This window comes from Piliocolobus tephrosceles, chromosome 2 (assembly GCF_002776525.5).
Source record: "Piliocolobus tephrosceles isolate RC106 chromosome 2, ASM277652v3, whole genome shotgun sequence".
In the NCBI taxonomy this organism is placed as follows: Eukaryota; Metazoa; Chordata; class Mammalia; order Primates; family Cercopithecidae; genus Piliocolobus; species Piliocolobus tephrosceles.
The window spans coordinates 131,025,112-131,094,414 of NC_045435.1; the positions used below are offsets into that span (position 1 = coordinate 131,025,112).

At 35.6% G+C, this 69,303-nt stretch overlaps 2 protein-coding genes across 2 annotated transcripts in view; both read left to right on the plus strand.

Annotated features, from left to right (window-relative positions):
• The first annotated feature begins 4,006 nt into the window (after nt 1-4,006).
• LOC111555775 (arylacetamide deacetylase-like 2) lies at nt 4,007-29,871 on the plus strand. Its single transcript, XM_023232112.2, has 5 exons — nt 4,007-4,201; nt 14,535-14,757; nt 16,649-16,718; nt 21,060-21,231; nt 29,269-29,871. The coding sequence occupies exons 1-5, from the start codon at nt 4,007-4,009 to the stop codon at nt 29,869-29,871; spliced, it is 1,263 nt and encodes a 420-aa protein (XP_023087880.2).
• A 36,543-nt stretch (nt 29,872-66,414) lies between these two features.
• LOC111555776 (arylacetamide deacetylase-like 2) overlaps nt 66,415-69,303 on the plus strand; it is a 29,875-nt gene continuing 26,986 nt past the window's right edge. The window contains exon 1 of the mRNA XM_023232113.2: nt 66,415-66,659. Coding sequence (XP_023087881.1) covers nt 66,522-66,659 — 138 coding nt within the window. The 5' untranslated portion in view covers nt 66,415-66,521. The remainder of the gene's footprint in view (nt 66,660-69,303) is intronic.

The window sequence follows — 69,303 nt, forward strand, 5'->3', positions numbered from 1 at the left end:
TATCTATCTATCTATCTATCTATCTATCTATCTATCTATCTATCTATCATTTATTTGAGATGGAGTCCCACTCTGTTGCCTAGGCTGTAGTGCAGGGGCACCTTCTCTGCTCACTGCAACCTCCGCCTCCTGGGTTCAAGCGATTCTCCTGCCTCAGCCTGCAGAGTAGCTGGGACTACAGGAGCACATCAGCATGCCTGGCTGACTTTTGTATTTTTAGTAGAGATTGGGTTTCACCATATTGGTCAGGCTGGTCTCAAACTCCTGACCTTAGGTGACCAACCCGCCTCAGGCTCCCAAAGTGCTGGGATCACAGGTGTGAGCCACCGCACCCGGCCGCTGAATTTATTTATTTGCTATGAAAAGAAACACTTGCTAGATCATTAACAAGAAAAGTCCAGGAATCTTAAAGGGAGGGAATCTCCTGTGGTTACATAAATTGTATTTGAAACTTGCACCCTGAATAGGATGACAGCGTGCTACACAAGCCACACAAGGACAGCTAGTCCACAAGGATAGTTAGGCACTCACATAAGAACACTTGTATGACACACTGTCACCATAATAAACTGATGTCAGTTCCTACAATAAGCCCCCACAATCAATGTGCTCTTTGTTAAAAACAACTTATGTGTAATTCTCTCATTCTTTGAAACTTTCACTTCCCCAACTTCCTCAGATGCACCTATAGTTCACTATAGCAGGTGTATCCAGATTATAATCCCTCTGCTATTCCCAAATAAACCCTTTCTTTGGAGGAACTATCTCTCTGTGTTGTTATTTTAAACTGACAAAACCAATAAGACATTGTCTGGGTTGTAGCTATACGGCATTATTAATTAGTTTCATTTCACATCTGGTTTCTAAAATATTTATTTATTTTTAGAGAAAGAGTCTTGCTCTGTCACCCAGACTAAAGTGCAGTGACATGATCGCAGCTCATGGTAACCTCAAACTCTTAGGCTCAAGCGTTCCTCCTATCTCAACATCCTGAGTAGCTGGTACTATAAGCATGTGGTACCACACCTAGTTAATTTCTTAAAAACCCTTTTTTAAGAGATGGGGGGTGGTCTTGCCATGCTGCCAGGCTGGTCTCAAACTTCTAGACTCAAGTGAGCCTCTGACTTTGACCTCCCAAAGTGCTTGGATTACAGGCATGAGCCACCATGCCTAACCAGGTTTCTAAAGTTTTTTGATTGAACTGTGTCTCCTGTACTTGGAAGACTCCTCCCTCTAGCAGAAATCTGGTATATAAACACTGGAAGCATTGTGAAATCATTCTCTGCTTTCCAACTTGTGTCAAAGCTACATAGGAAAGAACTGTCAAAGGACACATAGTTCTGCATTTGAAACTCCTCAAGATTTCCATCACATGATTTCATGTTTTTTTTTTTTTTTTTTTTTTTTTTTTTTGAGGCAGTGTCTCACTCTGTTGCCCAGACTGGTGTGCAGTGGCATGATTTCAGCTCACTGTAAGTTCCGCCTCCCAGGTTCACGCCATTCTCCTGCCTCTGCCTCCCTGATAGCTGGGACTACAGACGCCCGCCACCATGCCCGGCTAATTTTTGTAATTTTTTAATAGAGATGAGGTTTCACCGTGTTAACCAGGTTTTGTTGTTGTTGTTGTTGTTTGTTTGTTTGAGTTTTTCCATTAACATAAGTACTTAGATTTCAAAATGCAGAAGGTAAAAATAATTTTTAAATTTACTATTTTCTGATGGTACGTTACATCCTTGAGAAATTGAGAAAAGATGAGTCCAGCTGTGTGGGTGGAATAAAAAGCAGGGCCAAGGAGAGGTGTCATGTAAATTTTGTGTAAATCAGAGAAGATAGAGAAAAAAGAACGTGCTAAATTAAGTCAATATTTCAAAATTAGGTTGACATTCCCATCTTGTACGTGGTGGATTGTTCATAATCACCTCACTTTCAGCCCCTGATCTACTACCGTTTGTGTAGTTCTTATTTCTCAAGTTTGAAGAACGGCCTTTCCTGCCCTCAGTCAGGTGTTCAGATGGATAATAAAGCCTGGCTCCAACAAGAAATTATGGAATAGAGTAACAGGTAGCAATTAGAGTCGCAGTAACAACTGCTGCTGAAAAATTAGTTGAGAAACCTGGGAGGGCCCCCAAATAAATAAACTATGCTATGACAAAATTTCCAAAAATAGCCCTAAGAAAATGAAAATCAGATAGTCGGAGAAAGCTCCACAAAGGAAGGGACAAATGCCAGGTCTTACTCAATTTTGTAACCCTTTTGCCTAGTACTGAATTTAGTATGTCCTAAGCATCCAACACATATTTGCTTAACAAATCCATATCTTTTCTGTGATTATGTAACTGTGGATTGAAAATTTTCAAATTTAATATAAGATAAACACTTCATAAATATTTCTGGAGTAAATGAATTACTTCTGTAACTTGGACAGGAATATCAGCTTCCTCTTTTTTTGTCTAAAGTTAATGATCACAGGGGATTTTAATTTTGTTCATGATCTGTGTCAAAGGGATTAGCCTTGAGATTGGCTAAATGTTACCTGAAAGGTTTTATTTTGTTTGGTTTTTAACCTCTTCTCAGTAATCTTTACAATATAGCTATTTGGGAAAATTGATTTCATGGTTCTGAGAATACTAATAAAGTCTATTGTGCTGGGATGATTATGGTGTCACAGGATAAGAAACTAACTTATGCCAGTATTTTTAGTTGTTTGCTGCTAATGCATATTTGGGATATATTGTAAATGCAGTTTCAGAAATTGTGTGTAATTGTTGAACTAGTTACTACTATCTGTTAATCTTGGAACTGAATGTTGAATCATTGCTAAAATCATCATGTTATTGAAGAGAGTTTACTTCCTGCCTTTGACCTACTATTTAACACTTGATATATATGGGGTGACATTCAGTCATCACTCTACAGAGGTTAGAAAAATAATTATCATGGGGTGCAGAACTCTGTTCTTTGCACTATCTTGTATTCTTTTTGCTTATTATATTTCTGCCCCCATCCCAGAAAACGTGGAAGAAACCTGGAAAGTAGGGACCATTAATGCTCTGGTGAAAATGCTTTCATTTACGGTAATTTTTCTTTTTCCCTAGGGAATGGGGATGTCTTGTTATAAGTACATGTAAATTTTATTTCAGTTAGTATTTTGAGAAAGACTTAAATCAACCAAATAATGTTAATATGTTTAATTTAATTAATCATTAACATGTTTACTTAAATCTGTACAAAGCAGGGGAGAAAATTCTTACTGATACCAGTATATCTCTAAAGATAAAGATTATATATTATAATAAGAATAAAAGAAATGGTATTGTCTAGAGGAAATTTAGGGGATTATTAAATCACTTGGTCATATTTGACATTTCTGAAGAAACTTAGTCTCATATATTCTTTGACAACTTACATGTGTATAATTATTATGTTTTTACATTTTGATGTATATTTAGTATCTATACTGTTTAATATTTTTCTCTTTTGAAGTGGTTTTCTCCAGAACTCTTTACACTCTTTGAATTATTAAGAACCCCAATAAGCTTTATTATATAGGTTATATTTATCAATATTAACTGATGATGATAATTCCATTACAAATGAACATAAATGATATATTTTTATCAAAAAATATATTTTTTAAAATAGAAAAAAACATTTATGATAGTGGCATTGTTTTTCATTATTATTCTTTTTAATGTCTCTATGGAAGATAGCTGGATTCTCATATTTAGTCTGTTGTGATATTACGTGTCATGTAGCTTCTGGAAAACTCAGCTATATACTCATGGGTGCACTATATAGATTTTAAAGTCAGAAAGAGGCATAATATTATGCACACTTCCTGAATGTGTCTCAGAGACCCATAAGCATTGCAAGATCACACTTTGAGATCTGCTGCTCTTACCTACCTTAATCCTAAATTGCTAGATTTTAGAGTTTTTTTATGACCATACCCGAATTTGAACTCAAATCTCCCATGTTGAAGATACCACATTCCTTCTCTCAAAACATGCTGGTATCTGGAAGCCTCATAGATAATAGTGATAACAAGAAACTAGGGAGAAAGCAGCAACAGACAATAAGTGATCAGAAGAAAGAGAGTAATGCATGGGATATGAGGAAGAGACTGCCTGCCGTGCTACCCAGAAGAGATGACAGATTTCTCAGACTAGAAACCTGGGGCATCTTCTATTCAAAGTCCAAAGTTTGCTGAATGACCTCAGCCTCCCATTTTTTTCATATTAATTGCTAGTGTCTTGTCTTTTTCACTGGACAACAGAGGAAAAGGTGTATGAGCAAGGGCCAGCCCTACAGTGACTGCTGTTATCTTCCCTGAATAGCACACATATCTTTAGACTTTAGAGTGACTAATGCTTATTTCCTCAATGTAAGCACATTCTGTAACTGTAAGAATTTTACTTTTACTTTCTCAAATAAAAAATAGAATTGAGACATTGTACATTTAAAATAGAATTGCATTATGCATTTGTTTATATATATGTATTATATATACTCACACAATTAGAAAGAAAATATTGAGAAAGAATTATTTTAATGATTATTCTAGTATTGATCAACTTCTACTTGCTTAAGGGGTAACGGTTCTTTTATTGTCATTACAAAATTACAATAACTCAAGTGATTCTTGGAGAGATGCTAATTTTTAAACATATGTCAGGGAAACCTATATAATGTTTCTTGATAAAAATGATGTAAAAAAATACTCTGCAGTTACACATTCAAATTATATAGTATAAAGTAGGAGACAAACATGAGTTTTAAAGACAACAAGATCTTAGAGAGTTTATCTAATTCTTCAGTGGCTCAGTTTTTTCAATTGCAAAATGAGAAGGCTAATCAACAAACTACGGTGTTACTATGAAAATAGGAGCATATCTATCCCATAATACCATTTAATAATGTGTAGAATAGTTGCTGATTATTATTTAATAGACAGGTAGTCAGCATCTATTCCATGAGAGAAGCTGTGAGAGATGAGGAAACAAAAATTAAACTTAATTTAATTTAATAAAATAAAATTAAAATAAAACTAGCTATAGAAGTTAATTTTAAAATGACACCTTTGCTAAATTGAAGGAATCTTTCATTGCAATTATTATTGACTAGGAATGAATATTTTATTCAACAACATTTTCTATCCAAGATTATTTTTAATATGTATTAATAATATTGCTAAAATTTACTGAATACTTAATGATATGCTTATTGTATTTTAATGTCCTTATAAGTATTATTTAACCTTTACAACTACACTTTGAAGGAGTCACTATTATTATAGTTATTTTATAGATGAGGAAAATGAGGCATAGGGAGTAAGTAAACCAGTCATGCAGTCATGCATGTAGTTGATAAATTGAAGAATTAGGAATCAAACCCAGACGGTCTAGATTCAGGCTCTGTAATTTTAAATCATTGTTCCACTTTTACAATTCAATTTTAAATTTTCAGTAAAATTAACTCTTTTGGTTGTATAGACCTTTGAGTTTCAACAAAGGTATAGAGTCATATAACTGCCACCACAATCAAGATATGGAAACATAATCCCTCAAAACCATACTGTTCCTTTGTGGCAAACATTTCTCCACCCTTAGTCTGCTGTGATCCTTGATCCTTATGATCATTATATAAGGATCCACTGATCCTTATATTTCCTTATAGTTTGCCCTTGCCATAATGTCATATAAACTGACTCATGCTGCATATGGCCTTTTGAGTCTGGCTTCCTTTCACTTAGCATATTCTTTTGAAAGTAATCCATGTTGTTGAGAGTTGAAAACTTAAATCTTTTTTTTTTTTTTTTTTTTTTTGAGATTGTATCTGTCTCTGTCACCCAGGCTGGAGCATAGTGGCGCAATGCCGGCTTACTGAAACCTCTGCCTCCCAGGCTCAGGTGATCCTCTCACCTCAGCCTCCCAGGTAGCTGGGACCACAGGTGTGCATGTGGATTACGTGAATAACCATGCCTGACTAAGTTTTTGTATTTTTGATAGAGGTGGGTTTTCAACATGTTGCCCAAGCTGTTCTCAAACTCCTGACTCAATCTATCCTCCTGCCTTGGCCTCCCAAAGTGCTGGGATTATAGGCATGAGCCACTGAGCCCAGCTTTAAATAATTTTTAAAGCTATATAGTGTTCCATTATACAGTGTATCACAGTTTGTTCATAATAGTCAGTTGAAGATTATTTGAGTTGTTTCCACTTTGGGATGGATATGAATAAATCTGCTCAAACATTCATATATAGCAAACTTGTTTAACCTTTGGCCCATGGCAGCCCAGGACTGCTTTGAATGTGGCCCAACACAAATTTGTATTATAGGCCTGATATAGGCTTTTGTGTGAAAAAGTTTTTATTTCTGTTCATTAAATACTTGGAACTAGATTTGTTGGGTTATATTATAAGTGTATATTTAATTTCCCAGGACCTGACAGTTTTGCAAGAGGTCTGTATAATTTTGCATTTATAGCACCAATATAAAAAAGTTCCAGTTACTCTGCATCTATATCAGTACTCAGTATTTTCAGGCTTTTTAAAATTGAATTTTCTTTGTAAAACATGAGGGGGACATATTTCTGTTGTTTCATTTCTGAATTCTCTTCTCTTCCTTTATCAGTCTAGGATTTGATCAATACTGCACTGTATTAATTACTGCATCTTTTTAGGAAGTCTTGAAATCAGGTTGTATGAGCACTCCAACTGTGTTCTCCACTTTCAAAATAAAGTTGTTTACGTTTTTAAATACATTTGATGGTTTTCTGTTTATTTCACTCAATTACCAAGTGGAGGTGTCCAAGAATAATTGTGGATCATCTATTTCTTCTTTCAATTCCATCAGTTTTTGAATCATGTATTTTGAGGTTCCTTTAATGGGTATTCATTTTTCATTATTGTCTTTTTGGTAAATTATTTTTGTCATTATGTAATATATGTCTTTATCCTTAGTCATTTTTCTTGATCTGAAGTCTACTTTGTGTGATGTTATTATAACCACTATAGTTTTCCGTTAATTATTGTTTGCATGTTATGTGTTTTATCCCTTTACTTTTCGATAGTCTCTATCATTATATTTAAGACGAATTTCTTTTCTTTCTTTCTTTTTTTTTTTTTTGAGACAGAGTCTCGCTTTGTTGCCCAGACTAGAGTGCAATAACGCAATCTCAGCTCACTGCAACCTATGCCTCCTGGGTCCAAGTGATTCTCCTGCCTCAGCCTCCCGAGTAGCTGGGATTACAGGCGTCTGCCACCACACTCGCTAATTTTTGTAATTTTAGTAGAGATGGGGTTTCACCATGTTGGTCAGGCTGGTCTGAAACTCCTGACCTGATGTGATCCACCTGCCTCAGCCTCCCAAAGTGCTGGGATTACAGGCATGAGCCACTACACCCAGCCAAAATGAATTTCTTATATATAGCATATACATCATGCATGTGAGTAGATCAAAAAACTTCTTTTAGAAAATATTTCTGTTTCAACTGATGTGTTTATATTTGATATAATTTTTGATATTGGAATTAGTTCTATAGTTGCATCATTGTACTCTGTTTAAGCCCTTATTTCTTATTCCTCTATTGCCTGCCTGCCTTTGGATTATCTGAATAATTTTTAGTATTCCGGTTTTGTTTTTCCATTACAGTTTTGGCTATTTTTTTTTTTACTTTATTTTAAAAAATGAACTTTCTAGAGATTACAATATGCATTTCTAACTTTTCACAGCTTACATAGACTTAATAGTCAACTCCCTTATATAGAACATAAGATATTTTTCAACCACATAGATTCCTTTACCCTTAATGCTTTATCATTGCCATGTGTATTGTATTTATATATATATATATTAACATTTTCAGACATCTTAACACATTTTGCTTCAAACAGTTATAATTATTTTAACAATTTTAGGGCAGATTATAATATATTGTATTTACTCAGTTGATCTTCCTTGATTTCTGAAGTTCCAGATTTCTCTGTGGTATCATATCTTTTTGGCCTGACGAAATTCCTTCAGCATTTCTTTTTAGAACAGATCTGCTTGTGATAAATTGTTCTAATTTTCCTTCTTGCATGTGGTACTGTCTCTATTTTTCCTGTATATTTTGCATTTCTAAAGTATATTTCCATTGTGTATAAAATTCTAGGCCATCTAGTCTTTTGTGTGTGTGTGTGTGTGTGTGTGTGTGTGTGTCAGAGAGAGAGAGGGTTTTGCCATGTTGCCTGGGCTGATCTTGAACTCCTGGGATTAAGCAATTCATCCATCTCAGCCTCTCAAAGTTCTGGGATTACAGGCATGAGCTACAGCGACTGGCCTATTCTTCTTTATCTTTGGTTTTCAACAGTTTTATTATTATTTGTCTGAAAGTAGTTTTATTTGAGTTTATCCTTTTTGAGTGTTGTCAAGCTTCTTAGATTTGTAAATACATACCTGTCAGCAACTTTGGGGAGTTTCTAGTCATTATTTCATCAAATATATTCTCTATGACAGTATTTCCCTCTCTTTCTTTGGCTACAATGACACAAATGTTACATGTTTGATATTGTCTCATGGGTCCTTAGATACGCTCCATTTTATTTAAATTTATATTTTTCAGATTATATAATGTCATTGACCCTTTACTTGGTCATCTACATTTATTATTATTATTATTATTATTATTATTATTATTATTATTATTATTATTTGAGACAGAGTCTAGCTCTGTCGCCCAGACTGGAGTGCAGTGGCACGATCGTGGCTCACTGCAACCTCTGTCTCCCAGGTTCACACAATTCTCCTGCCTCAGCCTCCTGAGTAGCTGGGATAACAGGCACGTGCCACCATACCTGGCTAATTTTTGTATTTTCAGTAGAGACGGGGTTTCACCTTGTTGGTCAGGCTGGTCTTGAACTGCTGACCTTGTGATTCACCTGCCTTGGTCTCCCAAAGTGCTGGGATTTCAGGCGTGAGCCACCGCACCCGGCCCATCCACATTTTATTGTTAAGCCCATCCAGTGGATTTTATTTCAGATAATTTTTTCCAGTTCTAAAATTTTTATTGTTATTTTTATATTTTCTATTTATTTCTTGAGAATGGCTATTATTCCATTCATTTTCAGATAATTCATCTTTATCTTATAGAGGATGATTATAATAATTGCTTTAAGATTTTTGATTTCACATTTGTAACCTCTCAAGTTTTCATCTGTTGATTATGTTTCCCTTAGGGAAATGCCTCATTTGTCTTGTTCTTTTTATGACAACCAATTATAAATTGTATCCTAAGCATTTTGACTCTTGTTATGAGATCCTGACACCTTTTAAATTTCTTTGGAGAATATTGGGCTTTTATTGTTGTAATTGTTTTGTTTGGGGAGGCAATCAACCAAGTTAGCTATAGACTGAATGATTTGCCTTTCTTTCAAGGAAAGTGACTCCAATGTCAACTCAGTTGTGAAAGCTTTTCCTGTGCTGTTTGTGTGCCTCCGCCATGCTTCTTTGATTTGGCTAAACACTGCAGTTTGCAGGTGGGATCAGACTAATTTTTTTTTTTTTTTAATTTGCAGAATCTGGGAAGAGTTTTCTGCCATTATCTCTTCTCTGGGATTTCCTCCACATTCTTGGCTCCCAAGATCCTTTTTTTGGCCAGGATTCTTTTTCTGGCTAAGAGTAGTTTTATTTAGGGTTTTAGTCATCTGTGATGTTATGCAGTTTCATATAACTGGGTCTGCCTTCAGGGTGAAGTTTTTAAAGAAAAGAAAAGAAAACATAGCCAATGGTTCTTTTGTACACTTTGTACACGAGTGGCCCCTTTTCACAGTTACTCTGGCCAGAGAGTCTTTGCTCAGGGTTTTACATGCTTGAACCTCCATCACAGTGAAAAAACATCTCCTCCAATGGAACTGACCTTGGAGCATAATGGGAGAGGAAAAAGAGAAAAAATAATAAAATGAAAATGGGAATTACCTATCTCCCCATATACACACTCTGATGCACAGGATACATGTTAACCAATCCTATAGCTAGAAAAGGAGGATTTCTCTTGAAATATTTGCTTTCATCTCCTTCTCTGTCATTCTGGGGCTTAGTCCGATCTCAGGCCAAAGCCAGAAGACAAAAGAAAAAATTGTGAAACTCACCCTCTCTTATGAATTTGTATTCAAGTTTTAACTTCCCTCTTCAACACATGTCCTTTTGTTTATTTTTCAGTGTAGGCTGGTAGTGTTTTTATATGGTGTGCAGAAATTTTAGTTATAATTGGCTAAAAGATTGTCTTTGGAAGGTTTACTGCATCTTGTCTGGAACTGAAAGTCACCAGAACCATTAAGAGTAATAACCCCATTACAGATAAGACTCAATAATTAATAAACATATCTATCATGAGTATATTCTTCAAGTCTCTGATAAAAATAAATTCATAAGAAAATATTGAAATCCATAAATATATTTGCATGAGATTAGTATATTTTTTGTTAAAGGTAGTCATGAAGGCTGGGCACGGTGGCTCACAGCTGTAATCCCAGCATTTTGGGAAGCTGAGGCAGGTGGATCATTTGAGGTCAGGAGTTCAAGACTAGCCTGGCCAACATGGTGAAACCCCATCTCCACTAAAAATACAAAAATTAGTCAGGCAGTAGTGGTCCATATCTGTAATCCCAGGTGCCCAGGTGACTGAGGCAGGAGAATTGCTCGAGCTTGGGAAGCAGAGGTTGTGGTGAACCGAGACCATGCCACTGTACTCGAGTCTGGGCAACAGAGTGAGACTCTGTCTCAAAAAATATATATATTCAAGAAGACTGCAGCATAAAACTGCTTTATGGTAAATTTGAATATTTTTTCATTCCATGAATATATTATTTGGAAAATCATCTTTGGTAAGTTGATTGTCTAGTAACTTGAGCTTATGGTTGTTGGGAAAACAAAGTAAAACAATGTATGGGATTTACATTCAGGGTTATTTCTCTTTTGGTAAATAAATAAAATCAAGTGAGGGAAGAAGAAAATGAATGTCTCTTTTTATTCTTGCCATAATGTTGAGTATAACCACTCATTTCATCTCCTAACTTAGCCTGCTATTAACAGATAATAGGTATAGCTATAACTGAAGGAAATGCAAATGGAGGTAAAATAAGTAAAAAATGGAGGTGTGATACTACTCTTGAGAGCAGGTTAAGAATCAACAGATGGGTTTTTAAAAAGTCAAATGAAAAATCTACAAGGTATCGGATTTTTTTTTGCATATAACACCAAGGCATGATCCACTAAAGAAATAATTGATAAGTTGGACTTCATTAAAATTAAAAACTGCCACTTTGTGAAAGATAAGAGAATTAGAAGACAGGCCACAGACTGAGAAAATATTTACAAAAGATATATCTGATAACAGACTGTTATGCAAAATACACAAAAAGCACTTAAAACTCAACAATAGAAAATAAACAATCTGGCCGGGCACAGTGGCTTACACCTGTGATCTCAAAACCTTGGGAGGACAAAGTGGGAGGATCACTTGAGCCCAGGAATTCTAGACCAGCCTGGGAAACACAGCAAGACCCCGTATCTATAAAAATTAAAAAGAAAAAAAAAAAAAAGAAAACAAACCATCTTATTAAAATGTAAGTTAAAGATCTTAAGAGACACCTTAACAAATAAGTTATACAATTGGCAAATAAGCACACGCAATAATACTCCACTCATCTGTCATCAGGGAAATGTAAACAAAAGCAACAATGAGATATTACTACACACAAAAAATCCAGAACACTGGCAACACCACATGCTGGTGAAGTTGTGCAACATCAGGCACTCTCATTCATTGATGGGAATTTAAAATGGTACTGCTACTTTGGCAGTTTCTTACAAATCTAAACACATTCTTACTATACAACCCTGCAATCATGCTCCTTGGTATTTAACCTAGAGGAGTTGAAAAGATGCCCACACAAAAGCCTATACAGAGATGTTTACAGCAGCTTTATTCATAATTACCCCAACTTGGAAGCAACCAAGATATTCTTCAGTAGGTGAATGAATAAATAAACTATCGTAGTCCAGACAATGGAATATTTTTCAGTGTTAAAATGAAATGAACTAACAAATCAGGAAAAGACACGGAAGAACCTTAAATTTATATTAGTAAGTGAAAGAAGTAAATATGAAAAGGCTACATATTGTAGTATTTCAACTATATGATATTCTGGAAAAGGCAATAGTATGGAGATGGTAAAAGATCAGTGATTGCCAGGATTAGGTATAAGGGAGGAGGGATGAATAAGTGGAGCAGTGAGAATTTTTAGAGCAGTGAACATACTCTGTATGATAATACAAAGGTGGACACATGTCATTATACATTTGCCCAAACTCATACAATGTCCATATCAAGAATGAACCCTAATTCAAGCTATGAACTGGGTAATTCTGATATGTCAGTGTAGGTTGACAAATTGTAAAATGTACCACTCCAGTGGGGAATATTAATAATGGGGAGAGGCTAAGCATGCCTTGGGGCAGGGTGCATATGAGAAAACTCTGTAACTTCCTTTTATTTTGCTATGAGCTTTCCACTGCTCTAAAAAAATAGCCTTAAATGACTCACATATGACTCACATAAATGACTCACACATCTCCCTAATTCCACAAATGTATCCTGCAAGATAAATTTTCCCTACAAAATATCTCTTCTGACTGTGTCTTCATTTCCTCTGTCATTTTCCTAGACTAATATCCCATCAATCTGCAACAGAACTGTCTGAAAAACTTTCTAGATAATGGATATGTGATATTCATTGGCAGGCATTTTGATGGAGGTCTCTTTTGGCAAAACATTAAACTTTTTCCCTTCGATGTTTGCATTCTCAAGTATTTGATAAACCTAACCTCCAAAGAACTACATCTCTTATGATGACCTCAAAAATGAGATTTGGGTGAAGAGAGGCTGAGAGATTGGGAAGTCAGCTATGCATGTTACTTGAATAAAAATCAATTATTCTGTATTTTGACACCAATGTTTGGATGTGTCTTCAAAATTTTGACTTCGAAAAGATAATATAAATTTTTCCTATTTCTAAAACAAACCATCCAAGCAACTAGAATATTTAAAAAAGAAAACAGGTTAAAATGAGCATCTCATAAGAGAAAAAGTAAATGTTTCTAGATAAACAATAGGTATTTGTTAGAATGCAATGGCTGTGGGGAAAACTGGATTTCCATGTCCAAAAGAATGAAAGTGGACTCTCATCTTATATGAAAGATAACTCAAATGAAAATAAACTCAAAATGGATAAAAGACCTAAATGGAAGACTGAAACCATAAAACTTCTAGAAGAAGATATAGGGGGAAGGATCCTTGACACCAGCCATTGGCTTTGGCAATGACTTTTTAGATATCACACCAAAAGCTTTTGTAGCTCAGATTACAAAAGCAAAAATAAATAAATAGGGCTATATCAAACTAAAAATCTTCTGCACAAAAATTTAAAAATTAAAAATAATTTTAAATAACAAAATGAACAGGCAACCTGTAGATTGAGAAAAATGATTGCAACAACATATCTAATAAAGTTACTATCCAAAATTTATAAAGAACTCTTACAACTTAAAGCAGAAAGAAATAACCTGACTAAAACACGGACGAAGACCTGAACAAACATTTCTACAAGAAAGACATAAAAATGGCCAAAAAAGTGCTCAGCATCACTAATCATATGTAGGATGAACAAGTCTAGAAATCTAATATGCAGCATGAAGACTAGAGTGAAAAATCCGTATTGTATTAGTAATTTAAAAAAATAAGTAGATTTTAGCTGTCCTTGTCACAAAAACCATGTGAGGTAATGGAAATGTGAATTTATTTTAGTAACAATTTTACTCTCTCTCTATATATATTTCATAACATGTTGTAAACCTCAATTATACACAGTAAATTTATTTTATTTTATTTTATTTTACTTTATTTTATTTTATTTTATTATTTTTAGATGGCATCTCACTCTGTCACCCAGACTGGGGTGTAGTGGTGTGATTTCAGTTCACTGCAACCTCTGCCTCTTAGGTTCCAGCGATTTTTCTGCCTCAGCCTCCCGAGAAGCTGGGATTACAGGTGCGCACCACCATACCTGGCTAATTTTTTGTATGTTTTTTAGTAGAGACAGGGTTTCATCATGTTGGCCAGGCTGTTCTCAAACTCCTGACCTCAAGTGATCTGCCCACCTCGGCCTCTCAAAGTGCTGGGATTACAGGCGTGAGCCACTGCGTCCAGCCCCAGTAAACTTATTTTTAAAAAAGAAAATAGTGTGTAATACAAGGAAGTAAAAAAATACCAGTTTAAAAGGAGTCTTGAAAGTCGGGAGAAGATTTTAATTTGATTCCTTGACAAAGTGAAGCTCCTGAATGTTTGTGGTTATATAAGTAAACAGAGAGTCTGGTCTCAGAGAAAGTGCAATGAGTGTGTTATAAAGATCCCAGGATACTGCTCAGGTACTGTCTTAAGTTATATTTTGACCTTGGGCAAAATATTTGATATTTTCCATTTTGTTTTGTTTTGACAGGCTACCTTATTTGAAAATATAGGTCTTATGAAGTATGAAGAAGTATTGTCCATGTTAGTTAAACTGGACTTTACAAAACCAATTTCAGATGAAAACATTACAGTGACTGACACTACCTTTAGTGGCATTCCAGTACGTTTGTATTTACCAAAAAGGAAGTCAGAAAGACAGAGACCGGCTGTAATTTATCTTCATGGTGGTGGCTTTATCATCGGAAGTTGCAGTAAGTACACTTTATATGTGTATGTTACAAATTATATATGTTTATATTAAAATAGTTTGCATGTACATATGTAAAACTGGGAGAACATTTGCTGATATGATATTAATTTTTGTGGTATGTACATGTAGTTTAGCAAAGATATGATAGATTGTATCAATCATGGTTCATACATATTTCTTCACACACCACTTGGCAAATAACATTATAAAAACACTAGATGAGATTTTTGCTTTAAAACCTTTACAATTAAATGAACTTACACTGACAGCGTAGAATGAGAAGTTCAAGTTAGTAAACTTGAAGTTTAGGTTTGAAATTACCTAAGGACCTGCCTTCAGTTTCAGAAAAACTGACATGAATAAGATGTTTTAAGTGTTGAGTCAGAAATAATACAATTTGTAGCTACTGAGTAGGAAGCACATGTCCAAGCTATAGACTGTGGTGGAGCAATGATGTTGAGACTTAGAATCTAACGCATAACTTTGATCTTAAAATGAAAATATAACATTAGATAGAATGTTAGAAAATATAGCATAGAACTGAGTGAATAAAAATAGAACTGATAAAACAGCTCCTCCCTGGAAGTCTATGTTCCCATCTAATGTTTGGAGATAACCACAAGAGATACAGTGACGTAGCTGAGATGCATGCACACACATTCATATCTTTACTTTTAGCCTGTGAGGGAATATTACCACCACACAGCACAGAGTACAAAGGATATCATACTAGGTATTTAGAGGATGTTAAGAAGCAAACAATAATACTCCTTTCCTCAAAGAACCTACAGCCTGATCATTATATCCAGAATTGTAGCTTCATGGTCTGCTATTTTAAAAAAAAGCATAAAATGCTACTGCAAGCAGTGGGGTGGTCAACTTTTATTTTGCTAGGTAAGCACATTCTAGGAATAGATATTGTCACAATTTTTGAGGTGCACTAACAGACACAGAGAGGTTAAGTAATTTTCTCAAAGTCCTACTGTTAGTAAGTGGTAGAACCAGTAGCCAAATGAGCAAGATCCACATTTAACCATCACACCACTGGTGAGCAGTCCTTCCATGTGTTCAGTGTGGCTTATGAGAAGAGTATCTGGCATTAGATTAATGTTTTGTATTCAAAAAGACAGTAATGATGTAGTTCTTTTTGAAGAAAGAACTATGGTTGAATCTCTGAATATATGAAACTTATAATGCTGATCATAATATTATGTTCTGCTTAACTTCAGAGTTCTGGCTTATTCTAGTTAGAGTTCTATGGAAAACCATAGTAATGAGTGTTTCAGTTTTAGAGAGTGAAGACATACACGTTCTTTCTTCTTTTCCATAGTTCTGCAAATATTGAGCAATACAAGATTTAAGCAGAGGACAGCCAAAATATTGTGCGTGTTACTAATAAGAATTTAAAGGATGTATCTTTAGTTCTTGCTTAATGGGTCAGACTTGAGTTACACATATACCCAGGATCGTATTTAACAGTGCTGCACAATCACCAGTCTCTTCCTGGTGAAATCTGCCACAGAAGGGAGTGAGCATCCTCTCTCTGGCCCATCCTTGGTGAATGATGCCCCTTTGAAGCATGCAACGCAGTGGAACTGGAAGGAGAGTTCTGATAGAAAAACTAGTGGGTCAGCAGGGCATGCCAAGTTTCTTTTCCCATTGTCACTAATCAGATGTCTTTGTTTTTGGCGAGGAATGATTTGGTAGGTGGAGGATTAGGAAGGTTTTGTTACTCTGACAGAGGTCCTTTCACATGATGACAAAAATGAAGATTATAAAGATTCTACCAATTAATTACAATCTATACTTCTGTCATGTTTCATGAGTATCATGAGTTTTCCATTGCTCTTTATTTACAGGGTATACTTTTATGTTTATTTCTTTCATTTCAGGCAATTCGGCTTATGACTTGCTGAACAGAGAGACGGCAAACAAACTTGATGCTGTTGTTGTGGGAGTGGAGTAAGATAAAAAAAAAAAATACTGTGATCCTTGCCCTCAGGACAAAGGATTGATTTATTGATTTCCAAAGAAAGTCACCCAAGCCTCGAAAGTGGCTTGAATTGTAGGGAGTTTTTGTTTATACTAAAATCTTTTACTCCTGTTATAATATCCGTGTCTACTCAAAAGGACCCAATTTTCCTTTCATCTCTTCCTTTGTAGTTAACTCTGAGAGGCATTGAAGGGTGAACATTCTGGGCAACACAGCTGTGAAAATCTCCGGTAACATAAAGGTCCTAGAAGGACCCAGCTTAATCCCAATATAATAAACATAGAAAGAGGGAGCTAGTTATCCATTCCACATTTGGGATGTTGGGTTTTATTTCAGCTGGTAATGGGAAGATGAATTTTACAGATACTTTGGGTTGGAGGAACGTCAGGTGACAAATGTTGGGACTATATGATAATTTCAAGTCATTCTCAAAATTAGAGATCTTAGTAGTTCACAATTTTTTGTTAAAATTTCTAACAATATGTGAGAAAGACTGATGATTGTCCAAAATGTTCAACACTTTCTGATGTATTCAGGTGTACTCTGTACTTCTAAAACCATCATCCTCAGGATGAAGAACTTTTTCCATCTTTCCTGCCGATTTCAGAGTGCAGAAATACACTTAGAGACTTTCAGCATCCTTATGAAAAGAGAAAATAGTGTAAATTCTTGTGAGAAATTAATAGGATCAAATAGAACATACAAGTTGAACTAATGCCGTCCTGTTTATTATTGCTGCTTTAGAGCAAGCAGAAGAATCCCTTATGCTTTCAGAGATATTTCTAACTTAAACTAAGTAGGATATTCTCCCTTTTACTCTATAGGTTTAACGTGTTTAACCTAGTATGCCACTTTATCATTTTTAAATATACTTCTAAAATGGTAATATATAGAGTATCTGGTTCAAGAATTTTATCAAGTAATTTTATCTTAAATTACAAATTTATCATAAGTAATTTTATCAATTACTTAAGATATTTGTTGTTCTTTGCCCATGTTTAAAGTAACAATCACATTTTCGATATGTTATTTTGTTTAGATTATACCATATTTTAGATACTTGAGATACAGATTATAGTATGACAAAACTGCTAGGACCATCTTTGTAATGTTTATTGCCTAGTATTGCCATATGAATAATTTACTAACTGTAATTATGGATATTAAGATTACCACTATCAATAGAAATTAAAAATTGGACAGTTCAATAGCTCCTATATTAGAAGGCAAGGTATGTTTTATATATATATATATATATATATAAAACCACATACATATATATATAGTCATTAAAAGATACTGCAACAATTTACCTTACAAATAAATTGCAATGATTAAGGAAGATTCTTTGCTATACTTAAATATTATTTACATTTCAAAGCTTTTATTTTGAATCAAGTTTTCAGGTAGTGCTCATGATATGAAATGAGACAAGCAATCTTATAGAATTTTGACCTAAATACATTGCTAATAAAAGATATCTACAAATAATTTACTTTCATATTTTCTCCCTTTAAAAAATATTTTGTGCCTTCCCAACAATAGCTCTGAAAATTGTTGACCCAGAAAACATAGGCAACAAAAACAAAAATAATCAAATATGATTACACCAAACTAAAAGCTTCTGTGCAGCAAAATAGTTAACACTCTGCAGAGACAGCCTATAGATTGAGAGAAAATGCTTGCAAGCCATACATCTGATTAGGGGTTAATATCAAAAATATTTGTATTTTGAGCTCAAACAATTTAATAAGAAAATAAAAAGCTCAGTTAAAAAATGGGTGAGAAATTTGATTGACATTTCTCAAAAGAAGACATTCAAATGGGCAACAGATATATGAAAAAAATATTCAACATTGCTAATCATGAGAGAAGTGCAAATTAAAACCACAATGAGATATCATCTCACACTTGTCAAAATGGCTATTATAAAAAAGATGGAAGTTAACAAGTGTTGGCACTGGTGTTGAGAAAAGGAAACCCTTGTATAGCATTGGTGGGAATGTAAATTAGTACAATCATTATGGAAAAGTCTACTGAGTTTCTTCAAAAAACTGTAGGGAAAAAATAGGTTAGCCTGTTGCTGTGTTATTATAGATAGAAGTAAGTTTAAGAGACTTCATTCGGCTCTATATTTGAGATGCTGTTAATCTGTGACTCTACCCCCAATCTTGTCCTTGCTAGAAACATTGCTGTGCTAATTAAAGTTGAAAGGATTCTGGGCTGTAAGGAATGTGCTTTGTTAGATAAATGTTCAAAGCCTGCTTGGTTTGAAGGTCAGTACCATTCCTTTAAATCTCAGTAAAAGAAAAACATCTGTCTCCTGCCCGATCCTGGGAAAATGTAACAGCTCCGTATATCTGTAAGCCTTACTGCTGATTTACTCCCTTATCTTTTTGGCAATAAATACTGAGGGAACTCAGAGACCGGTGCCAGTGTGGGTCCTCTGAAAGCACAGCACTGGCCCCCTGGGGCCCCGCTTTTCTTTCTCTATACTTTGTCTCTGTGTCTTTATTTCTTTTCTCAAGTCTCTCATTTCCACCTAGCGAGAAGCACCCACAGGTGTGGAGGGGCAGGCCACCCCTTCATCTGGCGTCCAACGTGGGAGCTTTTTGCTAAGGTGAAGGTACACTGGAGCGTGGTCATTGAGGACAAGTCGACGAGAGACTCCCGAGTACTCTACAGTCAGCCTTGCGGTAAGCTTGTGCGCTCGGAAGAACCTAGGGAAACAATGGGGCAAACTAAAAGTAAATATGCCTCTTATCGCAGCTTTATAAAAATTCTCTTAAAAAGAGGGGGAGTTAAAGTGTCTACCAAAAATCTATATACGCTCTTTCAAACAATAGAACAGTTTTGTCCATGGTTTCCAGAACAGGGAACTTTAGATCCAAAAAGATAAGGGAGTAAATCAGCAGTAAGGCTTACAGATATACGGAGCTGTTACATTTTCCCAGGATCGGGCAGGAGACAGATGTTTTTCTTTTACTGAGATTTAAAGGAATGGTACTGACCTTCAAACCAAGCAGGCTTTGAACATTTATCTAACAAAGCACATTCCTTACAGCCCAGAATCCTTTCAACTTTAATTAGCACAGCAATGTTTCTAGCAAGGACAAGATTGGGGGTAGAGTCACAGATTAACAGCATCTCAAATATAGAGCCGAATGAAGTCTCTTAAACTTACTTCTATCTATAATAACACAGCAACAGGCTAACCTATTTTTTCCCTACAAAAAACTAAAATTAGAATTACTATAAAATTCAGCAATCTACTTCTGGGTATCTGCCCAAAAAATTGGAAATTGGTTTGTCAGAGACATGTCCTCACTCCCATGTTCATTGCAGCACTATTCACAATAGCCAAGATGTGAAATCAACCTAAGTGTCCATCAACAGATGAATGGATAAAGAAAATGTGGTACATATACACAAGGGAATACTGTTCAGCCTCAAAAAAAGAGGAAATTCTGTAATTTGCGACTGCATGGATGGAACTGGAGAACATTATCCTAAATGAGATAAGCCGGGCACAGAAAGACAAATACCACAGGTTCTCACATATATGTGGAAACTAAAATCATTGAAATCACAGACACAGAGGGTAGAATGGTGGTTACAGAGGCCAGTGGTTAGGACCAGTGGGGAGATGATGGTTAAAGGGTACAAAATCTGTTAAAAAAGAGGAATTCTTTTTTAGTTCTATTGCACAATACAGGGAATATACTTAGTAATGTTGTACAACATTGCAAAGAGAATAAATATGTTTTTACCACAAAAATATTAAGTATTTGAGGTAATGGATATATTAGCAAGCTCATTTTAATTATTTCATATTATGTTATGTTATATTCATAAATCATAACATCACTTTGAAACCTATACATTTATAAAATCATAATTTAATTAAAATTTATGTAATACTTTCTAAATAAAAGTCTTTACAAATCATTATTGTCAATTTAAAGTAAAAGTTTTTTCTTGAGCCACCAACTACGTTGAGAATCTGATGAATAGTACAGGGTACCGCCCCTCCTGATTGCTCTTCTGTTGAAAATTTTATTAGAGTGAAGACACATCCTTCTCTTTCTCATCTCCCTACAGAGCCAACATTTTAGAACTTTTATACCGGTGTCTACTTTTTATTTTAAAACAAAAGTTAGTAGTAAGCCAGGTTTAATTGATGAAATTAAACTCAAAGTAGGGCCAATTATGTTCGATGGATCAGTTGCTTAAATTGGTAGATATTTGGATATATATAACCAAAGATTAATCATAAATGCTTTGTTGCTTTTTTTTTTTTCTTTCTGAAGCTATAGACTATCTCCTCAATATTATTTCCCTGCTGCCATTGAAGACATTCTTTCTGTTGTCAAGTTCTTTCTACAGGACAAAATTATTGAACGATATAGAGTGGATCCCATGCGAATCTGTATTGCAGGTGATAGCAGCGGGGGTTCATTGACAGCAACAGTGACTCAGCTGGTATGTTCTATGTCTTACGTATGTTTACAATTCACATACATACTGTAATTTGAATACAAGAGAATCATTGTATTTCAGTTACAATCTTTCTATTGGTCTTATATTTTCAACTTTGAAATAGCAAAAATGAACAAATATACAAACAACTTTCTGTACCTTTTTGTATAATTATACCTTAGATAGATATGGCTTGAAAGGCGTTGAGAGGACATTGCACATAATGTTAAATAAGGCTCTTATTTGTCCCATCAATTTTAAGAAAACTATGCCAATGTCCAGGGCTACCATTTAATATGACAGAGGCTTGTTTTTCTCCTTAGGTCAATTGTAAGCGTAAACCATGTTTTAAATCCTGTAGAATATCATCAGATAACATCGGCCCTGTGTCATGCTTGTGTAGAAGAATCACTACTGTGACAGAGAAAATTTACCTGATTTTAAAACCCTTGTCATATGTAATAACTGCCCAAATAAATATTGAAAAATGATTTCAGTCTAATACATAATTCCCACTATTTAATGGAACAAAATTGGCATAAGCAGAGGAATATCCTTTCCAATTATAGAACAGCCCCTGCTTATAAAAGGGATGTAGTCTCAAAAGTTAGTTTGTAAGTTCTTATTGTGCCTTTAAGTAAAAATAAAACAAAATAAAACCACTATGAATGAAGGTGGCTTCTCGGCATATCCCATTTAGCATAAGAGGAAATGAACCGGGTGAGGTGGCGCATGCCTGTAATCCCAGCACTTTGGGAGGGCTAGGCAGGCAGATCACGAGGTCACAAGTTTGAGACCGGCCTTACCAATATGGTGAAATTCCATCTCTACTAAAAATACAAAAATTAGCCGAATTAGCCAGGCATGGTGGCATGCACTTGTAATCCCAGCTACTCAGGAGGCTGAGGCAGGAGAATCGCTTGAATCCAGGAGGCAGAGGTTGCAGTGAGCCAAGATTGCATCACTACACTCCTGCCTGACAACGGAGTGAGATTCTGTCTCAAAACAAAACAAAATTGGAAATGAACTTAAATCCTGTTCCTCTCTTCATGATCTCAGAGCCCCTCTGGGCCCTTAGCTTTGAGGATCCATGTATCTTCAAGCAGATGAAGCAAGTGGAGTTGTGGTCATGGATTAAAACCTTCACTGTCTGCAGTGGCAAACTGATGAGCAGAGAGAGAGAGAGAGTTCAGGGCAGCACTCTCAACATAGGGTAGAGGGCAGATAATGCCTAGGAGAGCTTTCTAACAAGCAGAGCAGTGTGGAGGGTGGAGTAAGGGATTAAATGCTTATGTGCAGTTATTCCTAGACCACATGTCTGTATGCAGAGCTTTGAATGTAATAATTTTGAAGTTTTAAAAAAGATTTTTGAAAACTATTCCAATAATATCAATAGTATATGTTACCTATCTCTAAACTGGTCATTTCACCTTTTAAGGTAACTTTCCCTGCCCTTATTAAATTATAAAATTCAGATTAAATTAATACCTTAAATTATTAATACAACAATCCATATAAAGCTTATAAAGTTCTAAAAAGCTTTTCAGAAATTATCTGAATATTCTTTGTTTATGTGGAATGATGGAAACATCATCACACAAATAGAAGCTATGAGAATAATAAAATAAAAATTTTCATTAACAAACCTCCAAAGCAGGAAATGATTTTTCTGAAAGAAAAACAAGAGGCATAGACAGCAGCTCAAAAGATGTGTACTCTCTGGTTGTAGATAGGCTCAAAACTTCTTATTGCCAATATCTGTTCTGAATTTCAGTGTAAATAAATTCTTGAGGCATGTCAATTCTTCCACAGTTAGTCTTACTGCCTTAGGGTAGATTTTCAGAAGTAGAAAAACTTGGTGTTTAAGGTTTTGTGAGACATACTGTTTGTTCAATGAGTTTTACCAGTTTGCTTAGACACTAGAAATGTAGATAGGTGTTGGATTCATTCCAATCCCACATGCAGTACATAATCATATTTACAATGATGTTTTTTTTTTTTTTACAGTGGTAAAGGGATATAATTTCCACTATAGTTTTGTTGTACATTTCTTTCACTACCAATGAAATAGAATACTTTTTACTGATAAAATTAAAAATGTGAATGATTTTATTTCCTCCTTAATAAGCTCTCTATTCATAGTCTTTGCTAATTTGTTTCATAGAATATTTTTCTTTAAAGAGTACAATTATTTGTTAACTAAAGATAACCTTTGTCTGGAATTTATTTTTGTGAATCTGTTTGTATTTTTTATGTGGATATAGGCTTGTTCATCTTCTAAAATTTTTTTCTTTTTTTTACACTTAGAAAACTTCAAACTTGTAAAATATTGTAAAAGCATGGCTATTATTATTTTTCTTTATTAGTTTTCCCATTGCCTTTAATCTTACAAAAACTTTCTGGTTTAGAAACTTGATAAAAATATTTCATATAAAGTATATATTTCTTATCTATATGTCTACTTATAATCTGTTCTATCTCTAAAATCATTAATATACTAATGCCTCTGTGTTACCAACATTATGAACTGTGATAGGCTTTCATATCTTATGGAGCTAATGTTTTCAATTATTTTTCCTATTTTAATTTAACGTTTATTGTATCTTTTCACCTGTCAAACCACATCAGACTTTACCTGTGTCTCTTCAAACAAAAATGGAGCCAAGCTAATCGTTTACCTGCTAGAACATGAACATTTTCAGGAAAGATAATTCTTTTCCACTGCCTATAGTGATAATACTAAATATAGTTAATATTTATTGAACACTTGCTACATTCCTGGAACTCTTCCTCATGAGTTTTCATCTCATTTTCACCATACAAAAACCATATACAGTATATAATGACATATAAAATCATTAATTTAGAGATCAGAAAGCTGCGGCTTTGAAAAGTTAGGTGAGTTTATCAGCACAATGCCATAAAATGAATATGTTGTAAAGCCAGAACTCAAACTAATTATGAAGAGCTCCAAGGCCTGTATTTTCAAACTCTGTGTGATATTTCTTTTCAGTCTCTTCTCTGCTAGTAGATTGGGTATTGGATATCATATCACTGAGTATGCTTTTGCATGTGAGACTGTTTCAGTGCATTGCTTCAGGGGGACACAGGGTGGTATGTGTGGTTGCTTTGGAGAAGTACGGAGCAGAGACTGGAAGGGTTAATCCTCAAGGTGGAGAGGATGGAGTCTGAAGGGCAGAAGTTTGATGATACTGAGCACCCAGAAAGCCCCAAGTGGAAGTCCCCTAGCACCCAGTATGGGTTGAGTATGTGTTCTAGGATAAAGCAAAAATAACCTCTCTCACTGGGATTTATTTATGGTTGCCCATAGTTTGTCCAGGCACTGTCAGACCTTCTTCATGCTGTAATGAAGGAAGGGAATGAGGGAGCCTATGGGAAAAGGGAAATTAGTGGGAATTACAACTAAACTCGATGTTCTAGGTGAAAAAAATAATTGGTAATTTAGGTGAGGAAGATTTCTCACTAGGTTAAACACTCAATGAATATCTTGTGTATATCCATTGTCATTTATGGGAGGCCACACATAGGAGGGTGAGACTTGAAAGACCAGATACTACACACCCAAATCACTGGATAAATGGGGGATGCACTTATGAATCAGTGACAAGGTCCAGAGATGGAATATAGAAGACTCAGGGATGATGTGCTTGGTGCAGGGAATGAAATAAGACTCTTGAAAAGGACATCTAGCCCAGGAAAGAGCTATGTCGAGGTGGATGATCTTGAAGCCATGTGGGACATGAGAGCATATTCAGCAGTGCTTCAGACTTTCTGGAGCAGGATAAATACCAGGCACAGGTGACTATGGAAGTTACTGCTTTGAAAAATCTGCTAAAATCAGTAGGAGCCACTGAGGGATCCCAAACCTGTCTGAGTAGGAATTAAAGTTATAGATCAGCACTTTTCAGCACTTTGCAACTGTACTCAACTGACATATCTCCTCAGGATGGGCCCACAGCCTGCTGGTGTGGAGCTAAAGGAGCAATGAAAAAAGTCCAAAGGCAAAGCAGAGCCAAGAGTAAGCTGCTAAATAAAAACCTTCAAAAACCTAAGCACTTAATCTAAAGAGGTCAGTGGAAGATGGCAACCAGGTGCTGCAAAGGTATGGGAGAAAAAGTACTGACACCAAGATAATCAGGAATAACAATGGCATGTTGAGGACATGTACATGAGATGCCTATATGAGCACTTTAAAAGAAAACACACATGAACACACACACAATCGGTGTGTTAAAGATACCAGACTAATCTGTACTCTCCCTTTAAGATATAGTTCCTGACCTCCAAATTTTTCTTTTTTATCTTTTCTTTTTAATTATTGTGAGTACATGGCAGGTATATATATCTATGGGTATGCAAGATGTTTTGATGCAGGTATTCAATGTGAATTAAACACATATTGGAAAATGAAATATCTATCCCCTCTAGCATTTATCCTTTGAGTTACAAACAATCCAATTACACTGTTTATTTTAAAATATACACATAAGTTATTATTGACGGTAATCACCTTGTTTTCTATCAAATAGTAGGTCATCATGCTTTCTCTTTTTTTGTGCCCATTAACCATCCTCTCCTCTCTCCCATCCTTCCATTACCCTTCCCAGCCTCTAGTAACCATTCTACTCTCTAGGTCCATGAATTCAATTGCTTCTATTTTTACATGCCACAAATTATTACGAACATGCATGTTTGTCTTTCTGTGTCTGTCTTATTTCATTTAACATAATAATATCCAGTTCCATCCATGGTTTTGCAAAGGCCTGGATATAATTCTTTTTTACAGCTGAATAGTACTCCATTGTGTGTATGTACCACATTTTCTTTATCCATTCATCTATTGATGGACACTTTGGTTGCTTTCACATCTTAGCTTACAATGTTTCAGCATTGTAAACAGTGTTTCAACAAACAGGAGTGCAGATATCTCTTCAACATACTGATTTTCTTTCTTTTGGGTTTATGTACAGCAGTGGGAATGTAGGATCATATGGTAGTTCAATTTTTAGTTTTCTGAGGAAACTCTAAACTGTTCTCCATAGTGGTTGTACTAATTTACATTCCCATCAACAGTGTACAAGGGTTCCTTTTTCTCCACACCCCTGCCAGCATTTGTTATTGCCTATCTTTGTATGTAAGCCATTGTAACTGGGATGAGATGGTATCTCATATACTTTTGATTTGCATTTGTCTGATGATCAATGATGTTGAGCACCTTTTCATATGCCTCTTTGCCATTTATATGTCTTCTTTTGAGAAATGTCTATTCAAATCTTTTGCCCATTTTTTCAATCAGTTTGTTAGATATTTTCTGTTGAGTTGTTTGAGCTCCTTATATATTCTGGGTATTAATCCCTTGTCAGATGGGTAGTTTGCAAATATCTTCTCCTAATCTGTGGGTTGTCTTTTCACTTTGTTGATTGTTTCCTTGCTGTGAAGAAGCTTTTTAACTTGATGTGATCCCATTTGTCCATTTTTTCTTTGGTTGCCTGCATTTGTGGTATATTACTCTAGAAATCTTAGCCCAGACCAATGTCCTGGAGTGGCTTCCCAATATTTTCTTGTAGCAGTTTCATAGTTTGAGGTTTAGATTTAAGTCTTTAATCTACTTTAATTCAACTTTTGTAAATGGTGATAGCGATCTAGTCTTATTCTTCTGCATATGAATATCCAGTTTTCCAAGCACCAAGTGTTAAAGAGAATGTCTTTTCCCCAGTGTATGTTCTTAGCACCTTTGTCAAGAATGAATTCACTGTAGGTGTGTGGATTTGCTTTTGGTTTCTCTATTCTGTTCCATTGATCTATGTGTCTGTTTTTATGCCAGCACCATGTTGTTTTGGTTATTATACCTCTGTAGTATAATGTAAACTCAAGTAATGTGATCTCTCCAGGTCTGTTTTTTGTTTTTTTTTTTTTCTTTTTTCTTTTTTTGCTAATGATAGCTTTTCATATTCTGGTTCTTTTGTGGTTCCATATAAATTTTAGGATCATCTTTCTATTTCTGTGAAGAATGTCATTGGTATTTTGATAGTGATTGCATTGAATCTGTAGATTACTTTGAGTACTATGAACATTTTAATAATATTGATTCTTCCAATCAAGGAACATGAAATATTTTGCCATTTGTTGGTGTCCTCTTCAATTTTCTTCATCAGTGTTTTATAGCTTTCATTATAGGTATCTTTCACTTCTTTGGTTAAATTAATTCCTAGGTATTCAATTTCATTTGTGGCTATTGTAAATGGCATTACTTTTTAAATTTCTTTTTCACAGTTTTCACTGTTGGCATATATATATCAGTTATATCTATATACATATATATGAGCACTTTAAAAGATTTTTAATTTAAATTTTTAATATTTTTTCTTTTTAAATTTTGTGGGTACATAGTAGGTATATATATCTAAGGGTATGCAAAATATTTTGATATATATAACTGATTTTTATATGTAGACTTTGTATCCTGCAACTTTACTTATTTTTCAAATCAGTTCTAATAGTTTTCTTCTGGAGTCTTTTGGTTTTTCCAAATATAAGACCACTTTGCCAGCAAATAAGGATAATTTGACTACTTCTTTTCCAATTCGGATGCCTTTTATGTTTCTCTTGTCTGATTGCTCTAGCTAGGATTTCTAGTACTATGTTGAATAGCAGTAGTGACAGTGGGCATATTAATCTGTTTCCATGCTGTTGATAAAGGCATACCGCAACTGGGAAGAAAACAAGGTTTAATTGGACTTACAGTTCTACAAGCTGGGGAGGTCTCATAATCATGGCAGGAGATGCAAGTAACTTCTTATGTGGCGGGAGCAAGAGAAAAATGAGGAAGAAGCAAAAGCGGAAACCCCTGAAAAACCCATCAGATCTTGTGAGACTTATTCACTATCATGAGAATAGCACGGGAAAGACTGGCCTCCATAATTCAATTACTTCCCACTGGTTCCCTCCCACAATATGTGGAAATTCTGGGAGATACAATTCAAGTTGAGATTTGGGTGGGAACACAGCCAAACCATATCATTCCTCCCCTGGCCCCTCCAAATCTCATGTCCTCACATTTCAAAACCAATCATGTCTCCACAACAGTCCCCCAAAGTCTTTACTAATGTCTGCATTAACCCGAAAATCCACAGTCCAAAGTCATATCTGAGACAAGATAAGCCCCTTCTGCCTATGAGCCTGTAAAATCAAAAGCAAACTAGTTACTTCATAGATACAATAGGAGTACAGCTATTGGGTAAATACAGCCGTTCCAAATGGGAGAAATTGGCCAAAACAAAGGGGTTACAGACCCCATGCAAGTCCCAAATCCAGCAGGGCATTCAAATTTTAAAGCTCCAAAATGATCTCCTTTGACTGCGATCTCACATACAGGTCAAACTGAAGCAAGAGGTAAGTTCCCATGGTCTTGGGCAGCTCCACCCCTGTGGTTTTGCAGGGTACAACCTCCCTCCTGGCTGCTTTCCTAAGCTGGTGTTGAGTGTCTGCAGCTTTTCCAGGCACGTGGTGCAAGTTGTCAGTGGATCTATCATTCTGGGGTCTAGAGGATGGTAGCCCTGTTCTCACAGCTCCACTAAGCAGTGCCCCAATAGGTCCTCTGAGGGGACTCCAATCCCACATTTCCCTTCCGCACTGCCCTAGCAGGGAGGTGTCAGCAATTTAAGGCTGTCTTCCTAATATCTCCAGTACCTCTTTCAGTGAAGTTAAAACCAGTTACTGTGATTGTTCACCTGATTTTTTATTCTTAGGTAGGTGCTTTTTTGCATGGATAGTTGTTCAATTTGATGTTCCTATGGAGAGGATGATTGGTGGAGTCTTCTATTTGGCCATCTTACTTGGCCTCCTTGAATAAAACAGTTTAATGTTCCTGAGATGTAGTATAAATATTTTGAAAATAGTCACTGAGTACTGTTGGTTTTGTAAGTTTATCTTATAATAACTCATGTTATTGAAGTGAAGACTTAAACTTCTATAGTTTAAAAATCTTTGACCAATTCACATTTTATTATATATTTTCAGCTAAAGAATGACCCAGTATTCAAAAACAAAATTAAGGCTCAAGCTTTAATTTACCCTGGTTTACAAGTACTTGATACCTTAGCGCCATCTCACCAAGAAAATGAACATGGCCTGTTGCTAACAAGGGATATGGCAATTAAAATGATATGCTTATATTTCACCAATGATGAAGTACTTCCTCAGGCAATGAGAAAAAACCAACATATGCCTCAAGAATCAAGACATCTGTTCAAGTTTGTCAACTGGAGTAACTTTCTTCCTGATAAATATAAAAAGAACTATATTTATATGGAACCAGTTCTTGGAAAACTTAATTTATCACATCCAGCACTTTTGGATAGTAGGTTATCACCCTTGTTAGTGAATGATTCCCAGTTACAAAAGTGTCCATTAACTTATATCCTCACCTGCCAATATGATATTCTAAGAGATGATGGACTTATGTATGTCACACGACTTCGAAATGTTGGAGTCAATGTTGTTCATGATCATTTAGAGGATGGATTTCATGGAGCTCTATCATTCATGTCATCACCATTTTATTTACAATTAGGCATCAGAGTGAAAGATAAGTATATTAGTTGGTTAGAAGAAAATCTATAAATCTATAAATCATACATGTCAGTAGATAATCATTTAGTTAGTATTCTAATCCAAAGATTATGTTTTAAAGTCTTGTGAGTTTAATGGGCAGAACGATGGTATGAGTTTGGAATAAATCAAAGTTTAAATCAGAGTACGTTTAATCTAACTTTAAATTGTGCACTTTTGAACAAATTATTTAGTTTTTCTACTCTTAAACCTGGCTAAAATGAAGACATTGTTGTATTATTCCAATTTTATTTATTTTGCTTGATAAACACTAAATATTCACTAATATCAGTAAAGTATAAAAGTGAGTATGGTTATAAGCAAAGTAGGCATAACAGTTTCCGGGCAGTGATAAGAATGGGAATGGCGAGTGAGGAGAAAATTTAAGGAAGGAAAATTGCAATGGCATTTGTATGGGGTTATCACTACATTATATTGCAGCCATTTTTTTATTAGGTATGGTTCATACGTTATTTATATCTGCCCAATGTAAATTCTGTTAGTTTTTTTTTCCATTTACTTAATAAAAACAAAGTCTGATTTCAAATGTATTGCTAGGATTCTTTGCCTATAGAAGAAAAAAAAAATTAACTTCTGTACTCTAAATTATTTCTGTAGCCTGAAATTTTCACCCTTACTCTAACTTTTAGCAAAATCACTACAAACTTTTAGCAAATTTTACTACATTGATGACTATATGCTGATTCTTAATCCAAGGAACTTCCTAACCAACTATACGTGTCAGCCAAAATTATTTATTCTGTTATTTTGAATTCCCAGATTAAATCATATATCCTCATATAGGATATGTAAGTAGCAAGATACTTAAGCTGATAATCTCTGAAGCTCTTGACTTCCTTGTGATGATGGGTCCAATGCTCATGTCAGCCTATACCAACCTCACAATTAAAATGCATTCCCATTACGAGGCATTCGAAGTAATGTCTAATTTTTGAGGTCATTGTGATGCTGCTGTTTGCCTGATACTGTTTTCTGTGTACTGGGTCTTTTATTAATGCTGACTGAATATGGTATTGTGTAAATGTATGTGTTCCTGTTGATTTGATTGATAATCAAATACCAAAACTTTTTTCTTTTGATCTGCAGCTTATTCACTTGCTGTTTGGTCATCTCAACAATAATCTGTTCACTGATTTTCAGCAGACTTTACCATATACCTCTCTTCACTAAAATTCAAATACTGAGCTGCATTTCCTAAGCTTGAGAATGTGTTAATGAATATGTTTTCTTTGCTATTAGTTGTTCCATGGTATGTATAAAGCTATGACCTCCTGTGCAATAATGATCTGGTTGTTTCACTTATAAATCATAAGGGACCTTGATAAACTCATTTTAAACCAGAATTGACACAAAAAAACTTGTTTGCCTGACTTAACTAGTAATCATTTAAGTCATGTGAGTAGGTATTATATGTTCAAGGTTTGTTTTGTGAACATTGTACACCAGGAAAAGTCTGTAGACTAATTGCAGCATTCATGCATGTATTTGTTCATTGATTCATTCACAAACTTTATTGAGTATTTTGTATAATGGCTAAATTTCAAATAAGTTATGAGCATGGAGAAAAGATTAGAAAACTGTCATTTTTTTGGTTCACAGTGCAAATATTTTGAAGTAAGTTATTTAAACATTAAATATACTTACAGAGCATGGAACATAAAAGCAAAGAAGAATTAAATGTGAATTATAAAAATTCAGTTAACATCCAGATTATCAGTCTTTTGGTTAATATACATGATCGAACATCAAATTTATGATAATATGTAACATGTTTCTCTAGAGACTTGTTAAACAAATTGCTAGTGACACAGTAATTTTGTATCTGATGTGTTTTAGAAGTAGGTACAGAATTACCAGTTCATTTAAAAAATGAAGGAAATAATTATTTCCTGAGATATAAAGGGGTCTAAAACAATCTCTTAGTTGAAAAAAGAAAATTAATAGAATACTTAGCATTAAACTGACTGGAAGTTGATTGACAGTCTATTACAAAGGTATCAGAAGCAGATAAATTTGTAGCCCATTTTATTTCATATTTCAAATCAACTTATGAAAATATTTTGCATAAAGTAAAAAGTTAAAAGATTGTACAACCTCTTTCATTAATTCAGCATAATTTCTATACCAAATCATAATAAAGATAATAATAATCACAAAAAACTTCATTATATAAAGAAAATATGGTGTATATACACAAGATAAAAAAGAATGAAAAATTTAAAAAGTATGAAATTCTGTCATTTGCTTGCAAAGTGGATGATCCTAGAAGACATTATGAAATAAACCAGGCACGAAAAGATAAATATTGCCTGTTCTCACTCATATATAGGTGCTAAACATTTCTGAGCTCATAGAAGAGAACTGTGGTTATTAAAAGATGGGAAGGTAGGAGAAAGAAGATGTGGGGAAAAGAAAGAGATCAGCCTGTTAATGTGTCTATATAGAGGGAAATAGACATAAGAGACTCCATTTAGTTCTGTATTTGAAATGCTGTTAATCTGTGACCCTACCCCCAACTTTGTCCTTGCAAGAGACATGTGCGAAGGTGATTTAAGGTTAAAAGGATATTGGGCTGTGCAGGATGTGTCTTTGTTAAACAAGTACCTGAAAGAGGCTTGATGGTTAAAAATCCTGCCCGTCCCTGGGCAATGTAACATCTCGATGTAAAACCCATTGTGTGCCTTGTTTACTGAGTAAGGAGAAACCGCCTTTAGGAATAAGGTGGGGCTTGCTGGAGCAATACTGCTAAAAGGTTTATGGAGATGTTTGCATATGCATCTCAAGGCACAGCATTTTCCTTTAGGCTTATTCATGTTACAAGGATTTTTGTTCTTATGTCTTACTGCTGATTTCCTCCCTACAATGATCCTATTTTCTAGCTACTCCCCTATCGTTTAGATGGTAAAGATAATTATCAATAAATACTAAGGGAATTCAGAGGCCGGTGCCAGTGTGGGTCCTCTGAAAACACAGCACTGGTCCCCTGGGTCCCGCTTTTCTTTCTCTATACTTTGTATCTGTGTATTATTTCCTTTTCTCAAGTCTCTCGTCCCACCTAGCGAGAAGCACCCACAGGTGTGGAGGGGCAGGCCACCCCTTCAAGAAGAGGATAGAGAGAGGTTGTTTAACAGATACAAATGAGAAGGATACTGTTCTAGTGTTCTGGAGCACAGTAGGGTGAAAGTTGAATCCCAGCACTTTGGGAGGCCAAGGCGGGCGGATCACGACATCAGGAGATCGAGACCATCCTGGCTAATATGGTGAAACCCCACATCTACTAAAAATGCCAAAAGTTAGCCGGGCGAGTCCCAGCTACTCAGGAGGTTGAGGCAGGAGAATGGCGTGAACCTGAGAGGTGGAGCTTGCAGTGAGCCGTGATCGTGCCACTGCACTCCAGCCTGGGTGACAGAGAGAGACTCCATCTCAAAAAAATAAAATAAAATACTAGAAGACAGGATTTTGAATGTTCACAACCCAAAGAAATGATAAATATTTGCAATGATGATAAGCTAAATACCTTGATTTGATCATTATACCTCATATACTTGTATGTAAACATCATTCTGTATCCCATAAATACGTGCCATTATTAAGTGTCAACTAAAAACCAAAAAGAAAGAAGAAAACAAAGCAGAAGAAAAAAAGGAACTTCATTATAAGTGTAGATTAAGAATTCTATATGAAGTTCTATCAAAGAGAAACCAAAAGAAAGGTACACTGTGACCAAACAGGGCTTCTTACAGTAGTGCTAAGGTTTATCAATCAGTAAATATATCCTGCAATTAAAAATAAACAGTGGAAAACAATATAATAAAATCAATATATAATGAATAGGTATTTGATAAAATTCACATTATTTTAATTTAAATAAAATTCAAAGTAAAATACATAGAAAAAACTTTAAAATACAAAGTTTAATTGCAAATATCCAACAGTAAGTGTACCAAAAATACTGAAACAGATAAAGACAGAGCAAGATGGTGGAACTGAAGCCTCCCAATGATTGTTTCTTCTGTAGTGACACCAAATTGAACAACTATTCATGTAAAAAAGCACCTTATAAAAATTCAAAAACCAAGCAAGCAATTACAGTACCTGATTTCAACTTTGCATCACTGAAAGAGTCACCAAAGTGGGGAACAAGGGAATTCTTGAATCACCTACAGCACTCTTCCCCCAGAGACAGAATCTGTGTTCTTGGGAGAGGAGGAGTGAAGTAATTGTGGAGTTTAAGCATTGGAACGTAGCTGCCTTGTAACAGCAGAAAGCAACACAGGGCAGAATTCAGCTGCCACCCATGGAGGAAACAATTAGATGAGACCTTGACAGAGAGAAATTGTCAATCCCAGTGGTCACAATTTGAATTTCGGCAGACTTTGCTGATGCGGCTCCTATGAATGAAGGAACACCAGGGTCCTTTGTCTCGCACCAATAGGATTAAAGACACAGACATACATGGAGTGGTTTTCAGGAGTGAAAAGTTTAATAGGCAAGAAAGAAGAAAGAAGAAACCAACTCCCCCACACAGAGACAGAAGTAGCCGCGCTCGGAACAAAGAGAGAGCCCATGTGCAGCAGAAAAGTGGTTGGTTATATTGGGAGGCTGGAGAAAGTGGTGTTTGGTTTGCATAGGGCCCAGGGGATTGATTTGACCAGGTGTGTCATTTATGTAGCCCGTGAAAAACCTAGCCCTTCCACCTTAGCCTTTAATATGCAAATGCAGGTCACCATAATGTTCTCAGCACATGATATTATCTGAATGTGGTCATGAACTTGGCATACCTGGTGATAAGGAGAAGAAGGTGGGAATAGCCATATTGGCCATGCCAGATGGACCTAGTGTTTAATTGACTGCCTTTGCATATTAAAGGTTGCCAGCCTGGCTCTTTAAGCTGCCTTTCTGTTAGAAAGAAAATGATTCAAAGGTTGTGTCTATTAAAAGAAAAATTTCCAACTAGAATCTTTACCTTATCTAGCTGCCTAAAATTATTTCATAATAACTTCTGTATTATTGCCATGATGGGCTATACTGTTCTGGGGTCCTAGGTAAACTTGAAAGGCAGTCTAGGCAACAAGGACTGCAATTCCTGAGCAAGTTCTGGTGCTATGCTGGATTCGTAGCCAGTGGACTTGGGGTGCGCATGACCCAGTGAAACACCAGCTGGGGTGACCAATGGAGTGCTTGAAACACTTCTCCCTCAACCCTAGGCAGTGCAGCTTGCAGCTCCAGGACAGCCCAATTCCTTGCACTTGAGAGGAGAGGGGAGAGAAAAGAAGACTTTTTTTACAACTTGGATACCAGCTCAGCCACAGTAGACTAAAGCACTAGGCAGAGTACATCCATTCCAGACCCCAGCTCCACTCTGGGACAGAAGGGAACCCACTTCCTTGAAGGGAAGGACCAGTCCCGACAGAATTCATCACCACTGACTAAAAAGTTCTTAGGCTCTGAATAATCAGCAATGGTAGTCAGGCAGTACTTGCAGTGGACCTTAGGTGAGACTCAGAACCGTGTTCTGGCCTCAGATGTGACCCAGCACATTCGCAGCTGTGGTGGCTTGAAAAAGCATGAAAGAAGAGAAGGGTACTTTATCTTGCAGTTTAAGTACCAGCTAGGTTACATTGTGGTAGAACACCAAGAGGGCTCCTGGGGTCCCTGATTCTAGGCTGTGGCTGCTGGATGACATTTCTGGACCTGCTCTGTGCCAGAGAGTAGCCCACTGACCTGAAGAGAGAGTCTTGGGGCTGGAAGCATTCACCACAAGCTGTGACTCCTCTGCCTGTGGAAAGAGTAGGGAAGAAGGGGAAGGACTTTGCCTTATAGCTCGGGTGCAAGCACAGTAGCGGTAGATTAGGACACCTGTAGACAATAGAATACCAAAGCACTGCCTCCCAGACAGCATCCCTGGACCCACCCAGAGCCAAGGGTATCTCACTGCCATGAAAGGAAAGACAAGCCTGGCTGGATTTGCCACCTGCTAATTGTAGAGTCCTAGGGCCTTGAGCAAACATAGGGGGTAGCCAGGCATGTTTACCACAGGCCTTGGGTGAGAACCAGTGATGTTCTGGCTTTGGGTCTGACCCAGTGCAGTCTCTGTGATGGTGGTCACAGGGGTGTTGTATCACCACCATCACCCTAGTTCCAGGAGGCTCAGCATAGTTGGAGACTTTGTTTGGGAGAAAGTAAGGGAAGAGAACATGAGTCTCTTCCCTTAGAGAATTTTTCAGGATTTTATTCAAGACCACTGAGGTTGTAGTCTACAAGTCTGCCAGAGACACAGTATTAGACGGTTTAGGGTACTCTGTAATGCATATATGGTTGCAGTGACCAAAACCTTATATCACAATACCCAAGTTACTTCAAATACCTGGAAAGCCTTCCCAAGAGGGTTGGATACTGATAAGTGTAAATTGTGAAGACTACCTAATTCTTCAATTGCTAGACACCATGAACATCCACAAGCATGAAGACCATCAAGGAAAACATGACCTCACCACATGAACTGAATAAGACATAGTGACCAATCCTGGAGAGTTGGAGATATGTGACCTTACAGACAAAGAATTAAAAATAGGTATTTGTGGAAGCTAAGTTAAATGCATGATAGATAACACAGAGACGTATTTCCAAATTTGATCAGATAAATTTAATGGATAGATTAAAATAATTAAATAGAATCAAGCACAAATGTGTAGCTGAAGCATTCAATTGAAATACTGAAAAATGCATTACAGTCTCAACAGCAGAACTGATCAAACAAATGAAAAAATTAGTGAGCTGGTAGATAGCCTACTGGAAAAACCACAGTCAGATAAGACAAAAAACAATAATGACAACAAACAATAAAAAGAAAAAGCAGTCCAGCCAGAGCAGAGAAGAGAAAGAAATAAAGAGCATCTGAATCAGTAAAGAGAAAGTCAAACTGTCACTGTTCACCTATGATATGATTATATACCTAGGAAACTCGACTCATTCAGAAAACTTCTAGAACTGTTAAATGAATTCAGTAAAGTTTCAGGATACAAAATCAATGTACACAAATCAATAGCACTGCTATACACCAACAGTGACCAAGCTGAGAATCAAATCAAGAACACAACATTTTTACAATAGCTGCAGAAAAACTAAAAAGTTTAGGAATATATCTAACCAAGGAGGTGAAAGGCCTCTACAAGAAAAACTACAAAACACTACTGAAAGAAATTATAGACAACACAAGTGGAAACACATCCCATGGTCATGGAATACAGAATCAATATTGTGAAAATGACCAGACTGCCAAAAGCAATCTACAAATTCAATGCAATTGCCATCAAAATACCACCATCACTCTTCACACAACAAGAAGAAGCAATCCTAAAATTCATACGGAACCAAAAAAGAGCCCATGTAGCCAAAGCAAGGCTAAGCAAAAAGAACAAATCTGAAGACCTCACATTACCTGACTTCAAACTATACTATAATACTACAGTCACCAAAACAGCATGGCACTGGTATAAAAATAGGCACATAAACTAATGGAACAGAATAGAGAATGGAGAAAGAAAGCCAAATGCTTACAGTCAACTGGTCTTCATCAAAGCAAACAAAAACATAAAGTGAGGAAAGGACACCCTATTTAACAAATGGTGCTGGGATAATTAACAAGACCCTTGGAGAAGAATGAAATTGGATCCTCATCTTCCATCTTATACCAAAATCAACTAAAGATGGATCAAATACTTCAATCTAAGACTTGAAACAATACAAATTCTAGAAGATAACATTGGAAAAATCCTTCTAGACATTGACTTAGGCAAAGGCTTTATGACCAAGAACCCAAAAGCAAATGTAACAAACACAAAGATAAATAGATGGGACTTAATTTAACTAAAAAGCTTCTGGACAGCAAAAGAAGTAATCAGCAGAGTAAAGAGACAACCCATAGAGTGGGAGAAAATCTTTGTAATCTACACATCTGACAAAGGAATAATATCCAGAATATACCAGGAACTCAAACAAATCAGCAAGAAAAAAGCATTCTCATCAGAAAGTAGGCTTTGGTTAAGGACATGGTTAGACAATTCTCCAAAAAAAGATATATAAAAATGGCCAACAAACTTATTTAAAAAAATGCTCAGCCTCACTAATTATCAGGGAAATGCAAATAAAAACAAAAATGCAATGCCACCTTACTCCTATAACAATGGCCATAATAAAAAAGTCAAAAAGTAATAGATGTTAACATGAATGTGGTGAAAAGGGAACACTTTTACAGTGTTGGTGGAAATGTAAACCAGTACAACCACTATGGAAAACAGTGTGGGGATTCCTTAAAGAACTAAAAGCCTATTTACTGTTTTATCCAGCAATCCCATTACTAGGTATCTACACAGAGGAAAAAGAAGTCATTATATGAAATAGATCATTGCACACGCATCTTTATAGTGCACAATTTGCCATTGCAAAAGCATGGAATCAGCCCTAATGCCCATCAATCAATGAGTGGATAAAGAAAAAAAAAATATATATATATATATATATATGAATACTCTTCAGCCATAAAAATGAATAAAATAATAGCATTGGCAGCAACCTGAATCAAATTGGAGACCTTTATTATAAGTGAAGTAACTCAGGAGTGGAAACCTAAACATTGTATGTCCTCATGCATAAGTAGGAGCGAAGCTATGAAGATGCAAAGGCCTGAGAATAATACAATGGACTCTGGGAACTCAGAGGGAAGGGTAGGAGTGGGTTGATGGTTAAGACTACATTTTGTGTACTGTGTACACTGCTTGAGTGATGGATGCCCCAAAATATCAGAAATCACCACTGAAGAACTTATCCATGTAACAAATCTGGATAAGGATCTGGGGAAAAAACACCACCTGATCCCCCCAAAATCTGTTGAAATAAAAAAAAAAAAAAAATCATTTGGAAAAAACAAGGATAAAGCACACTTAACAATCTCTAGAAAACTATCCCAAGCAGGCAAATCTATGTTATTGGCCTTAAACAGGAGGGAGAGACATGGGGAAAGAAAATGTATTCAAAGGTTTAATAACAGAGGAAGTTCCAAACTCAGAGAAAGACATCAACATTCAACATAAGAAGACTGTAGAAAAACAAGCAATTTTAACCCAAAGAAGGCTACCTCAAAACAGAATAATTGAACTCTCAAAAGTCATGGAAAAATAAATAATTTTAAAAGCAGCAAGCAAAAAGAAACAAACAATGCACAATGGAGCTCCAATATGTCTGGCAGCAGAACTCTCAGTGGAAACCTTACAGGTCAGGAGAGAGTGGCATGACATATAAGGGGCTCAAAGAGAAAAACTTATCCTAGAATCGTATATCCAGTGAAAATATCCTCCAAACATGAAGGAGTTATACAGACTTTTCCAGACCAACAAAAGCTGAGGGATTTCCTCAATAACACACCTGTTCTACATGAAATACTAAAGGGAGTTCTTCAATCTGACAGAAAAAGATGTTAATAAACAACAGCAAATCATCTGAATGTTCAAAACTCACTGGTAGGGGTATATAAACAAAAATCCACAGAATATTACAACACTGTAATGATAGTGTGTGAACTACACATATCTTGAGCAGAAAGACTAAAACATAAACCTATCAAAAATAATAACTTCAATAACTTTTTAAGACATGGGCAGTATAATAAGATTTAAATACAACCAGCTAAATGTTATAAAGCATAGAGATGAAGTCAAACTCTAGAGTTTATATCAGTGTTTTTTTTTTTTTTTTTTTTTTTGGTCTATTAGCTTGTCTGTTTTGTTATGTAACCACTCTTAACTGTCATGGATTTAAAACAATGGGTTATATTATTTGCAAGCCGCACAGTAACCTCAAATCAAAATGCATTCATCAGATCCACAAAATATAAGAAGCAAGAAATTAAAACATACCTCCAGAGATATTACCTTCACTAAAAGGTAGATAGGATGGAAGAAATGAAGGAAACCAAGACCAAAAAACAACCAGAAAACAAATAACAAAATTGCAGGTGTAAATTCTTGCTTATCAATAATAACATTGAATGTAAATCAAGTAAACTGACCAATCAAAATACAGAATGGCTGATGGATTAAAAAAAAATGATAACAATGATCTGTTGCCTAAAAGAAAAAATACTTCACCTATAAAGAAACACATAGACTGACAATAAAAGGATGGAAAAGATATTCCATGCTGATGGAAAACCAAAAAGAGCAGGAGTAGTTACACTTATATCAAACAAAATAGATTTCAAAAGAAAAGCTATAAAAAGAGACAAAGAAGGTTGCTGTATAATGATAAAAGGGTCAATTCAGCAAGAGGATCTAACAACTGTATGTGCATTTGTAAGGTGCACTCAACACTGGAGCACCTAGAGGAAAAGGAAATATTATTAGAGCTAAAGAGCAAGATAAGTCCCAATAGTAGCTGGAGACATCAGCACCCCACTTTTATCATTGGACATTATCATCCAGACAGAAAATTAACAAGGAAACATGGGACTTGATCTGCACTATAGATCAAATGGACCTAATAGACATTTAGAGAACATTTCATGCAATGCTACAGAATATACACTCTTCTTATGAGCACATAGATCATTATTAAAAATAGAACATTTCTTAGCTCATAAAACAATTGTTGAAAATTGAAAACAACTGAAATTAAATTAAATATTTTCTCTGACCACAATGGAATAAAACTAGAAATCAATAACAGAGGAATTTTGGAAACTATACAAGCACACAGAAATTAAACAATATACTTCTAAATTACCAGTGAGTCAATGAGGATATTAAGAAGGAAACTGAAAAATGTTTTGAAACAAATGAAAATGGAAACATAGCATAACAAAACTTAAGGAATACAGTGAAAGTAGTACTAAGAAAAAGGTTATATTTATAAGCGCCTATATAAAAAATGTAGAAAAACTTCAGGAAAAAACCCTAATGATACATCTTAATGAACTAGAAGGTAACAGCCAAGCAAATGCAAAGCTAGTAGAAGAAAATAAATAATAAAGATCAGAGCAGAAATAAATGAAACTGAAATAAAAAATACAAATGATCAACAAAATGAAAAGTCAGCATTCTGAAAAGATAAAATTGACAAACATTTAACCTGACAACTAATAAAAAAGAAGCAAGATACCTAAATAAATAAAATTAGAGATGAAAAAGGAGATATAGCCAATACTGCAGACATTCAGTGGATCACTAGAGGATACTGTGAGCAACTATACGTCAATAATTTGCATTATCTAAAATAAATTAATAAATTCCTAGACACATGCAACTTACTAAGACTGCACCATGAAAAAAAATCCAAAAGCAGAACAGACCAAAATCAGTAATGAGATCAAAGCCATCATAAGATGTCTCCCAGCATAGAAAAGTCTTGGGACCCAATGACTTCACTGCAAAATTTTACCAAACATTTAAAGAACTAATACAAATCCTACTCAAACTATCCCAAAAAATAGAGGAGGAAAGAATACTTCCAAACATATTCTATGAGGCCAGTATTACACGGCTACTAAAACCAGAAGAACATACCTTCAGAAAAGAGAAAACTATCAGTCAATATTTCTGATGAATACTGCCAAAAAATCCTCAACAAAATACTAGCAAAAAAAAATTATCAATACATTAAAAAGATCATCATAATCAAGTAGGGTTTATGCCAGGGATGTAAGAATGTTTCAACATACACAAATGAGTCAATGTGATACATCATATCAGCACAATGAAGGACACAAACCATATGATCATTTTAATTGATTCTGAAAAAGCATTTGATAAAATGCAACATCCCTTCATGATTTAAAATAAAACTTTCAACAAACCAGTGTAAGAAGGAGAATACCTCAATACAATAAAAGCAATATTCAACAGAACCACAGCTAGTATCATACTGAATGAGGAAAAAATAAACACTTTTTATTTTAGATTTGGAACTCAACAAGTTTGCCCACTTTTACCATTTTTATTTGATATAGTACTAGAAGTCCTAACTTAAGCAGTCAGACAAGAAAAATATATAAATGGCATCCGAATTGAAAAGGAAGAACCCAAACTATCCTTGCTTGCAGATGATATAAACTTATACTTGAAAAAATACTGAATACTCCACAAAAACCTGTTAGAACTGTTAAACAAATTCAGTAAAGTTGCAAGATACAAAAACAACATACAGAAATTAGTAGCATTTCCATATGCCAATAGCTAAAAATCTAAAAAAGAAATCAAGAAAGTAATCTCATTCACAATAGCTAAAAATCTAAAAAAGAAATCAAGAAAGTAATCTCATTCACAATAGCTACCAATAAAATAAAATACTTAGGAATTAACTTAACCAAAGAAGTGAAAGTTCTCTGCAATGAAAACTATAAAACACTGATGAAATAAATTTAAAAAGACGTTTAAAAAATGACAAGATATTCCATATTCATGGGTTGGAAGAATCAATGTTGTTAAAAATGTCCATATTACACGAAGCAATCTATAGGTTCAATGCAATCTCTGTCAAAATACCAACGGCATTCTTCACAGAAATAGAAAAAAAGAATCCTAAAATGTATATGGAACTACAAAAGTCCCAGCATAGTCAAAGATATCCTGAGCAAAAAGAACAGAACTGGAAGAATTACATTACCTGACTTCAAATTATACTACAGAGTTTAGTAACCAAAACAGTATGACTGTTGAATATAAGCAGACACATAGACCACTTGAACAGAATAGAGAAACCAGAAGCAAATTTGTACATCTACAGTGAACTTATTTTAGGCTAAGGTGTCAAGAACTTACATTGGGGAATGAGGGGAATGAACAACCTCTTTAATACTGGTGCTAGAAAAACTGAATATCCTTATGCAGAAAAGTGGAACTAGACCCCTATCTATCACCATGTACAATAATGAATAATGAAAATGAATTAAAGACTTAAATCTAAGACCCCAAGCTATGAAACTACTAAAAGAAAACTTTGGGAAAACTATCCAGGACATTGGACCAGGCAAAGATTTCTTGAGCAATACCTCACAAACACAGGTAAACAAAGAAAAAATGAACAACTGGGATTACATCAAGTTGAAAAGCTTCTGCACAGCAAAGGAGACAATCAACAAAGTGAAGAGACAACCCACAGCATGAGAGGAAATATTTGCAAACTATCTATCTGACAAAGGATTAATAACCAGAATATATAAGGAGCTCAAACAACTCTATAGGAAAGTAATAATCCAATTTTAAAATGAGCGAAGATCTGAACAGACATTTCTCTAAAGAAGACATACAAACAGATAACAGATTTATGTGAAGGTACTCAACATCATTGATCATCAGAGACATTCAAATCAAAACTACAATGATATATTATCTCACACAATTAAAATGGCTTATATCCAAGAGACAAGCCTTAAAAAATGCTGGTGAGAATATGGAGTAAAGGGAACTCTTTTACACTGTTGGGGGGAATGTAAATTAGTACAACCACTAGAGAACAATTTGGAGGTTTTCCAAAAAACTAAAATTTGAGCTACCATATGATCCATGCTAGGTACATACTCAAAAGAAAGGAAATCAGTATATCAAAGAGAGATCTACAATTCTTTGTTTGTTGCAGCACTATTTGCAAATTGTTAAGATTTGGAAGCAAACTAAGTGTCCATCAACGGATACATGAATAAAGAAAATGTGGAACATATACCCTATGAAGTACTATTCAGCCATAAAAAAGAATGACATCCTGTCATTTGCAACAATATTAATGGAACTGGAGATTATTATTTAAGTGGAAAAGGCCAGGCGCAGAAATACAAACTATACACATTCTCAATTGTTCATGAGAGTTAAAAATTAGAACAATTGACTTCAGAAAGATAGTAAAATGATGAGTATCAGAGGCTGGGAAGGGTAGTGATAGGGAGTGGTAATGGAAATGGTTAATATGCACAAAAATATAGTCATGTAGAATGAATAAGATCTTGTATTTTGTAGCGCAACAGAGTGACTACAGACAATAATTTATCTTACATTTAAAAATAACTAAAAGAGTATAATTAGATAGTAACACAAACAACAAAAAAAAAACATAAATACTTGAGGGGATGGATACTCCATTTACCCTGATGTAATTATTACGTATGTTATGCCTATATTAAAATCTCTCATGTACAACATAAATATGTACAACTACTATGTACCTACAAATTGTAAAATAAAACAATTTTAAAAACGAAGCACTAAGCAATTGCAACTAAATTGGGATAAAGAAAAAAAGTCTGTTAACATTATTAATAGTGTGTGGAATTTGTAATTCAAATAGAAACTAAAGAAAAGCAAATATAACAAGCATTTGAGAAATAAAGATTAGAGTAGGTTAGAATAATAAAGAATATAATAAATTATATACATATATAATTATATAAAATATAATAAGAAGAAATAATAAATTAAGATTAGAAATAGTAAGAATGTACATGAGTTAACAAGAAACTTTGGTAAGGTAGTTCAATTGCAAGTTAATTATTAAAAGATAGTATTTCTCTGTTCTAGCATTAAACTTCTAAAATAAAATTTGAAAATATTCTGTTAGCAAGAGAAAAATAAAATGAAGAAAGTCATGTAATTCATTTAGTGAAAAAAATTACATCTTTCTGAAAGATCAAAAAAATAAGGTATGAAGAGAAAGACATTAAATGTTCTTTGATGGAAAGAAATTATAAAAATTTATTTTTAGATTACTTACATTTACTAAAATTAAAAGTTAATGTACAATATAGATTTTTGTTTGTATTGTTCTGGTGTTGGATAAAATAATCTTATAATTTATAGGGAAAATAAATGTTTAAACACAGTAAAAAGAAAAAACTACAAAATGACAGTGAGGATGAAACTGCTTTACAAGACATTATAACATTTAAGGTGATAACGAAATGAAGGCAGAAATAAAGATGTTCTTTGAAACCAATGAGAACAAAGATACAACATACCAGAATCTCTGGGACACATTTAAAGCAGTGTGTAGAGGGAAATTTACAGCACTAAATGCCCACAAGAGAAAGCTGGAAAGATCTAAAATTGACACCCTAACATCACAATTAAAAGAACTAGAGAAGCAAGAGCAAACACATTCAAAAGCTAGCAGGAGGCAAGAAATAACTAAGATCAGAGCAGAAATGAAGGAAATAGAGACACAAAAAACTCTCCAAAAAATCAAGGAATCCAGGACATGGTTTTCTGAAAAGATCAACAAAATTGACAGACCGCCAGCAAGACTAATAAAGAAGGAAAGAGAGAGGAATCAAATAGACACAATAAAAAATGATAAAGGGGATATCACCACCGACCCCACAGAAATACAAACTACCATCAGAGAATACCATAAACACCTCTACGCAAATAAACTAGAAAACCTAGAAGAAATGGATTATTTCCTGGACACTTACACACTTCCAAAACTAAACCAGGAAGAAGTTGAATCCCTGAATAGACCAATAGCAGGCTCTGAAATTGAGGCAATAATTAATAGCCTACCAACCAAAAAAAGTCCAGGACCAGATGGATTCACAGCCGAATTCTACTGGAGGTACAAGGAGTAGCTGGTACCATTCCTTCTGAAACTATTCCAAACAATAGAAAATCAGGGAATCCTTCCTAACTCATTTTATGAGGCCAACATCATCCTGATACAAAAGCCTAGCAGAGATACAACAAAAACAGAGAATTTTAGACCAATATCCCTGATGAACATCGGTGCAAAAATCTTCAATAAAATACTGGCAAACCAAATCCAGCAGCACATCAAAAAACTTATCCACCATGATCAAGTGGGCTTCACCCCTGGGATGCAAGTTTGGGTCAACATACGCAAATCAATAAACATAACCCAGCATATAAACAGAACCAAAGACAAAAACCACATGATTATCTCAATAGATGCAGAAAAGGCCTTTGACAAAATTCAACAGCCCTTCATGCTGAAATCTCTCAATAAATTCGATATTGATGGAACGTATCTCAAAATAAGAGCTATTTACGACAAACCCACAGCTAATATCATACTGAATGGGCAAAAACTGGAAAAATTCCCTTTGAAAACTGGCACAAGACAGGGATGCCCTCTCTCACCACTCCTATTCAACATAGTGTTGGAAGTTCTGGCTAGGGCAATCAGGCAAGAGAAAGAAATCAAGGGTATTCAGTTAGGAAAAGAGGAAGTCAAATTGTCCCTGTTTGCAGATGACATGATGGTGTATTTAGAAAACCCCATCGTCTCAGCCCAAAATCTTCTTAAGCTGATAAGCAACTTCAGCAAAGTCTCAGGATACAAAATTAATGTGCAAAAATCACAAGCATTCTTATACACCAGTAACAGACAAACAGAGAGCCAAATCACAAATGAACTCCCATTCACAACAGCTTCAAAGAGAATAAAATACCTAGGAATCCAACTTACAGAGGATGTAAAGGACCTCTTCAAGGAGAACTACAAACCACTGCTCAGTGAAATACAAGAGGACACAAACATATGGAAGGACATACCATGCTCATGGATAGGAAGAATCAATATTGTGAAAATGACCATACTGCCCAAGGTAATTTATAGATTCAATGCCATCCCCATCAAGCTACCAATGACTTTCTTCACAGAACTGGAAAAAACTGTTTTAAAGTTCATATGGAACCAAAAAAGAGCCTTCATTGCCAAGACAATCCTAAGTCAAAAGAACAAAGCTGGAGGCATCACACCACCTGACTTCAAACTATACTACAAGGCTACAGTAACCAAAACAGCATGGTACTGGTACCAAAACAGAGATATAGACCAATGGAACAGAACAGAGCCCTCAGAAATAATACCACACATCTACAGTCATCTGATCTTTGACAAACCTGACAAAAACAAGAAATGAGAAACGGATTCCCTAATTAATAAATGGTGCTGGGAAAATTGGCTAGCCATAAGTAGAAAGCTGAAACAGGATCTTTCCTTAGTCCTTATGTGAAAATTAATTCAAGATGGATTAGAGACTTAAATGTTAGACCTAAATCCATAAAAACCCTAGAAGAAAACCTAGGTAATACCATTCAGGACATAGGCATGGGCAAGGACTTCATGTCTAAAACACCAAAAGTAATGACAACAAAAGCCAAAATTGACAAATAGGATCTAATTAAACTAAAGAGCTTCTGCACAGCAAAAGATACTACCATCAGAGTGAACAGGCAACCTGCAGAATGGGAGAAAATTTTTGCAGTCTTCTCATCTGACAAAGGGCTAATATCCAGAACCTATAAAGAACTCAAACAAATTTACAAGAAAAAAACAAACAACCCCACCAAAAAGTGGGCAAAGGATATGAACAGACATTTCTGAAAAGAAGACATTCATACAGCCAACAGACACATGAAAAAATGCTCATCATCACTGGCCATCAGAGAAATGCAAATCAAAACCACAATGAGATACCATCTCACACCAGTTAGAATGACAATCATTAAAAAGTCAGGAAACAACAGGTGCTGAAGAGGGTGTGGAGAAATAGGAACACTTTTACACTGTTGGTGGGATTGTAAACTAGTTCAACCATTGTGGAAAACAGTATGGTGATTCCTTAAGGATCTAGAACTAGAAATACCGTATGACCCAGCCATCCCATTACTGGATATATACCCAAAGGATTATAAATCATGCTGCTATAAAGACACATGCACACGTATGTTTATTGCGGCACTATTCACAATAGCAAAGACTTGGAATCAACCCAAATGCCCATCAGTGACAGACTGGATTAAGAAAATGTTGCACATATATACTGTGGAGTACTATGCAGCCATAAAAAAGGATGAGTTCATGTCCTTTGTAGGGACATGGATGCAGCTGGAAACCATCATTCTCAGCAAACTATTGCAAGAACAGAAAACCAAACACCGCATATTCTCACTCATAGGTAGGAATTGAACAATGAGATCACTTGGACATGGGTAGGGGAACATCACACATCGGGTCCTATTGTGGGTAGGCGGGAGAGGGGAGGGATGGCATTGGGAGTTATACCTGATGTAAATGACGAGTTGAAGGGTGCTGACGAGTTGATGAGTGCAGCACACCAACATGGCACAAGTATACATATGTAACAAACCTGCACATTGTGCACATGTACCCTGGAACTTAAAGTATAATAAAAAAACAAGAGAGAAATGATAAGCAGCGAGCCCACACCTGCTATTTATTCTGAACACCAATTGCTAAAGGATCAGAGAATCCGTTGTTTTCCATGATACCATAGATTTGACCTGATTCTCACACCTTCACACTGTTCTACATTATAACTGTCTTTTGGATAACTCTGATACCTAAACAAAATAAAAAATTTAAAAGACCTAAAAAAAAAAAAAAAAATTTCAGGTGATTAGGAAAAAAACACATTCAAAAACTATATTATTCTGTAATCAGATTACATATAAACATGTATGCTAAATTGCAGATAAACACATTTCTCTACATCTGTTTGTATGAATACATTCTCATAGTTTTTCTATACATTAGTTTTTAACATTTTCTGTGTTGCTACAAACAGAAGGACTAAAAAGGATACAGAGCACAAGACTACTAAGTGTTTCTGAGAATGTTTAAATTTATGTTACTGTTCAGTGAAATCCCAGGAAATGAGCAGGTAGAGTTAGCAGTGAGCTACCTGTGCCTCAGCTCATGTTTGAGGAATTCTTCACAAGTCTGGAGCTGTAACTTTACCTTTTTACAAGCTCTTGGCTTCAAAGGGAGCAAAGCTTATGAACCAATTTACAACTTCTGCTGCAGTTTTAGAGTCACATGGACGATGAAGATGATTTTGCAGTTTACCTCATGTTCAGTATGAGGCCACATCTTATTTAGATGGAAAAATGAATCTATATTGCTCAGCTGTGAAGCACTGTGATACCAACCTGCAGCAATTAAGCCATGTAAAAGAATGCTAAACTGCATGGTTTTTATCATATCATGCATACTGTTTTTGGAACATGCTTTTGTAACTGGCATTTTGTGTCAGTCTCTATAGCTGCAGGAAACTCTGGCAAGTTTGTTTTCCAACAGGGTGTAAATGTCCCCTCACTGCATCACACGGTCGAATCTTCCTCTCTGAGTGTTTTCCACAGACCTGAATTTGGTGTTCGTCACAATGTTGCCCTGCCTCTGAAAAGGTGGTTATCAGATTACTCAATATTATACCATACTCTTTGTGGTGTATAAGATAAGAACCTCATTTTTATATTATCCATGTCTTGAAGCATTGAGTAAACAGAAGAATACAATATTGTTCTACTGCCACAAAGAATTCAGATGCTATAAACTTTGATATTGATGTGCTCCCTGTGACATGAAACATATATTGAATATTATCATATAAAATTATAGGCATAACTGTGAAAGTTTCTTTACAAATTGGGTTTAACTACATATTAACATGTAATCTGGTTGAATAATAAATTTTTTGAAACCGTTTAATACTTTTTGAATTGTTTTAATATAAATCATAGAATCAAATCCGTATTGGTTCAGTCAGGGAATAGGCAAAGAGAAGCAGTGAAACAGACTATACATCCCAGAATGCATGATGAAACATTAAAAATATTGTGTAGATTCATCTAAATTTCTATGTAGAAGAAACAAAATTTGGACCTAATTTTATTGGATAAATAAACACAAATTTTACAACTACTAAAGATGTGAATAATAAACCAATAATAGCTAAAAGTATTGCAAGAAATATTAGGAGTTAGCAATCTGCCTCTATGGTGAAAATGAGGTAGTGATTCCCATCGCTATTCCTGAGGTTTCCAATATTCCGGCAATGTGAAGCCTCCTATTACTGACTTTCCAGTGGAAAAGGATGCCTTGTGGGAAGTCATAGTCTTCCAAGTATCTCTGAAGGGGTTGGCATGTAACTCATTGAGAAGCCTTTAGTGTGGCAGGTAACACTTCTTTGGGGACTGGAATAAAGGAGGGTGTATTAGTCAGTTTTCACACTGCTATAAAGAACTGACTGAGACGGGGTAATTTATTTAAAAAATAGTTTAATTGACTCAGTTTCACATGGCTGGAGAGGCCTCAAGAAAGTTACAATCATGGCAGAAGGCAAAGGGAAAGCAAAGCACATCTTATATGGCAGCAGGTGAGAGAGAAAAGACAAGGAAAACTGCCAAACACATTTAAAGTGTCAGGTCTTGTGAGAACACACTCACCATCACGAGAACCGCATGGGGGAAACCACCCCCATTATCCAATCACCTCCCACCGGGTCCCTCCCTGAACACATGGGGATTATAATTCAGATTACAATTCAAAATAAGATTTGGGTGGGAACACAAGGCCAAACCATAACATTTCACCCCTGGTCCCTCGCAAATTTCACATCCTTCTCATATTTCAAAACACAATCATGCCTTCCCAAAGTCCCCCAAAGTCTTAATTCATTCCAGTATTAACCCAAAAGTCCAAGTCCAAAGTCTCATTTGAGACAAGGCAAGTCTCTTTCACCTGTGAGTCTAAAAATAAAAAACTAATCACTTCCAAGATACAACGGAGGTACAAGCATTTGATATATGTTCCCATTCCAATGGGAGAAATTGGCCAAAACAAAGGCGCCATAGGCTACATGCGAGTTCAAAACCCATCAGGGTAGTCATTAAATCTTAAAAGTTTAAAATAATCTCCCTGACTGCATGTCTCACATCCAGGGCATGCTGATGCAAGGGATGGACTCCCACAGTGTTAGGAAGTTCCATTTCTGTGGTTTTCAAGGGTACAGCTCCTGTGACTGCCTTCATGGGCTGGCATTGAGTGTCTGCAGCTTTTCCAGGTGTTTGGTGCAAGCTGTTGGTGGAGCTACCATTCTGGGGTCTGGAGGATGGGGGCCCTCTTCTCACAGCTCCACTAGGCAGTGCCCCAGGAGGGACTCTGCATAAGGGGCTCTGACCCCACATTTCCCTTCCTCACTGCCCTAGCAGTGGTTCTCCATGAGGGCTCTGCCCCTGCAGCAGATTTCTGCCTAGACATCCAGGCATTTGTATACATCCTTTGAAATCTAGGTGAAGGTTCTCAAACCTCAACTCTTGTCTTTTTAGCACTCGCAGGCCCAACATCACATGTAAGCCACCAAGGCTTGGGGCTTGCACCCTCTGAAGCCATGGCTTAAGCTGCCCCTTTTAGCCACATTTGGAGCTGGGACACAGGGCATCAAGTCCTAAGGCTGCACAGAGCAGCAGGGCACTGGGCTCTGCCCAGGAAAAAATTTTTTCCCATTAAGCCTCCAGGTCTCTGATGCTGCAAAGATCTCTGACATGCCCTGGAGACATTTTTCACATTGTCTTGGCTATTAACATTTGGCTCCTAGTTAGCTACACAAATTTCAAATTTCTTGCATTTCTCCCCAGAAAATGTGTTTTTATTTTCTACTGCATGATCAGGCTGCAAATTTTCCAAAGTTTTATGTTCTGCTTTCCTTTTAAACTTAAGTTCAAATTTCAGATCATCTCTCTCAATTTCAAAGTTCCACAGATCTCTAGGGCGGGGACAAAATGCTGCCAGTCTCTTTGCTAAAGCATAACAAGAATGACCTTTGCTCCAGTTCCCAATAAGTTCCTCATCTCCATCTGAGACCACCTCAGCCTGGACTTCATTGTCCATATTACTATCAGCATTTCGGTCAAGACCATTCAACAAGTCCTTGGGGTGTTCCAAACTTTCCCTTATCTTCCTGTCTTCTGAGCCCTCCAAGCTGTTCCAACCTCTGCCCATTACCCAGTTCCAAAGTTGCTTCCATAGTTTTTGCTATCTTTACAGCTCCAAACTCTCAGTACCAGTTTCTGTATTAGTCTGTTTTCACACTCTATAAAGAACTGCATGAGATTCAGTAACTTACAAAGGAAAGAGGTTTAATTGACTCACAGTTCTACATGGCTGGGGAAGCCTTAGGAAACTTACAATAATGGCAGAACACAAAAAGGAAGCAAATCACATCTTATATGGTGGCATGCAAGAGAGAGAGGACAGAGAAAACTGCCAAACATTTTTCAAACATCAGATCATGTGAGAACTCACTCACTATCATGAGAACAGCTTGAGAGAAACTGCCCTCATGATCCAATACCTCCCACCAGGTTGTGCCCTCAACACAGATTACAATTCAGATTGCAATTCCAGATGAGATTTGGGTAGGGACATGGAACCAAACCATATCAGAGAGTGATATGGTTTTAGTTAGTGTGTAAAGGTAAGAGAAGAGATCCTTATCATCTCAGCATAGAGCTTTAAAATAGTGGGCATTGGCAGAAAAAGAGATGCCAGTGGCACAGAATAACACAGTAGATGTGGTACTTGTAAGCCACTTTCATCCTGTCTATGCATTCTTCCTCTTTCCCCTTTTCCTTTATGTTAACATCTTAATATCTTGGTGTTGCTTCTAGCTTCTTCTGATTTAAAACATGAGGGTTTTGCCACTCCTACTGGGAAAGCCAGTGTTGTTACTTAAAAAAAAAAAAACCTACTAGATTTAATTTCATTTTAAGTTTCTTCTGTATTTCAATATAATTTAGCAAGGGAAGAGATTGAGTGATAGACTCCATATAACTCTAGAACAAGCAGTATTCGCTAGCTCATCTCTTGGATCAGGTTTATCTATTTCTGCCACCATTCTGAGAAGAGTGCGGTGAAGTCTTTGGCTCTTTTTCTGTTTATGGGGCTTTAGGTTGTCATTATTGGTTTCTTTCTTTTGCCTTCTTCAGGCTTAGATGTTAATGAGTTATCTATTTTTTATAGTAAGTCATCTGTCCTAGGCCACTGAGGAGGATTCCAGGGCCTGGGAGAGGGAATGCTGGATCATATTTCTAATCTCATGAGAATCCTCCATACTGTTTTCCATAATGGCTGTACCATCTTACTTTCTCATCAACCATGCACAAGAGTTCCAATTTTTCTGCATCCTTGTTAACATTTGTTACTTCTATTCTTTTGATAGTGGCCATGTTACTGGGTGTGAGTTGATATTTTATTGTGGATTTTGATTTGCATTCCTCTTATGGTTAGTGTTGTTGACTATCTTTCCATATGCCTGTTGGCCATTTGTATATCTTCTTGGGGGAATTGCCTATTCAAGTCCTTTGCCCATCAGATTATTTGTGTTGTTCTTGTTGTTGAGTTTTTGAAGTTCCTTATACATTTTGGATATTAATCTTTTATCATCAGATATATGACTTGCAAATATTTTCTCCCATTTTATTGGTTGACTTTTCACTCTGGCGATTGTTTCCTTTGTTGTGCAAAAGTTTTTAAAGTTCGATGTAGTCCCATTTGCCCATTTTGCTTTTGTTACTTGTGCTTTTAGTGCCATATCCAAAGAAATCTTTGACAAATTCAGTGTCCCAATACTTGCCCTATGCTTTCTGGTAGGAGTTTTATAGTTTTAGGTCTTACAATTAAGTATTTAATCTGTTTTTTTGTTAATTTTTATATATGATGTCACAGTATTTTTTAAATTTTTCATTGTAAAATCAAACAATATAGTAGATAACATGAAATAAATGTATTGCTAATGAATTATCATGATATGCAGACCCTTGTAAACCCCACCCTGGTTAAGAAATAGAACTTTGCCAGCCACCCATGTGCCCACCCTTGTGCTATAATCGAGTCACATTTAGTCTCTTCTTCCATGTGTAACCCTATCTAGATTTTTGTGTAAATAATTTTACTGCATTTCCATATAGTATTATCACCTACCTATTAATCATTAGAAACTCTAATTTATTCTTGCACAATTTAAAACATGGTATTTTTTTAACTGTGTTTAATCTGCAGGTACACTTTATTTCTAATTTATCTGTTGAAGGACATGAGCCATTTGACCTGTAGCTTACTAAAATCTGGATTTTGCTGATTGCATATTTTTTTGCAGTTTACCATAATCCATTGTCTCTGTATTTTCTGTGAATTGCCAATTGGAATCCAAAGGCTTGATCAGATTGAAATCTAATCATTTTGGCAAGAGTATATACAGTGAGGCTTTCTTTCCTCAGAAAAGACATAATTGTCACTTTTTGTTTATGTTAGAAACCATTGAGACTCAAAGTACAGATTTATTCACTGGAGATTGCAAAATATTTTAATTCTATTATTTTGCTTTTATACGTTACCTGGACTATTCATACAAAATGGTTACCCTTATATATTATTTAGTTATCCAGTGGCACACATCTTATAAGAAAGGCAGGATAAATTGTCAATCATTTCCTTTTCTTTACCTACTTTTCAAGATAATGAATGGATTCCCTGCTACCTTCATAGTGCAAACAATTAATTTAAAATAGTATACTAGTATATACTCAGGGATTTCAGCCCATTATGTCAGTTAATTCCTTATTAAAGTAGTTCAAAATTTCCCATTTAGGGCCAGTGGACACTCTTTTCAGTCATCTTGATATGAGTCTGGAAATCTTTGACCACTTTCTTGCTGTCTGGTATGTTGGTATTTTCCAGGCTCACATTATTTATTCCCAGCACAGGTCTGGGATTAGCTATTTATCCCCAAATACCAAATTTCAGTTTATTATCTGGGCTTACTTTGATGAAAGTGATGTTTCAAAACTACTATCTGTTGCGAGAAATCTGGGACCCCAAACGGAGGGACCTGCTGAAGCTGTGACAGAAGAACATAAATTGTGAAGATTTCATGGACATTTATCACTTCTCCCAATCAATACTCCTATAATTTCCTATGCCTGTCTTTAATCTCTTAATCCTGTCATATTCATAAGTGGATGATGTATGTCACCTCAGGACCCTGTGATTATTGTGTTAACTACACAAATTGTTTATAAAGCATGTGTGTTTGAACAATATGAAATCTGGGCACCTTAAGAACAGGATAACAGCGATTTTCAGGGAACAAGGGAGATAACCTTAAAGTCTGGTTGCCTGGGAGCCGGGCAGAACACAGCCATATTTCTCTTATTACCGAAAAACGGGTAAGAGAAATATCACTGAATTCTTTCCCCAGTAAGGAATATTAATAATTAACAGCCCTGGGAAAAGAATACATTCCCAGGTGGGGCCTCTAAAATGCCACTCTGAAGGGTGTCTGCCTTATGCAGTTGCAGATAAGGGATGAAACATGTCCTGGCCTCCTGCAGCACCCCCAGGCTTGCTAGGATTAGGAAATTCCAGCCTGGCAAATTCTATTCAGACTGGTTCTCTGCTCTGGAATCCTGTTAAGACGTTAATCAATGACAATGGGTGCACAGCAGGACATGGAATTTCATTCGTGATCCTAGTTTCACTCTGACCTTGTGATTTTGCCCTGCCCTTCTGCATTGTGATCTTTTGTTGCCCTTGAATCATGTGATCTCTGTGACCCACATCCTATTCGTACACTCCCTCCTCTTTGAAAATCACTAATAAAAACTTGCTGATTTTACAGCTCATGGGGCATAACGGAACCTGCCGACATGTGATGTCTCCCCTGGATACTCAACTTTAAAATTTCTCTCTTTCATACTCTTTCCCTTTATTTCTCAGACCGGCTGACACTTAGGGAAATGGAAAAGAAGGTACATTGAATTATCAGGGGTGGGTTCCCCAGTAATTACCTGAGCACGAGGTCTTTTCAGTGAACACAAATAGGAATTTTATATAAATATTTAAAGTAATTCTTAACTTTACTCTGATTTTTTTTAGTTTAAGTGCAGGAACAAGGTTTTATCTGATCTCTTTTATATCACATGTCTCTTTTTTTCACACTAAGATTTAAGAATATAGGCTCTTAACAGACATACAACGAGAAAATTAAAAGAGCCACAATTTTGAATACTTTCAAATTTGCTTTTTCTCACTTAAACATTAAGTCTCAGAAAAACAATATGAATATCATCACCACTAATTTTGATTACTGAAAATAGTTAATTGTGTCTTTTCACTATTTTCTTTTTCCCCTACTTAATCTAGTTGCACTTTGTCTACACTGTCAGATAAAAAAAATGCCCTCACATGCTATTCTTTCTCCTTTAATCACAATTCTCCTTTATAAATGTATTAAATAACAATACATTTAATGATGTCAATCAATGCCTATGTTGATATCTCTCTATTAATTTTGGTTGTGTGAAAGTTATTCTCTACTAGATTCCTTTTGAAACAGAAAAGATTACCTTGTCCCCCTCACAGGGTGTGCGATGGGAGAGCGGCTTGCTTCTTCAGTGTCCCACTGCTCAGACCTCTAGGGGAGCATACAGACAGGCAGGCTGTGGGGCTCTGACCCCAGGGCAGTGTCTAGGAGAATGTCTACAGCCGAAGCTCCAGTGAACGTGTGTTACAGGGTGCTCTTTTAATTTGCTGTCTATAGGCAGCTTGTATTAACCAGCTCAATTAGACCCACTACCCTGTTGCAAGAACAGAGAACATTTTGTATCCTGGGTTCTTACCTTGGTGTATTGGAAGAACTGGATTGCATGTGGGCTTGGAGAATGAGTGCAGAGTTTTATGGAGTGGAAGTAGCTCTCAGTCAATGGCGGAGCCAGAAGGGAGATGATTTTCCCTTGGAGTTGGGCCACTCGGCAGCCTGGGCTCTCCTCCAACTGGCCCAGCCAAACTCTGCCTTGTCCCGCCAGTCAATGACTTGCCACTCTGCCAGTGCCTGTCAGCATGCTCTTCCTCCAGCATGCTCTCAACAACCAGCCACTTGTGTTTTCTTCAACCAATGTGTTCCTCTCAACCTCTAGCCACTTCTGTCTGCCCTGGGGTCTTGGGGATTTTTATAGGCACAGGATGGAGGCATGGCGGGCCAGGGTGGTCTTGGGAAATGCAACATTTGGGCGCAAAGGCAGAAATGTCTGTCTTCATTTAGGTCCGTGGGGATAAAGGGACCACACTCTTCCCTTCCCAGCACTTTTGGATTATGTTGGAAGTGCTCTTGAGTGCAATATTTACTGACTTCTTATATGTTGAAAATTGTGAATATTAAATTCTTACCTCACATTTACTTTTATTACATATATAGATACACTTTATTTTCTTCTGGCATAAATAATGTCTGTTAAATTACAATGATAATCTAATTACTTACCTTAGAAGCCAAATGATCTTTTTGTCTGGATACATATTTATTTCCTTTTTCTTTAGAGTACAGTAATTTTATAAGCATATGTCTTGGTGTTGACCATACTGGTTCATATTCTCAGGTACATGGTCTGGTCCTTCATTATGTATTCCCAAGTCTTTTTTATTTTAGCAAAGTTTCTTGAATTGCAGTTGTTAATATTTTTTTCTGATGCCTTCTGTTTTTGTTAGTTTGTTTTGTGTTTTCATGAAGTAGGGTTTTGCTCTGTCATCCAGGCTGGAGTACAGCGACATGATCAAGGCTCACTGCAGCCTCAACATCTTGGGCTCAATCAATCCTCCCTCTTCAGTCTCCTGGGTGGCTGGGACTACAGGCATGTGGCACCATGTCTGGCTAATTTTTCTATGTTTTAGTGGAAATGGGAGTCTCACTAAGTTGCCTATGCTGGACTTGAACTCTTGGACTCAAGTGATCCTCCAGCCTCAGTCTCCCAAAGTGCTGGAATTACAGGTGTGAGCTACCACACCTGGTCAATTTTATTTTAGTGACTACTTTATGAGATGGCTCTTCTTTGCTTATGTTCAAAATTTGTCACTTTCTCTTGAATATCATTTATCTCTTCTTTTTTGATATTTAAAATTTTATTCCTTTTCATACTGCATTTTTTGTTGTGATTTGTGTTTTTCTCCATTCCTTCTATTTCAGTTTTTATGTCTATGTTTTATTTTATAGTTACTTTGTATGAGATTTGACTTTGATACTTTTCAATTTGGATTTCATTTGGTTCTGAACTTGTAGAAGGAAACGGTTCAGATATCTTCTCTGATATCAGAGTTCCCTCTTTGGTTTTTTGAAAGTGTTAAAATAAAAAAGTAGAGTGGCTTGCTTTCAGATGCTTTTCAATTCAGTAGCCTTTCCCCACTTTTATCTGGACCTCTACTTTTAGCCCCTTTGTTATTCACATCCTCCTCAGCTTGTATTTCACTCCCATCAATTTCTGCTCTGTGAGGTTCTATCCTTCATGGAAGCCAGGGCTGGGCAGATCCAGGGTTTACTGGAGCCAGAGGGTTCCATTGTTTCAGATTGGGCCTCTTGAAGGCAGCTGCTACTGGAATGGACAAAACCCTTCCCGATTTACCTACTATTCTCAACTTGGCCTTCTGTGTTTTTCAGTGAATGCCTCTTAACCAATTTTTGATACCCTCGTTATTTGATCTGCCAGACGGCCTCTGCTTTCCTCTGTATTCTCCTGCCTAAATGCTGATAACATGACAGTTTTATGCCTATTCATATGCTTTGTTTCCATTCTTATATTTTGAGATTTGTGAGAATACTTTGTCAACTAGTTTTGTTGTACACATGGTCAATTTCACTTTAGTTTTAATATGTAGTTGCTCCATTTGTTTCTATATAAATATCAGTAAGTCCTAAAACCTGCCTGTTACTTGTTACTTCCATTTTTCCAAAATTTCTGATCTTAATCTTTTAAATGAAAAGTGTGTTTCAAAAAAAATTACTCATATAATTGTATTGATATAGATGATTTTATTGTTTTTATATCTATATAAATGTTGTTTTCTAATTTTAAATTTATTTTCAATACTTAGTTAATTTATACAGTTCAAGAATCAAATTTATATAAAAAAGAAAACATGGAAAAGAGGTGGTCACATTCTTGTTACTTTTCACACTTTTTCCTGCACCCCCACAACTATATGTAACTTTTATTAATTACATGACATTTGACCTTGCTATTTTTCTGTTGCTCATTTTCACAGTATTTCTTTATAAGAAAATATAATCTTATATTCTTGTTTTTCTCATTTATTTCTGATAAATAAGCTGTTATATGCATAATTCTCCACACTTTAATTTTTTACCTACTTATATACTCTGAAGAAATTTTTAAATAACTACCTAGCTTCCACTTTGTTTGAATATCTGCTTAATATCCTATTGTGTGGAGGTGCTGTAGTTTCTTTAACCAGTCACCCATAGGTGGGTATTTGGGTTACTTGTTACGTTTTTCTGTTAAAAAGAATGTCACAAAGTAAAATTTAGTTATATGTACATAATTTCATACATTTAGATGTGTATAAGAATTCTTGCAAATGTGATGTTTGGATCAAAGTGGAATATATAGTTACATTATTAGGTGTTACAATTGTCTTTCCTATGGTTTGACCATTTTGCACTAGTGTATTAGTGCATGAAAGTATTTTTTTCCACTATGCTGCCTTTAGAATGAGTTGTCAATCTTTTTTATTTTTACAATTAATTTGGAAAAAATTACATTTCTCTGAAATATTATGAGCTTATTATACATTATATTAAACTTCTTCTAACATGTTTAAGGGCCATTTGTATTTCCCTTTGCTTTGAATGTGTATTCATAAACCTCATTGATTTCCTATTGCATTGTTGGTGGTATTATTTTCAATATACAGAACATTTATATATTAGGGAACTACCTGTTCTTCTGTAGTACGTGTTCCACACATTTTAAATGTTTTTACATTTGTCTTTTTCTTACTGGGAATTTTGTGTTTGGATGGACTCTTTAGCTGAGGAGGTCAACAGACCTGAAGCTCTGTACCCACAATCTCGGCTCATGTGATAGTGAGCAAAGAATTGCAAACTAACACCAAAATGTAAGCTCAAAGCAAAGTTTATGGAAGCACAGTAATACATTCTCAGAGGGAGAGCAGACTAATTTCTGCAAAGTGAAATTAGCCCCTCCTTATGAAACTCAAGGGGCTTTTATGAGTTTTGTGGAGAGGAGTTGAGATTTGGGCTATGTCAGAGTGACAGGATGAAGTTATTTGATTGGCAGTTTATGGTTACATAGCTAAAATTAAACTGCACATGTTCTTTCTTTAAAATTTGTTAAGAAAAACCCACTGGAGGGATAAAACCACATGTAATTTTTATTATAATGATGGTATAATGAGCTCAGGGTGAACTTGAGGACACAGTTCCATGCTACTGGACATGCATCACTTTATGGGATTTCCACCTGTCAGTTAGTTTCTCCTTCTCCTGGATGTACTGACCACAGACTTTACCACAAACTCAATCCTTTAGGGTGGAGTTAGGGCACTTCTGGAGCTGAGCTTAGGTGGACCATAGGCTGCTGTCTTAGTGACAGCGTTTTTGTTCTCTTCTTTTATCTGCTCCTAGCTGCTAATGTCTATCTACCTAACATTTTTAAGATATGTTGTATTTGTCCATTTTCCCACTGCTGTAAAGATACTAATGAGGCTGGGTAATTTATAAAGGAAAGAGATTTAGTTGACTCACAGTTTCACATGACTGGGGAAGCCTTAGGAAACTTACAATTGTGGTGGAAGGCAAAGGGGAAAGAAGCCATGTCTTACATGGTGGCAGGCAAGAGAGAGCATGAGAGTGAAGGAGGAACTGCCAAGCATTTATAAAACCATCAGATCTTATGAGAACTCACTTACTGTCATGAGAACAGCATGGGAGAAACCACCCTCATGATCCAATAACCTCCCACCAGGTCTCTTCCTCCACACCTGAGGATTACAATTCTGTAAGAGATTTGGGTGGGGACACAGAGCCAAACCATATCATATGTAGAACTTGCTTACTGTGAGTTTAAGTTTTTTAAATTTTATTGTAAAATGTATCAGTCTTTTTAATAATCATTTCCAGGTTTTAAATAACCGTTAAAACAAACTTCTCCTTTGTTATAACAGAATTTACTCGTATTTTTTCAAGTACTTGCCTGGTTTTCTTTTGGTTTGTTTATTTCTATTTTGTTAAAATATACCTAATGTTTATCATTTTAACCTCTCATAAATGTTCAATTCAGATACGTTAAATACATTCACAATGTTTTGCAACCATGACCACTGTCTATATTCAAAACTTTTTTCTTTTTTATCATTCCCAAGAAAAGTCTGTGCCCATTAATCAATAACTCCCTTTCCCAACCTCTCCCCAGGCCCTGGTAACCTCTATTTTATGTTGTGTCTGTAAATTTAATCTATTCTGGGTAGCTCAGATAAGTGAAATTATGAAATATTTAACCTTCTGTGTCTAGCTTATTCCACTAGGCATAATGTTTCCAAGATCCATGTTATAGGAAAAGAATTTCATTCCTTTGTATGACTGAATATTGCAAATATATACTACTCTATTGCAAATATATACCATTTATGTTTATGCATTCGTCAGCTGATTGACACTTAGATTGTTTCCAGCTCTTGGCTTTTGTGGATAATGGTGCAATGGACATTTGAGGGTTTCAAGGTATTTGTCCCTTGGTTCTAGGTTATCTAATTTTTAGGCCTACAGATGTTTATTTTATTCTCTTATAATCCTTTTCATCTCTGTAAGGCCAGTTACTTATGTCCCCACTCTCTCTTCTGATTTTAGTTATTTGTGTATTCTTGCTTTTTGGATTTGTCATTCCAACTAAAGGTTTGTCAGTTTTATTGGTTTTCTTCAGACATCCAACTTTTGGTTTCTCTGATTTTCTCTATTTTTTAAATTCACATTATAATCTTTACTATTTGTTATTTCTGCTAGCTTTGAGGTTAATTTGCTTCCCCCACTGACAGTTCCTTAAGGTGTAAATTTAGGTTGCTGACTTGAGATTTTTTCTCTTTCTTTCTTTCTTTTCTTTTCTTTCTTTCTTTCTTTCTTTCTTTCTTTCTTTCTTTCTTTTTTTTTTTTTTTTTGTTGCATTTTCAGCTATAAATTTCCCTCTTAGCATTGCTCTGCTGCAACTCATAAGTTTTGGTGTGTTGTAGTTTAGTGTTCATTCATCTCTTTGTATTCTCTAATTTTCCTTATGATTTTTTTTTTCTCTGATCTATTGGTTGTTTAAAAGTGTGTTGTTTAGTCTGGGTGCAGTGGCTCATGCCTGTAATGCCAGCACTTCGAGAGGCAAAGTGGGAGGACTGCTTGAGGTCGGGAGTTTGCAACCACCCTGGACAACATAGGTATATCCTGTCTGTACAGAAAATTAAACAATTAATTGGGTGTAGTAGCACACACCTGTAGTCTTAGCTACTCAGGAGGTTGAAGCAGGAGGCTGAGGCAGGAGGATTGCTGGAGCCCAGGAGTTTGAGGCTGCAGTGAGCTATGATTGCACTACAGCACTGCAGGCTGGGCAATAAGGCAAGACCTTGTCTACAAAAATAAAAAAATAAATAGAAATAAAATATGTTTAATTTCCACATATTTGTGAATTTTCCAGTGTTTGTTTTGTTATTAATTTCTGACTACACCATTTTGATCATAGAAAAATACTTTTTATGATAAGCTACTATATTTTAAAAAATCTATTAAGACCTGTTATGTGGCCTAATGTATAGTCTATCTTAGAGAATATCCCACGCGCACTTGAAGTAATGTGTATTTTGTTGTTGTTGGGTGGAGTGTTCTATGTATATGTGTGTTAGGTCTAGTCAGTTTATTGTGTAGTTAAAGTTCTCTATTCCTTCATGTATCTTCTATCTGGTTGTTTTATTCATTCTTGAAAGTGGTTAGGATTTCAACATATAGATTTTAGGGGTAGGGCATAAACATTCAGTGTATAGCAACATTTAAAAGAAATATTTGTATGTATGTGTCCTGCACATATCATAAAACTTACATGCCCACTATGTAAGTTCAGTTTGGTGTTACTCATACTATAATTTGCACTTCTTTAGGAGGAGATAAAGATAAATTGATCAACTCTACCTCTTAGGGAACACAAAAAGCAATGTAGAAGGAATTGAACTGAAAATTAAAAGGAAAAATGAATGTTTGACAAGGAGATGGGATCAGAGAAATTGAGTGGTTTATTCTAGGAGGAGAGATGTGACAAGAGCTCTAGAAGCCTTATTGGTTTGTTGTTGTTGTTATATAATCATTTCCGGCAACTGCTGGGGTCAACCTGAAGTATAGGATAAAAGGAGAGACGCTGTGAAGATGATCGGAAACATACACCATCCTATTGAGGAATTTGTTGGATTTTATCTCAGAGGATATGAAGAAAATACTACTTGCCATAAAAGTGTTTGAGGTTGTCTGAACTTAATAGAACTAAGTTGTGGGAAGGGGCATCCAAGACTCCATAGATATTGGTCATAGATTATGACACTGTGTGGTGAAAATTTGTGAAGCTCAAATAAGCACACTGTCCTGAACTGTTTGCATGGTGCTTCAGAACTTCACACACCAAAAGCCACAAATGGGCAAATCAAACATTATTTCTCTTCCTTCCACAATGCCTCTTTCTGTTCATTTATGTGTGTGTATGTGTGATGTGTGTGAAGGCAGAAGTCTTGCTGTCTTTACCTTACCTCTATTCCTCCCTTAGTTTTTGCCATAACTGACCCTTCCTAAAGTTACTTTCCAGATACCATCGCTGTTGGTGGATTTGAGAATTTCCCTTTCCTAGTATCTTTAGGCATCAATTAACCAATTAACTAGCCCATCCATTAATTTATTTTAAATGTTTATTAAGCACTGCTACATGCACAGCTTTGAGCACTTAGGGATTGCAAGGATTAAAAAATTAGGGTGTCTGCCTTTAATAATTTTATTGTCTACTTAAAAAGGGAGGCACACAAATGAATTAAATTAAAGCTTTATAATTAACCTAAGATGATACGTCCCATTTTGTCCAGGACAGTTCCAATATATGCACATTATTATTATTTTTTATTATACTTTAAGTTCTAGGGTACATGTGCATAACGTGCAGGTTTGTTACATATGTATACTTGTGCCATGTTGGTGTGCTGCACCCATCAACTCGTCAGTATTTTTAATAGTAGTGTTACCTTTACTTTAATAGTGTTCTTCTTTAAATGATAGACTATATTAAGTTATAACTAAGGAATTCAGAGAAGCCTGAAATATAGGTGAATAAAAATAAATGTTTAAATAATTCAATTTTGATAGACTTTGGAGTTAATACTCATGCATTAAAGAGGTCCAATATATACCTTTAATGATATATATGATATATATACTTACGACATTTACTTATGTCAGTAAAATGATATATATACTTATATCATTAAAAGTATACATTGTACCTCTGATATGAGTGTATTCCATTACCAAAAATTACTTCCCACAAGTACCAATCCTGTACTTACTATTTACTATGTCCTGACATATCAGAGAGAAAATCTCTAGTAGTCCTTGCATCTCTGAAGAATTTTCAGGTGATCAGCTCTAATGTGGAGAGAGTCTCTCTCAGTCTGTCAGGTTGCAGCAGGCACAAGTCCAACATTTGCATTTGATGTTCTCTGCCACCCTAGGCTAAATTATTCATGTGAATTCGTTCTAAAGATTTACCACTGAAACACATGAACAAAGTCACTATATGTATTAGTCAGGGTTCTCTAAAGGAATAGAACCAACAGGAGATAGATAGATAGATAGATAGATAGATAGATAGATAGATAGATAAATGATATACACATGCACACACACACACACACGGATATACCTATATAACTATGTATAGATATCTATCATATATTTATATATCCATATTTATATATATGTCTATATATCTATATACATCTATATATCTATTATCTATTGTATCATATATAACATATGGATAGATACACATATTTGTATATATTTATAATATATAAATTTATATATAATTTATTATATATACATATAGTATATAAATATATAACATACAAATTTATATATTATATGCACACATTTTATATATTTTTATGATATGTAAATTATATATAATATAATATATATTGTATTTATATATTATATATAAATTTATATATTGTATATTTATAATATATAAATATGTGTTTGTGTTTATCCATATATTAGTGTGTATATATGTGTGTGTACATGTTTTATATATATATAATATATATAAAGTATAAATTGGCCCATGCAATTATTTAGGCAAAGAAGTCCCACAGTATGCTGTGTATAAGATGGAGAACCAGAACCAGGAAAGTTAATGTTCTATAAAACCAGTCTGAGTCTGAAGAACTGAGTAGTGGGATCAGGGAGGTGATGTCTGGTGTGAGTCCCAGAGTCTAAAAGCCTAGGAACTAGGAACTCCGATATCCAAGGGCAGGAGAAGATGGATGTCTGTTGTGATTTGTTAAGTGAAGAAGAATTTAAGTTAGGTTTGGTGTAGTCAGGTGCAGCATAATGAGGACATTTAGACTGGAATATCATAAAGATGAAATGTATTTACTTGCAGTTTCCAGAAAGAGGAGGGTAAAATGTCTTGCAGAGCCAATGGAAAGGGGGAGGCAGTCAAGGACACTGTCTCTCAACCAGCAGGTGAAAAGCAAGCAAGAGATGGAGGGACCTATGGGTAGAACCCTTTATTGGGGTTCAGGATGACCTAGGTGGGTTTTCCACAACAGAGTTGGATTTAATTTGAAGGAAGCATGAGTTTAACTGTGAGAACTTGGGTTACATGATTGTGTTTACCGGAATTATAGCAGAAGTAAGGCAGCAAATGGGGCCTTATCTATCTAGAAACAAAAACAGAAACTGGGTAGAGACTGCCTCAAAATATGTAGGTCATTTGTGACAAGCCGAGGACAGACCAAGAAGGTGGTGCTGAGGCAGCACTAATATGAATTAGAGTTACAACAATGTCCCAGCCCAAGAAGAGAGTGAATTTACCTTTCCTCCACATATTGGTCTGTTCAGGCCATCAATAGATTGGATTCTGCCTACCCACATTGGCGAGGGTGATTTTCTTCATTCACTCTGCCAGTTCAAATGCTAATCTTTTCCAGAAACTCTCTCAAAGACATACCCAGAAATTCTTTTTTTTACAAGCTATTTACTATTTACGAGCATCCCTTAGTTCAGTCAAATTGACACATAGAGTTCATCATCATACTATGTAATCCTCTAAAAAAGCAGATAATTGCTCTGAGCTTCCTGGCTTAGTCTATGGAAAAATTCCAGTTTGATGCTTAACAGAACTTGAACAAGCCCCCTCATCCCTTGTTTTTTAATTCAAAACTTGTTCCACCACAAGAAAGTTTTGTTAACATGGTTAATAATCCATGATAACGGCATTAGCCTGGATTTTGACTTAGTATCAGCAAACTTAAAAACAAAAAACAAAAAACCAAAAAAAAACCTGTTTTTAAAACCTGTCGCAACCACCACCCAACCACTAAAATTTACTTCATGACTTATTCAGTGCTTTCGTTTAGGTTCTGATTTAAGTCTCAATAATAAAGTTGTTTTGGGCTGATGATGGTATCACAGGATGAAGAAACACTGTAAGAGCATTAAAATGCATGATAATAATGCATGCACACCCTGATGAATTATGACATCTGTTCCAGTCTGTGTGCTTGCAAAACAAGTTACTAGTGACACTGTAACATTTGAATTGAAAATTAGCTTCATATTGTGAAGACGATCACATTACCTGAGAGAGTTCCCAAGTCTAAATTTGCTCTACTGGTTACTATTCAGTGTTTATGAAAAATTTTAATCTCAGTACTGTGAAGAAGCTGGAAAAAGGGATATTATGATGCTAAAAGCTCTCTGTTTGGGGCTGCTCTGTGTTATTTTTGTCTCTCATTTTTACACACCCATGCCAGACAACATTGAAGAAAGCTGGAAAATAATGGCCTTGGATGTCATCGCTAAAACTTGTACGTTTACGGTAAGGTTAACATTATTTTCTGTTCGATATTGGGATGACTTATTGATGAAAAATGGGTGCTTATGAGCTCTTTTATTAATAGTATTAATATCACCATTTTGAAAAAACCATTGCTTGTTTGAGTAAATTAATTAAATAATATTAAATAAATAAAACTTCCTACATCAGTGCGAAACAATGAGACAGAATTCTCACTTCTAAGACTTTATGTCTAAATGTGACATGTATAAAATAAATTTATTGTGCATGTATAAAATAAATGGCTTTGAGGTTTATTTGAGAACTTGACTTAAATTTGAACTTCCAGGAACAACCTAGTCCCATAATTATCTTTTAGTTGTTCAGATATAAGTTATTGATATTTGTAACTCTTTGATATTAATTTAAAGCTCTTACTATTTAATGGCTTTAATTGTCCATCTTCAATTCTAAATTGCTGGTTTTCAGGGATTATCTGACTTGGCATGTGCAGAAAGAATTACAAATTCATGCAAAAATAGCTCCTTTAAAAGGAAAAGATAGTATTAAAAACTAATATTTTTGAGTTCTTAAATTGTATAGGCTTTGTATAATATGTACTTCCATTGATTTACCACTATCCTGCAATCATTTTTATCTAGTTATGGGGTGGGGGAAGAGACTGAGAAGAACACCTGCAGGTAAAAAGTAACAACTCCATAATTTGAACTCTAAACTGTCTCATTTTGAAACCCATACTCTTTCTGCCAAGCCAGATAGCTTCCAGAAAGGGTAACAATAAGAGGCTCAAAGGAGAAGGCAACAGCAGAAGATGATCAGAAAAAAGCGAGCAATCCATGGTCTAAGAAGGAGAGGCTGTCTTTTGATGCTTTGTACAGCAAACAATACATTTGCTTTGTGGAACCACAGTCAGCTCCTTCTGATATCTGCTAATATTTTCCCCTGTAATCACTTCTAGAGGCTTACCTTCTCCATAACTTTTCTCCAATGCTCTTACTTCCTGAGTAAGCATATGTGGGTAAGCAAGTGTCAGTTCCACAGAAAAAATGCTATCTTCCCTTCCTTGATTATCTCATTTGTATCGCAGACCGTTAACTTGTTTAAACCCCACTATAGCCCACTGAAAGATTTATTATTATTACTATCATACAGACAAGAAAATTGAGCTACAGAGAGTGATTTTCTTAATGTCAACCAGCTAGTAAGTAGTAGCATAAGATGCTGGTTTAAATGGATGCAAATTTGGCTTTGACATTTACTGGCTACAACTTAGGGTTTCTGCATACTTCCTTGTCATTAGAGTATAGGGGTTAGCACGGTGGCTCACGATTGTAATTTCAGTACTTTGGGAGGCCAAGGCAGGTGGATCACCTGAGGCTAGGAGTTCAAGACCAGCCTGGCCAACATGGAGAAACCCCATCTGTACTAAAAATATAAAAATTAGCCAGCTGTGGTGGCGCATGCCTGTAATCCCAGCTACTGGGGAGGCGGAGGCAGGAGGATCACTTGAATCCAGGACGCAGAGGTTGCAGTCAGCCTAGGTCATGCCACTGCACTCCAGCCTGGATGACAGAGCAAGATTCCATCTCAAAAAATAAATAAATAAATAAATAATAATAATAATAAATTAAAATTAAGAAAATAAAGTATAGTGGTTAGATGTTCTCAATTGCCCTGTAAATACCTTAATTTCTTTGGAGTAATTATAATAATTAAGATTGTTTCCTGTGTTATCAACCATCTAATTTTTAAGATTTTTTTATGAGTAAACTGTCCAGTGACATAACACAAAAGTCCTGGAAAAGCTGGTCAGAAATACCCAAGGCTGATTCCAAGTCTTGGAATCAACCCAAATGTCCATCAGTGACAGACTGGATTAAGAAAATGTGGCACATATACACCATGGAATACTATGCAGCCATAAAAAAGGATGAGTTTGCGTCCTTTGTAGAGACATGGATGCAGCTGGAAACCATCATTCTTAGCAAATTATCACAAGAAGAGAAAACCAAACACCGCATGTTCTCACTCATAGGTGGGAACTGAACAATGAGCTCACTTGGACTCGGGAAGGGGAACATCACACACTGGGGCCTATCATGGGGAGGGGGGAGGGGGGAGGGATTGCATTGGGGAGTTATACCTGATATAAATGATGAATTGATGGGTGCTGACGAGTTGATGGGTGCAGCACACCAACATGGCACATGTATACATATGTAACCTGCACGTTATGCACATGTACCCTAGAACTTAAAGTATAATAAAAAAAAAAAAAAGAAATACCCAAGGCAACTTTTTTCAAGGACCTCAAATATGGAATTTAAGGGTGAGGAAAGTGCACTAATCTTTTTGGCATTGAAAGCCAAAATATTTGAATTATTACTAGTGTGGTTATATGACGATATATAAAACTTTGAATTAAATAAAATGAACAATGAAGAAAGAAAACATGACAGCATGCCTACAAAATGGGTTTTTTTCCTGAAAAAAAAAATTACAAATCAAAAATAATTACAACAGCATAAAAAAACTACTAGTAAATTAATGGATTTTGAATAGGACAGCTCTCAGTCTAAAATACTAAATATTTGAGATTTTCTTCTTTTTATACACAAGGATTTATCTTTTTTGTTTTTTTTTTTTTTTTTTTTTTTTTTTTCTT

Bases quoted from the DNA above. Each gene is read 5' to 3' on its own strand.
- LOC111555775 (XM_023232112.2), top strand. From the start codon at position 4,007: ATGCTGGTATCTGGAAGCCTCATAGATAATAGTGATAACAAGAAACTA. The intron at 14,758-16,648 runs GTAAGTACACTT...CTTTCATTTCAG, and splicing joins CTTTATCATCGGAAGTTGCA to GCAATTCGGCTTATGACTTG. The intron at 21,232-29,268 runs GTATGTTCTATG...ATATATTTTCAG, and splicing joins CAGCAACAGTGACTCAGCTG to CTAAAGAATGACCCAGTATT.